At 33.5% G+C, this 71,227-nt stretch overlaps 7 protein-coding genes across 10 annotated transcripts; 5 read left to right on the top strand and 2 right to left on the bottom strand.

The window, feature by feature from the left end:
• Window positions 1-5,526: 5,526 nt before the first annotated feature.
• LOC140883323 (nuclear transport factor 2-like) lies at window positions 5,527-9,411 on the top strand. Of its 2 annotated transcripts, none has more exons than XM_073289746.1 (9): window positions 5,527-5,640; window positions 6,933-7,105; window positions 7,255-7,561; window positions 7,654-7,880; window positions 7,964-8,147; window positions 8,239-8,360; window positions 8,449-8,511; window positions 8,649-8,712; window positions 9,003-9,411. In XM_073289746.1, the coding sequence occupies exons 1-9, from the start codon at window positions 5,631-5,633 to the stop codon at window positions 9,182-9,184; spliced, it is 1,332 nt and encodes a 443-aa protein (XP_073145847.1). In that variant the 5' UTR covers window positions 5,527-5,630; the 3' UTR covers window positions 9,185-9,411. The 2 variants fall into 2 exon arrangements, with proteins under 2 accessions (XP_073145847.1, XP_073145848.1); XM_073289747.1 differs by having other exon boundaries at window positions 5,555-5,900; window positions 9,003-9,410.
• Window positions 9,412-10,619: 1,208 nt separating this feature from the next.
• LOC140883830 (protein KTI12 homolog) lies at window positions 10,620-12,536 on the top strand. 2 transcript variants are annotated; one of them, XM_073290425.1, is made up of 2 exons: window positions 10,620-10,874; window positions 11,470-12,536. In XM_073290425.1, exon 2 carries the CDS (start codon window positions 11,470-11,472, stop codon window positions 12,376-12,378), a length of 909 nt encoding a protein of 302 aa, XP_073146526.1. In that variant the 5' UTR covers window positions 10,620-10,874; the 3' UTR covers window positions 12,379-12,536. The 2 variants fall into 2 exon arrangements, with proteins under 2 accessions (XP_073146526.1, XP_073146525.1); XM_073290424.1 differs by having other exon boundaries at window positions 10,620-10,881.
• Window positions 12,537-15,750: 3,214 nt separating this feature from the next.
• Window positions 15,751-17,864, top strand: LOC140883456 (PLASMODESMATA CALLOSE-BINDING PROTEIN 2-like). Its single transcript, XM_073289926.1, has 4 exons — window positions 15,751-16,096; window positions 16,451-16,687; window positions 16,786-16,822; window positions 17,293-17,864. The coding sequence occupies exons 1-4, from the start codon at window positions 16,042-16,044 to the stop codon at window positions 17,561-17,563; spliced, it is 600 nt and encodes a 199-aa protein (XP_073146027.1). The 5' UTR covers window positions 15,751-16,041; the 3' UTR covers window positions 17,564-17,864.
• A 6,628-nt stretch (window positions 17,865-24,492) lies between these two features.
• Window positions 24,493-27,236, top strand: LOC140879107 (uncharacterized). Its single transcript, XM_073282752.1, has 4 exons — window positions 24,493-24,809; window positions 25,148-26,138; window positions 26,237-26,935; window positions 27,168-27,236. Exons 1-4 carry the CDS (start codon window positions 24,493-24,495, stop codon window positions 27,234-27,236), a joined length of 2,076 nt encoding a protein of 691 aa, XP_073138853.1.
• A 10,384-nt stretch (window positions 27,237-37,620) lies between these two features.
• Window positions 37,621-42,366, top strand: LOC140882329 (uncharacterized). 2 transcript variants are annotated; one of them, XM_073288274.1, is made up of 9 exons: window positions 37,621-38,004; window positions 38,578-38,640; window positions 38,770-38,865; window positions 39,647-39,694; window positions 40,970-41,041; window positions 41,194-41,252; window positions 41,483-41,573; window positions 41,693-41,854; window positions 42,037-42,366. In XM_073288274.1, exons 1-8 carry the CDS (start codon window positions 37,702-37,704, stop codon window positions 41,837-41,839), a joined length of 879 nt encoding a protein of 292 aa, XP_073144375.1. In that variant the 5' UTR covers window positions 37,621-37,701; the 3' UTR covers window positions 41,840-41,854; window positions 42,037-42,366. The 2 variants fall into 2 exon arrangements, with proteins under 2 accessions (XP_073144375.1, XP_073144374.1); XM_073288273.1 differs by having other exon boundaries at window positions 41,693-41,857.
• Window positions 42,367-42,750: 384 nt separating this feature from the next.
• On the bottom strand, window positions 42,751-47,748 carry LOC140879366 (calreticulin-3-like). The gene is made up of 14 exons (XM_073283046.1): window positions 47,627-47,748; window positions 47,138-47,245; window positions 46,429-46,621; window positions 45,688-45,946; window positions 45,400-45,456; window positions 45,267-45,314; window positions 44,415-44,501; window positions 44,261-44,318; window positions 44,112-44,179; window positions 43,926-44,018; window positions 43,769-43,825; window positions 43,584-43,685; window positions 43,135-43,164; window positions 42,751-43,044 (listed from the first exon to the last, which is right to left on the bottom strand). The coding sequence occupies exons 1-14, from the start codon at window positions 47,730-47,732 to the stop codon at window positions 43,033-43,035; spliced, it is 1,278 nt and encodes a 425-aa protein (XP_073139147.1). The 5' UTR covers window positions 47,733-47,748; the 3' UTR covers window positions 42,751-43,032.
• A 13,336-nt stretch (window positions 47,749-61,084) lies between these two features.
• LOC140882367 (probable carboxylesterase 18) lies at window positions 61,085-63,669 on the bottom strand. The gene is made up of 2 exons (XM_073288335.1): window positions 63,006-63,669; window positions 61,085-61,657 (listed from the first exon to the last, which is right to left on the bottom strand). The coding sequence occupies exons 1-2, from the start codon at window positions 63,603-63,605 to the stop codon at window positions 61,220-61,222; spliced, it is 1,038 nt and encodes a 345-aa protein (XP_073144436.1). The 5' UTR covers window positions 63,606-63,669; the 3' UTR covers window positions 61,085-61,219.
• Window positions 63,670-71,227: the final 7,558 nt, after the last annotated feature.

Here is a 71,227-nt window from a genome sequence, read left to right as displayed (position 1 = left end):
CTAGCGATCGGGGCACACGCGTGTGTATAACGAATAAAATTCGATATATGATTTAGTATGATGAACTTTTTATATGAAATGCAGTGTGTGATATATAATATTAATATACGAATTGGTTTAGTACACAATTTTTTTTCAAACAATGATTATATTGCTATCAATATTACAATCAATATTGAAACATAGAATTCAATAAATGTAGGTAGCTTTAGTTTTGAATCTTAGTTTTGGAATATGATCCAAGAGAACAATAATTTAGAAGAAGCGTAACAATATAATTGGGGAAAAGTTAAAAAAATATATGAAAAGATATATAGTAAAATAAAATGTAAAATGCATATGAATTATAAAATTTGAAATTATCGAATGAGAAAAGGAAGAGATCAGGTTAGAAGACATGGTCAATAATATGTAAATTGATAGTGATTAAAATTTTAATAATTTGAAAACATAAAATATAGATTTGATCCATGATTTAACATTTAAATTAATTGAGAAAGAATAGGAGTTGATAGGAACAAATCAGGAGAATAAAACACCAAGTGAAATGATATGGATGTCTAGCTATTCCAATAGTTCATATTTTGAAACTTTGATCGATTGAGTTAATATCTTATTCTCGAAAAAAAAAATCAAATACATCAAAACTTTGGCTTTCTCTTAAAAAAAACGAATTAATAATAAATAATAGGCTAATTACTAAACAATCTTTGCAAAAAAATAAATAAATCCCAATCAGTTCAATATATCAAAAGAATCAAACGACAAAAAATAAACATAAAATGGTGGGATTGTTGCAAACACACGACATAAAATATGCATAAATCAATGGGAACATTGCAAACATAAGATGAAGAATAATTTCGATTTTACCTCAAGAACACTAACAACATAAAATATACAGAAAATAATATATAAAATTTCATCATCTGGGTACTACTTTTCTACGGATGAATATGACAAATAGAGAAAATAATTATGATAATGATAATAATAATAATAATAAATTAACAAACCGTTAAAAATTTTGTTAACATATTTTGCAATGTCTCATTCTTCTGCCCTTCAACGATGCACTTTCTCTTTCTAAAAGTATATTCTTTGCCTCCAAAAAACATAGAAAGTGGAAATTGAAAGCAAATATTAGAACAATTCTGATATATAGATCATAAGACAACTATGTAAATAGCGAAAATGATACCTTGATCTCACATAGCAATACATTACCCTGATAAACGCCGCTTCAAAAATGAGGACTCAAGAATGCACCCAAAATATCAAGGAGTAGTGCATACCAAATAAATGGTTAACCTTGACAACCTTCTTAAGTGGAAATTCTTTTGCTGTAACTAAGTAACCAACCAAAAAATACTCAAACAAAATCATCAAGCGTATTAAACAACCAAGGCAATTAACAATATCAAATCATTTACTTGATGTAAGCTAAATAACCGACGTGAAATTAAAGAAAGTTTAGTTTTTGGCATTCATGCCTAAACATGGTGTATATGTAAATTAAAGATAATACAGGGCGTTTATCACAATTAACTATCGAATGATAATGATATAGTAATTGACTTAGAGTAAACTCAATTATAACTTTCCCCAATTCTGTGCGTGAAGGTCTTCACCGTAAGGAAAGCTAAAAGATCCAAATGATAGAATCTCCTATTGGATGAAGCCTGCAAAATTTGAAACTCATTAATTTTGAATCCACGTTCGTTGATTCCTCACACTTTATATGCACACAAAATCCAATTTTTTGTTTAGGTTGGTCTTATAAGGAAATTTGGTGCAACGATACGGATGAAAAAGTTTTCAGCAATTTACAAAATCAAATTCCACATATCAGAAACTCAATCTGTTTCCTTTCAGATTCAATTTGGCCCCAAGAAGAAGGAAGAAAAAAATTACTGCCACTTATTACCGGGTTTGGTCCGTAAGACACTTTGTAAATCCAAACCAACAACAACTGTAAATATTGAAAGGAGCATATTCAAAACATACCTGTTTCAGTGGAAATTTGGAGAAGAAACCGTGCTTGAAGGGATAAACAACGTGAGCAGTTTCCAAGAGGAGACGTGGAGTGAGAAAGATGTGAGTAAAATACAATTTGGTTCGATAGATATTTAATAGAAATAGAAAAGTAGTCGTGAATGTAAAGGGTAAATTTGGTAGAAAAGTTGGTAAATTTGGTAGAAAAGTTGGTGTTTTCACAAAACAGTTTTTAAAAGGTCCTCAAGTATTATAAAATAGTAGAGATAGTAGAGATATATGGGGATAAATGTGATACTGAAGTTACGATTTGTTGTTTAATTTCAAAAAAATTAAATAAATTTTGATGTATGTCATATTTAGAGACCGTTTGGATTTTGTAGTGATTTTTAAAAATAAGTGCTTTTTTAAGCTATAATTTTTTGCTTTTGAAAAATTTCTTTTTTTTTACTTAAAAAAATGTTTTTAAGCACTTATTTGATCATTCAAACACCTTATTAGCCAAAAAACACTTTTTTAAAAAAAAAAAAAAAATTGGTCTGACTTTTGATATCAATTGGGGCCTTAATGGAAAATGGTTTTTTTCTCAAAAAAAAAATAATCAGAGCATGTTTTAGCTTGGTTCGAAGAGAATAAAAAAATATCTCAAGGCGAGAGAATTAACGTATGCTCAGTTTCCAATGAAATTTGTCTGAAATCAAGATGCACGTGAATGGGTTCCAAAGAAACAAAGATTCTCTATTGGACATATCTTTTTCGTTCCACCTGGATGCGGGGATTTGTATTACTTAAGATGTCTATTGAATGTCAGTCATGGTGCAAAATGCTACGATGATATATCTTTTGTTAATGATGTTCAATATCAGTCCTTTCGCGATGCTTGTTGTGGATTAGGATTGTTAAACGATGACAATGAGTATATTGATGGTATTGTTAAGACAAGTCAATGGGCTTCAACACGATAACTGAGAGTTCTTTTCGCTACACTGTAATCATCAGATTGCATCAGCCGACCCGAAGCAGTTTGGGAGTCCTGTTGGACATAGTTATCACATGGTATTTTGTACAGACAACGAAACTTGATAAAACACCACGGTAAGCACTAGGTAATATCACAACTCTTATTTTATAGTAATATTTTTTTTTTACAAAATTTGTTAATTTTATTGTATTTTTTTACAGAATTACAACTAAACAAGGACAAAATTAAAAATTATGCATTGGTGGAAATTGAAAAGCTTTTGCGAGGTTGTGGAAAGAGTCTACATGATTTTCAATCAATGTCGTTTCTCGGTGATCAATATTTTCAATCTTCAAGAAACAGGTTAGTACAATATGAGTTGAGTTATGATAGAAGATCTTTGTCAGAACAATATGAACATCTCCTGAAAAATTTAAATCACGAGCAACGTTATGTTCATGACACAGTAATTGTTCCAGTTGATTCAAACAAAGGTGGAATATTTTTTGTTTATGGTTATGGAGGTACTGGAAAAATATTTGTTTGGAAGACCCTATCGGCAGCCTTGAGATCGTTAGGAGAAATTGTATTAAATGTGGCATCCAGTGGTATCACATATCTTTTTTTTCCTGGTATAAGAACTACTCATTTTCTATTAGCAATTTCTTTTAATCCCAATGAAGAATCAACATGTAATATCAAACAAGGGAGTCATCTTGCGGAACTTATTGTGAAATCCAAACTTAATTATCATATAGGATGAAGCTCCAATGATGCACAAATTTTGTTTCGAATCACTTAAAAGAAGCATGTGCGACTTAATGAGACTTGCAAATCCTTCAAACTTTCAACTCCATTTTGAAGGCAAGACAATTGTATTCGATGGTGATTTTCGACATGTTTTGCCTATTATTCCGAAGGAAAGTAGACAATATATTGTTCATGCTACTATTAATTCATCATATCTATGGAGACACTGCATAGTTTTGAGATTGACTAAGAATATGCGACTGAATTTGGCTTGTGATGAAGAAAGTGATGAAATTAAGATATTTTCGGAATAGAATGCAGATATAGGACATGAAAAAAATTAAAGAACCAAATGATGGCTATGCGAACATTGATATTCCAGATGAAATGTTGCTGAAAGACTGCGATAATACTATTGCCACAATAGTGGAGAGTACATATCCGTTGTTTGGTACCACGATAAGTGATACAACATAAAGCTATATTAGCACCGACTCTTGATGTTGTTAATTCAATCCATAAATGAATACATGACATCACTAAACAATTTGGAGAGAATATTGTATTTAAGCTCTGATTCAGCGTGCCATTCGGATAAAAATGTTGATCTACTGCATGATGTACATACGCCCGAATTCTTAAATGGAATTAGATGTTCTAGAGTTCCTAATCACGAGCTAGACTTGAAGGTTGGAACTCCGGTTATGTTGTTACGAAACATAGATCATTCTCTTGGATTATGCAATGGAACTAGATTGATTATAACGAGGTTTAGGAACCATGTTTTGGAAGGACATATTCTTACTGGAAGTAATGCTGGTCATGTAGTGCTTGTTCCAAGAATGTCATTGACACCTTCTGATCCAAGACTTACTTTCAAGTTCCAACGAAGATAATTTCCATTGATCGTTTCGTATACAATGACAATTAACAAAAATCAAGGACAATCATGATCTCATGCAAGACTTTTTTTTTTTTTTTGAAAAAACCTGTTTTCAGTGATGGCCAACTATACGTTGCTTTATCCAGAGTTACAAATCCTAAGAGCCTCAAACTTTTAATATGTGATGCAGATGGTAACGAGGAAAACTCAACGACAAATGTCATACTTAAAAAAGTTTTTCATAATTTGTAATAATCTTTTTTCCACGTCAGATGTAGTAGTCATGGTTAAGTTAGCTTGAGTACGTTTTAATTGAATTGTCAAAATTTTTGTATTATCTAATGTTTAATAATATTATATACGAAATACGCTCTATGCATCGTACTGATGAAATACTAGTTGATTTTAAAACAACAAAAGTTATAATTATAGATATTTATTTTAACTGTGTAAACATTCAACACGTGCAACGAAGCGCTAATTTAATAAAAACAATTTAACAATATTATACTCATATATATTTTTGTAAAAAAGTTCGATGATTCGATTTAACCAAAAATTTATAAAAAAAACAAACCAAACTAACGAAGTAAACAAAAATTCCAAACTTATCGAATTAATTCGGTTCGATTGATTAATTCAACTGAACAGATATTTCCCCGACTCAACAACTATATCTCAATTATAAGATCATAGAAATTAGTTTAAATCAGTCAACTCCCACATGGTCAGAAAGTGGTCAACCATCGTACAATTGATTTTGGCAAACGAGTCAACTTATACACAGAATCCAAATAAATAAAACAAAATAAAATAAAATAAAAAGCTTTCTTTAAAATCTCCGAACGGGCCCCACGCCACTGCCAGCGGATGAATTCCAAACGTGATGCTGCCACCCAAAAACACAAGGAAAATTCGAGGGGAAAAGGAAACAAAAAGACAAAGGAACGAAGAGAAAAAAGGGAAAATAAATTTATCCCCCAAACAAGACTCTCAAGCAAAGAAGGAAACCAGAATCCCAGTTTTGATTTGGAGTGAGAAATGGAACCTAGTACTGTCCAATCCCACCGCTTCATCTTTCTTTCTCCATATAAATTCGCTCCCAAAATTTTTTGCCATTTATTTATTGGGTTACAGTTTACTCCTCCCTTCAAAATCTTGCCTTTTCCCCTTTTTATTTTATCTCTTCAAATTCTCTGTTTTTTGCGACCTTTCACTGATAAAACCCGTGAAAGAAATCTTGGGTTCTGGAAGTCGAAGGTTCTTTTTTTAATCTTTCTGACAGCGTTTTCGAAGTTTCCTGCGCAAAAGGTCGGAAACCATGTTTTTATCTTCGTGTTTTTTTTCTCTCTTATTACAGCCCTTGTTTGTGGGATCTGGACGCAGGTTTTATGGTGTTTTCATATAAGACTGGGTTTTTTTTTGCTGTATATATTGGCTGATTTTAAGGGTTTGAATTTGAATGAATTGGGTGATAAAAAAATTGGACTCTCTTTTTCCCAATGATTGATTTTTTTTTTCGAGTTCTGCATTAGGCATTGGGTAATTTTTCATGTTTTTTTTGGCATTAGTTCAAGAATCTGATTTTGTTCAACTTGTTGAGATATAAGTTGGGATTGGGTTTTTTTTGGCCTTTTGTGGTTATTTCGGTCGTGATCTCTTTTTGGGTAGAGGTGTGTTTCTTGATGGCTATGTGTTTGATTTAGTTATCTCATTCACCATGTTTGTCAAGTAAATTAGAGGACATGTTATCTTTTTTCGAAAATTTGTATCCCTTAAGAATTGATTTAACTGGAAGACGTTGGTCCATGTTGATTTTATGGGTAATTCATTCTTTTAGTTTGGGCTTTGAGTTTTCTTTTGTTAAATATGAGGTATCTTTTTATCAGTTCATGCTTCAAATGGGAGTGAAACTCGGTCAAAAGAGTCTACTTAGTCGAATTTTCAGCGCATTCTGATTCTATTATTGCTTGTCTTAAATGCAAGCTTTTATCTTTACGAATTACGGATATATATCTATTTGGAAATCATATCATGCCGCTTTCTTTGATAATCAATCACCCTTTTAAATTTCCAAATGCTTGTTGATGTGGGCCTCTGGCAATTTTAGTAGTTTTTCCAACTAATAACGGTTTCTGATCACGTGTTTTACTTTTTATATTTGTATGTATGTACATATATGCGTGCACGTGCGTGTGTGCACGCGCATTTTTCATGCATTTGATCCTGTTATTATTAGCTCGGGCAGATTATTAAGCTAGAGGTTGCATTCTATACATTTTGAGAGAATCTTGATAATATGGTAACATATATTCTGACGATAAGTTCGACCAAAATTTGCAGAGATGGTGACTGAATCAGGACTTTCTGCCCAAGATGTGGCGAGTTCCTTTGTGAAGCAATACTACGCATTACTCGACATATGTCCTGAAAATGTCCACAAGTTTTATCAGGAGTCAAGCCAGCTAGGCTGGGCGGAACCTGATGGTGCAGTGACATCAGTGACAACATTACGCGTAAGTATTTTAAGAAGAACTTACCACTAAAATGTTTTCCGTGGTTTTTAGTGTAGTTTTATCGGTTGTTACATTGATACAATGAATTTTTTTCCGGTTCATTAATTGCTCAACTAAAGCGTGGCATATATTGTCATTATCTCATGCAGGGAATTGATGACAAGATTATGTCTTCTGAATATAAGAATTGGTCTGTTGATCTCAAACACGTGGACGCCCAAAATTCTAAGGACGGAGGAGTCGTGGTTGCGGTAACGGGAGTTTTGACTGGAAAAGATATTACAAAAAAGATTTTTCATCAAACATTCTTTTTGGCGAAACAAGAGAGAGGCTTCTTTGTCTTGAATGATATTTTTAGATACACTGACGTATGTGAGTCAATAACAAATATTGTTGTTCCTGATGATGACAAAAGCAATCAAAGTACTGATCAAGCTGCTCCAACTCAGAGTTCAGGTCTTGTCTCAATCCTGGCTCGTTACAACACCGTTCAGTTTTAGTTAGAGCTGTCTATTTGTCTGAATCTTTTTTTTAAATTGGATTTCCAGCTCCTAGTACTACATTCATTTGCCATAAATCTTCACAAACTGAATTTGAGGTTGAAAATGGAAATGTTGTGGAAAATTCCGGTCCTGCTCCTGCTGTCTTGAAAGAATCTGTCACGATAAACATTTCTTCTGATTCTTCCGAGGCTTCGCATGAGGACACAAATTCAACTCTTGCACCTGCGTCTAACATTAAAGAGGATTCTCCGAAAATCAGCTATGCTTCTATTGTATGTTATTTTACACTTTCTACGTTAGATTTATATTCCTTTTCTTTAGACATCCACATAATCAACAACGTGTCTATCTGCAGTTGGCAAAAGTTAATCACGTGACTTCTCCAAAATCTGTTAGCTTTCCTTTGAAAGCCGACTATAAAACAGCCGTTTCAACTCCTAAAGCTGACTATAAAACCGCAGTTTCAACTCCAAAAGCATCTTCTCCACCTGGAAATGGATCTTCGAAAGTATCAGATAATACTAATGCTTATGTAGAAGGTAACTTTTTGGGGCTTAGAAGTTTATGCGGCTACTTATCCTTCCATACCATTTCGCCTTCGGTATAATTTATTCGAAAATATAATTACAGGTCATGGAATATACATAGGAAAATTACCTTATGATGTTACTAAACAAGCGATAGCAGAAGAAGTTAAAAAATTTGGACCAGTTAGGAGAGGTTTAGATAGCATCCAGATCAGAAGACATGAGGTATGCATAGGCTTTTTATTTATAACCTTTTGTGTTTGATTATATATTTTTCTTGTCTTTATTGATTTGGGTCGTTATTTGTCACCAGGACGGATTTTGCTGTGGATTTGTGGAATTTGAGTCTGCGGATTCTGCTCGTCGTGCAGTAGAGGTACATGTTGCAATTCTCATTCTATCATATCAAGATATTTACACTACTTTATTACATATATATCGTAACCGTGGATCCTTATAAACAATGATATTCTTGGATTCGTAGTTCTTGAATGCTGATTCATCTGTTTTCAGGCTCACCATATTTACTTTGGCGAAAAGGAATCTTATATCTCGCACAGGAAGGCTTCCAATCAAGGTAACCTTTGAAACGATCACAGGCCATGTGTCTCACTAAATCGCCAGTGTAAACTTATATGACAAATACATTTTCACTTGAGATGCACGTGGCTATTCTGCATAGTTTTGCATGATGGTACTGGTCTTTTTTTTCTGGAATGTTCATATCTTTATCGAACTTTTATACTACGATTCTGCATGAGCTACATCAGAGTATGCACGAAACAAATGGTCGAATAAATGTTTCGAATTGTGAACATATTTGATTTCTCTCCAATGCTGATGTCTGATCATAACATGTTTCTGCAGGTAATAACAAAGGCAAGGGGAGGTCTCCGCCAAGGGCTCGATATCAAAACAATTATCCTAGGGGAAGAGACACTAACCGGGCCACTAGCAATGGGAGGTTTCAGAATGGCAACCATTCTGATGTCGACAAGGGCCAAGCGAGGGATTCTCAACCGAGCAGGCAAGCCGCTGAGCGCTGGTAGAACAAGAAGCGAGAGGCGACATGAGACCGTTCGCAGTGTGCTGCAAGAATGGATGAAGTTTTGCTCAAATCATTGTGTAAGAGTAGTATGAACGAAAGTAGAAGTTGGTGCATTAAATTTCAGTTTATTAAACAAAATTTATCTTGCAACCTATTTGAATCTGCATGAGATGGTTTTTCTTTAAGATATTATTTGGTGTTTGTTAATGTTTTATATGAAAATTTTAGATATTATATCAAAACTATCGAGACACTATTTTGAAATTAAAGACTTTAGAAGTGATTTTTTTTTTATTACTAATAATCTTCTATGCTATCAGTTATACGAAATTTAGAAGTATATTTACTACTATATAGTAAATGTTTTATTCAGATATGATATATAAATTTCCTAAACAAATTCTTTTTTATTTTTTTCCACAAAAACTCTCATGCGACCGTTTTACGGTTCAATTTTATGAGACGAATCTCTAACTTGATCGATGAATGAAAATTTTTTATTTTTATATAAAAAATATTATTTTGTATCGCATATATGGACAATTCTAGAAATAATGGGTGATTATTTTCTGTTAATAAAATTTTTATTAGGCAGAGCTTAAAACCGGATAAAAAGCTGTAAATTGGGCCAACAATAAAACCCGATACTATACAAATATAATGACCCAATTTAAAAGTTAATTCATTTAAAAATTACGGTTAAATCAAATTTCTATCCAAGAAACTGAAACCGAACGGAACAAACCAAAATAAATTGATTTCTTAAAAATAAAACCAAAATAATTAATCAAACGGAATTATTCAAATTAATTTGCTTAAGTCGATTAACGGTTTAGCCGAAATTTTGTTAAGCCCCGAATACTTTTGACTTGATATTTCAGAGATTATTCGATCTTATAGAATAAGATCACGAGTGGCTCAATTTCGTGTAAGACCCATATGAAATATATGTGTGACTATTTGCGGGCACAACTATACTAAGGTAGTGTTTGGTAGAGCTTTTAAAAAACACTTTTCAGCTTTTTCTTCACAAAATTTCACTAAATTTCAAAATTTTGTGAAGGAGAAGCTAAGAAATGATTCTTAGAAACTCTCTCAAACACTACCTAAGATAATATCCAATTGTAGTATCGACTTCCCGACGTTCAGATGCAATCGATGGAAAACTGCAGCCCAATACTTTTGAAATCTAAACACTAATTTTTATTTCAAAAATACCAAATTAATGTAATACCAATTTTTTTTTTTTTTTAAAAAAAATTAAACCTAGGAGAAAAAATTCACAAATTATTTTTGAATTAAAAAATTCTGACATCATTATATTTTAATATTTAATAAATATATTCTAAATTAAAATTTTTTTAATACTATGTTTTCATATCCAAAATCCTCTCGTATTGCATATAGGACTTGAAAATGGATCATTTTCGGCCCAGTTCTCAAAAAGCCCTGTTCCTCTCCGGTTCCTCCCGACTCCAATTCTCTACAGTTTGACCTAAAATCGTGCTGCGTTCCAGTGCTGTCATAAGTGGCATCCTGGACTTCCTACTGTATGAGATTGCCCGTGCGGAACGAGAATTATTCTACGGGGAAGAAAGAAAGGGGGAAGGAATCCTACTGCTGAAGATTTGGAACCTGGTTCCGCTCCTTTTGCGTGAGTTTTAAGCAGTTAGTCTCCATCGCAATTCCAGGTAACGGGTAAGAATCCCGCTCGTCGATTTAATCTACCAGTTTTTTTGTGTATTCTTGACCATTGCGATGAGTGATTTGATTTATAATTTGGTAAATGATGCAAGAATGTGTTTTTTCTCCCAATTTTATGAGAAAGCTGGAAATAATTTTTGTGGGCTTTGTGTATTAGCTTCTGGGATTGCTTGGTTTATGCCAGAAAGGGGAAAATCCGTCAAAAGTAAGATAAATTTGGGAAGATGAAGCCCGGAGTTATTAGAAGTATGCTAGTATGTTTTGCAGTGGAGACTTGATTCTCGGGGATTGGGAAATTGATACATAGGATCGGTAGAAATCAAATTTGGTTTCTAGTTCTGGATTTGATTCACTTTGTGGGGTTTTCCCCCCCTAATTTTAAGTTGTAACTTAATACATAGGAAAGTTAGGGATCTGCGGCGATTATGAAAACGTATAAGAAAGCCACCAAAAATTGAACAATTTTCTATGAATTCTGCAGTCCTTGAGGAAATGGTATTGATGGAGTTGCATAAGATATGCTTGTAGACTTGATTATGTGAAGTTGTTTCGTATGGAACACCAATTTCTATTTTTGTGCAGATGGCGTTGGTCGTTATCTGTGGTCAACCATGTAGTGGAAAATCTACCGCTGCATCCTGCCTGGCTGAGGCTCTTCAAGAATCAGAATCCAAGACGTCGATTACGATCATTGATGAATCTTCTCTTCACCTTAATCGTAACCAAAGTTATGCCGACATGGTGGCAGAAAAGAATTTGAGAGGAGTACTTAGATCTCAAGTCGATAGATCATTATCCCGAGATAGTATAATCATAGTGGATTCTTTAAACAGCATAAAGGGTTACAGGTATGAGCTTTGGTGTCTGGCTCGTGCAGCTGGAACTAGATATTGTGTTCTCCATTGTGACGTGGAAGAGACCAGTTGTCGAAAATGGAATCAAGAACGCAGGGAGAAATCAGACTCTTTTTATGATGACAAAATTTTCGAAGATCTGGTGAGAAGATTCGAGAGGCCAGACAGCAGAAACCGTTGGGATTCCCCATTGTTCGAGTTATGGCCTTCTAGAGATGGCATCGAAAAATCCTCATCTGCTATAGTAGATGCTGTTACATATCTGACAAAAAAGGTAGACTCGAAAACTAGGGACGTGAAAGTACTGCAACCAACTATTGCGACCCAAAGTGCACGGTTAACAGAGGCGAATTCTCTTTATGAGCTCGATAGAGCAACACAAGAGATAACAAATATGATTGTGGAAGCTCAATCTCGGGCTATAGGAGGTCACTTGAATGGCGTGTCTCTTGGACCAGGCTTACCGAATCTTAACATTTCACGACCCGTTAGCTTGCCAGAGCTGCGTAGGCTCAGACGAACATTCATAAAATTAACCGGACAGTCGAGTTTAAGCGGTCCGCCTCCACCTTCCGATGCAGACAGTGCAAAGAGGTTGTTTGTAGATTACTTGAATAGAGAATTTGGAACTAGTTAAACAAATTTATACATTCACATCGATCTCAACATTGAGAAGGGGCAGATTGTTGTATTTTTGACATATTTCATATATTGCTTTTGGTTTTCCAAGTTAGTTTATTAACTCAAAAGCTGGTTGTTGTGGTTATTATTGAATTTTTGAGCGAGTATTTTAAATTCTCTCTTCTTACAATAGAAATATTTTGTTTTGTGAAGAATCACATCTCTTAAAAATTAAAGATGAAATTCTTGAAACATGATGATGTATGTGAGGAAAAAGTCGGTGAATATCATGCAAAACAAAATGATCTTGTTTTTGACATAAAACCATCAATAGGAAGTTGGTCAACGTTTAATTATTTTAGTAGATTACATGAATAAAATATATATTTGCAGGCCATGTATATCACAACTTTTTTCATTATGAAGTGTATAAGATATTGTGTGAATTATTTAATACATTGTAATTGTATAATATTTTTTAAAAAAATTCTCTATACAATAGAAGTGTAGTGAATTTAATCTTTATTTTTATGATCTTTGAATAATGTTTTTGTTATTAAATAATATTAAGGATATTATGAAACAAAAGGTAAAATGGAAAAGAACACTTTACATATTTGAGGCATCAAGTCTTGAATTCATAGGATTAATTCGAATACGGTCACAACCTCTACATATGTATATGTAGAATTGATTTTGATTTGTTATCGATCACCGTCTCTAACGATGAATTCGTCAAACAAGATAACACTAGGGTTCGAACTCGTGCCCTTACATTATTGTATGCTTTGTTGATGTGCCGTGTTTGTCTTCAGTATTTTTCGTTTTTGTTTTTATCGGTAAATAAATTTTATAGATAAAAAATGTAAGATCGAACGCTTGTTACTTTATAAAAGATATAGTTTAAGGTAGTTGTGAAACTCAAATTTTTTAACTGCACAATAGCTCAAGCGTGACGTTTCGATTGTTCTACTCAATAGAAACAATATTGCATTCAACAATCTTCCTCCCAATAATTGCATTCCTTGCAATCAATAAAAATCAAACTCATGACATTTGCTTTGATACCAATTATATGATCGAACACTTAACATTTTACCAAAAATTATAACTGATGATAATAATACATACATCTTAAATATTTTAAAACACACAACGATTTAAACGTCACGCTTATTTTATCTAACCTAGACAATTATTACATCACCATAACATTTATATCTCCAGCAAGCCCAAGTCGGTCTTAAAACAAACCACTCCCGTCTATAACATCTTATTTCTCTGTTTGTTATTGGTTGAAGTCTAGTTTTGAGTAGGAAACTTTCAAAAAATTGTTTTTCAAATTTGTAGTTAAAGCTTTAATGAGAGTAATTTGTGAATTCAAAATATGAACTCTCAAAACAACGGACGTCACTTTAAAGTTCTCATATAATATATAGTACATAGGAACATATAGACAAAGTATATATTAGTGTTTAAATATTAAAATTTAGTGCATGATATTAACAGAACAATTTATCACGAGTACGTCAAAATATTAAATTATCAATTCAACAACAAAAAAAAATTTATTATGAACACTCTTTCATTTTGTGGAAGTACTTTAAAGTTTAAACAATGAAAACATTCAAAAGACAAAAGCTAGAAAGATCAAGAAATTAATGCACTGATATAATATATAGATGAAACATTTGTAAAATACATAAATAATCAGCTTTCGACGAGCTGCGATGACTTTTTATGTGATCTTCGATAAGTCTCGATATGCTTAAGTGAACTTTCAACACATTTTCGATGATTGTTTTAAATTTTAAAGATTTTAAATGTCCTTTTAACATTATTTTCTGATTCACCCGATATTTATTTCAATATATATATTGCGATAATTTAAGGAATTTATTAATTTAATACATTTATCTAATTTTTTTAGTCAAGTAGGTTAACTTTAACTGCACATGCCCATTTAATTTCCAAAAATATACACCTAAATCATAATGCGGAACTTTTTCGAATTATAATAATGTATTAAAGACAAATATGAAAAACAATCAAGCAATACACAATTGTCAAAATATTGTATTATAATTGAATATCAGATCAAACATATCCAAAAGAATCACTAAAAAACAATTTGTTTTTTTTATAGTTTTAGAGCAAAAAATTACTAATCCATTCAGTATATATAGGTAAGTTGTTTTGTAATCTCTTTCTCAATCGATAACATAGTCAATCAATTCAATATTTTTTGTGAAATAATTGATTGGCATGGGGAAAACTTTTGGTCATTTCAACTTTGAGAAATTTTTTTTTGCACTTGCTGCTATAACTAAGATAGTCAAATAAGTTTCACTACATCAATTGATTCTTCTTCTCTTGGTAATGAACTCTTCAAGAATATCAATTTTGAAATAATTTATCACCATTAATATCATAACAATACTTATGAGTTAGACGATAGATTTTTATACTGGGTTAGTTTTCAATACTATATAATAAATTTAGATGTTTTTTTTATTGAGCCAAGAACAAACCATTTATATTGGGAAAGAAATTTATCGAGAAGGCAAGGATAATAAATTATCTTGAGGCCTAGAATAAAAAAAAAATTATGTTAGGTCAGAAAATAAATTTTGTGACATGTAGGAGAAAACATTTGGAAATAATAAATATATAATGGACCAATTTACACAACTATATAACATATTTTTTTTTTAAAATTATGAGCTCATCCATAAAAATAGCTCTGAGTCGGACAACTCTTATACCTCATAATAGAAAACGCTCTGAATATCATTCATCTTTTAATAAATAATAAAGTATATACGTCGTTGTGGTATAGTGACATAAATTATGAGCTCATCCATAAAAATAACCCTGAGTCGGACAACTCTTATACCTCATAATAGAAAACGCTCTGAATATCATTCATCTTTTAATAAATAATAAAGTACATACGTTGTTGTGGTATAGTGACATAAATTTCTCTCGATAAAAAAGACGCGTGAGTTCGAATAACTTCAAAACAAAAACTTATATATATCCCAAATCTAAAAATGAGTGGCATAAACCTAAAAATTACATAAGTTTGAAACCAAGTAAATTAAAACAAAAATCAACCAGCCATTTTGTATATACAATACAAAAAAACAAAGATGGAAATTTTCTTCTTTTGTTTTTTTTTTTTTTCAGAGAACAAAAATGGAACTGAGAAAGCAAACATGTACCAAACATTCAACCCTTTGGTGGGTAACCCAAGATGGGTTAACTTCTGACCACAACATGAGTTTAGGACCGTTAGTTCAAAGCGTAGCCAATCAACTCGCACACATTCCCTCTGTGCCACACGGCCAGTGTATGTATATATGGAGACAAAACCCAGACCTTTCCGTTAGCTAAATACGCTCACAATCCCCATAAACATTCTTAAAAACCACAAAATACAAGTAATTTATGAAACCACCGACCAAATGAGGAATTCATGTATCTATGTATAAAAAGCCCACCTTGGTTGGCCGATGTATACTGTCTAGAAATTAACCACCATTCCCCCACAGTTTCTTCCCCCTTGGTCTATTCTTGAATTTCATCCCTTGTTCGTTTTGTTTCGGCTTACCATCTTGAACAAGAAAGGGTTTTCAGCAATCTTTTCTTATAATTTCTTTGGCATCTTGCAGCAAACATGGCTCTTGTTTTGATCAGTTTAGTGCTTCTTCCGGCCATGGCTGGTGTTTCAGGTACACTGCTCTTGGTTTTCAGCCTTACATATCACTTTCTTGAAGAAAAGGGAAAAGGGTACTCTGCGAAAGATGTGATTTTTGCTTGCCATTTTCGTTTCAACATATGTTATGAGTAACTTAGTGAAGCCAAGAATTCAGTTTCTTGAAGAACAGTGAAAAGGGTCTGCAAAAGATGTGATTTTTGTTCACCATTTTCGTTTCAACAAAGGTTGTGAGTAACTTGGTGAAGTCAAGAATTCAGTTTAGGCCGTAAAGTTCGATTCTTTTTTCGGAAAGATGACCCGAGATGTCTCATAATCTGAGATCTGATCTGTTTTTCACCCTTCTTTTTCTTTGATTTTCGTCACACAGATGCTGCTTATTGCATCTGTAGTAATGGTGGCGACGGTGCATTTCAGAAGAACATAGACTATGCTTGTGGAGCTGGAGCCGATTGCTCGCCGATACTTCAGAATGGGGCTTGTTACAACCCAAATACAGTGAAAGACCACTGTAACTATGCTGTGAATAGTTACTACCAGAGAAAGGGCCAAGTTGTTGGGAGCTGTGATTTTGCAGGCACTGCTACTGTGGCTCCCACTTCCCCTAGTGAGTCACACAAATCACCAGCTCAAATTCTGTTCCTTTTTCTCTGTGAAAATGGTCATCTTTTTCTTGAATGGTTTCTTGTTTAAATGTGTTTTCAGGCGCTGTTTCTGGCTGTGTTTACCCATCAAGTGCCAGGTGAGGTCCCTTTTTTTTTTTCTTTTCCTTTTGTCTTTAAACAGTTGCTGGTGTTGTGTTATTATGATTTAATATTGAATACTTTTGAATCTTGAAACTTACTTGTCTTTGGTTTCAAGTGATATAATTAGGCATGTGATCTGTCATGATGTTGATGTGTACTGTAAATATCATTGGTCTTTTTGTGTTTCTAATGTCACCAAATTTTGCACAAATTTGAACCTCAACAGTGAAGTGGGTACGTACTCTGATGTTATCTTGCACAGAAAGAACTCTGACCCCTTACGTTTTCCAGTTTCCGGTTTCGGTATTGGTTTGAAAATCACCTTGATCATCAAACAAATTCTTTAATTCGTCACATTTCTTAAAATACTAATTTTTTTTTATATGATCATTTTAAAAAAATTTCATTTTGGCCCTGACTGATGATCTCTTAGCTCATGGACTAATCCAACTCAACTCTTGGGCAGCAACGTTGGTAGCACGACACCATCGACGAACCCGACTGTAGGAGGAACAACCACCCCAAACACAGGCGGCATCGGCAACACAACAGGCACAATGCCGGGCTCCACGGTGACTCCAGGCATCATCGGCCTAGCACCGTCGGGGGGGACCGGCTTTAGCGACACGAGCAGGGCAAGTGTGACTCCACCACTATCATCCCGCAGCACTACTACAATCTTTGTGCTCCTCTCTTTAACTCTTTTGCTTTCGGGCTCGACGGCTCCAAGAATCTGAGGGAAGGGGGGACCAAAGAAGTGCTAAAGATTCCACATACGACCTCGGTTTCAGCCATGAGATGGGGATTGATTCTGCTAGAAGAATCTGCTTTTGTCTTGGTAAAGAAAAGTTGGGGGAATTAGATTCCCCTTTTTGTGGGTGATCATAGTGTAGTTGGAATATTGTCTCACATTTTTCCAATACACATCTAAATAGAGAGGGAATCATTTCCTCTTTAGGTTCTTAATGTAATTGGAATTTGTCACCCCCTGTTTCTTACTTGTTATTAATTTTAATCTTTATCCTCCTCACTTTATTGTTGCTCCGTACAATGAGACATAATAAGGGACCGTTATATATAATTACTAGAAAAATATACGTGTGTTGCATTGCACGTAACAATAATTTTATTTGATTGATCAAAAATTGTGCTTTCAATTAATATGAATCGAAACTACGAGTTTGACTCTGATATTAATTGTATGACCGAACATAGACGCTTTACCAAAATTTTATAGTTGATGGTAACAATACGATTCAAAATTTTAAACAATACAAAATCTCAAGCGTCATGTTTCGATTAATGTTCTCAGAGACTATTATTGCACCCCAACATAAATAATTTATGTTAAATGATAATTTTGCTTATATTGATTTTTAAGAGAAAACAATAATTTCTTTATTAGAAATGATTTTTTGATTCATTAACTTGTTCAAATTTGAGTTTTAGCCCATTGAGTTGTCAAATTTGGTCATGGTGCACTAAAATTTAATTTTCAATTATTGTTAGTCCAATTGCTAACGTGATATTTGATAATTCAACAATGTTAAATAAGTTAGTGAACAAAAAAAAACTATTTTTTCTTTATTTAAAAGCTTTATTTAGAGATTAATTTTGATCTTCTATTGATAAAGTAAATATAAATCACGTATTATTTTTTCTCAAATAAACCATGTTAATCATTAGACAATTGTTGTAGCTTGACTTGCTACAATAATTTTTTCAGATAAATGATTTTTTGATTCATTAACTTGTCCAGATTTGAGTTTTAGTCCACTCAGTTGTCAAATTTGGTTTGGATGCACTAACATTTAATTTTTTACTATTGTTAGTCCAATTGCTGACGTGATTTTTGATAATCAGCAATGTTCGATCTTAATTTTTTACTTGAACATGTTTTTATTCTTAATTTTCTTCAATAATAATCCAATTGAGTTGTTTTAAATTTGATATACATATAAAGCACATGTTGTTGTAAATTACATAAAAAATATTTATATGGAGTGTGATAATTAATATATAATTTTTAAGAATAATATGTTAAATATATTATTTGCAATAAAAATTTGAGTAGACAAAAAAATGTGAAGAAAAAATATTTTTTAGAGGATGAACAATAATATTTTAAACAATTTAAAAACTTTTATAATCAATCATTTTTAGGATTTAAGTAACTTAGATATAAGAATAACTTGTCTGATTTAAAATCAATTTGAATTTAGTGTGATTTTTTTACTTTTTGTCATGCAACTTTTTACGATTTCATAAGAATTAACATTAATTGATTCTATTAGCCAAGTATTATACTGTAATACAAATATCAACATGAAACTTAGTTATAATCATACTCTCCATGTCTCACTTATGTAAACTACATTTATTTTTTATTTGTCTCAATTATATAGTTTAGTTTTCATATTAAATATCATATGTCCTACTCTTTTAACAATTTATCCCTATTAAATTCATATTATTAACTACTTGTATAATTATTTTATTTTATTAAAATTTCATTAAATAAGGGTAAAATGAGAAATTTCTTTATAAAAGTTATTTTTTCAAACATTTTCTTAATATATATATGTGAAAATACACACAACCCTAAATAAGTGTGAATAAATGAGTATATTTTTACCTTGGACAAGAAAATATTGATATTGTTGATTACATCTGTAGTTCCTAAAATTTTCATAAATATTACAAAAAAATATTAGTTATTAAATAGAAAATGATATTAACTAAAATGTTCTTTTATAGATATATATATATAGATATAGACAAATAAATAAATTAAGACATATTTCAATTAATATAATAATTTTTTAGCTTAAGAAATGAATTAAATTTAACAATTAATCTACTTTGAATAATAAATCAATGGACACAAAATTAAGATAAATTTCAATTAATAAATTTTTTAATTTAATACATAAATTAAATATTAACAATTAATATAACTTAAATTAATAAATAGACAAAAATTAATTATTCTTGACTAATCTAGAAAATAAATTGGAAAACCTAAAAAACATTGTAAATGACAAAAATATTTAATTAATAGTATGTAAGATAAAAAAGGGCAAATTAGAAAATTCATAATTGAAACTCATATATTTATAAGAGTAATAGAATAAATTTTTTAATTTAAAACATGAATTAAATATTAACAATTAATATACCTTAAATAAATAAATGGACAAAAATTAATTACTTTTGACTAATGTAGAAAATGAATTGGAAAACCTAATAAAACATTGAAAATGACAAAAATATTTAATTAATAGCATGTAAGATAAAGAAGGGCAAATTAGAAAATTCATAATTGCGACTCATATATTTATAAGAATAATAGATATATGACATTTCTCTATTGGCATGGAACACAATCATAGATGTGATGACTTCTAGAGTGAACATCGTTAGAGTCGTCGGACGGGTCACCTCATGACAGAACGGACCAGCCTACCAAAAACTCACCGTTTGGCGGGTCAATTTGCGGGTTGATTAACTACAAATAAAAATAAATAAATAAATAAAAATAAATATCATTATAATTAATTATAAATTTCATTTCATAAATTAATATTAATAAAAACATATTAATAAAATTTCTAATTATTGATTTCACACATGTAAATTTTATATAAATAATTAATACAATAAAAATCACAACTTTCATTAAAAAAATACATGTATATATCAGTTTCAGAAAAAATACATGTATATATCACCATAAAAGTTAAAAAAAATTCCAGGCCTGTGAGCCAACCCAAGTCAGACGAGGGTCGGCCCATCTAGGCCTGCGACCCATGCGAGTTGGCCCGCCTAGGGACTGACTCGACGGACCTAATCCAAATTGACGACTCTAAACACCGTGGGGTTAAAAATGTGGATCCCACCCAGGGTCCAGGGACGACACTTGTCCAAAGCGTTTGATTTTGGGTGGGGCCCCAATTAATAATTAAAAAATTGGAAAAATTTATTTTTTTGGTCATGTATGTTTGTCATTTTACAATTTTGGTCTTTTATATTTTCAAAATTCAGTTTAGTATGTTATCGTTGCTTTTTGATAATTTTAGTTTTTTTTCGATGTGGTACTAATGTGAAGCTGACGTGTATATTGTCACGTTCGCATTTTCGAAGAAAAAAGTCTAGAATTGCAAAAAATCGGAACATGCAGGACTAAAACTGAAATATGAAAACATAGAGGATCGAAATCGCAAAGTGACAAACATATATTACCAAAATTGCAGTTTTTCCTAAAAATTATTATAAATAAAGTCTCGCGCATCAAACATATGAATTTTGCAGCTTTGAATTTGATTGTCAAGGTGACAGATTTAACACATTATAGAAGATTATTGGGTCAAGAGGGATTAGGAATGTCAATGGGTCGGGTTTAAACCGGGCTAATTGCATTCACACCTCCTGTGAAAAGTCTCAAATGCATAAAACTCCCTAAGAAATATTAATAGGCTAATGCATTCCTCAGTTTTTTAAAATGTAGCACATTTCATCCCTATGTTATACAAACTCGGGCACATTTATACCCTCTCATAGGGGTTTTTATGCTAATTTTTTTAAAACATAGGGTCTAACATGCTATTAATTTTACACAGGGTATTTTATGCTTTTTAGACTTTTCACAGGGGGTGTGAATGCAATTAGCCCGGTTTAAACCCGACCCCGCATCAAAACGACTCTATAGGGCGGGTCTTGGGTTTGGCCAAACCTGCCCCGGACCCGCTCCGCCATAATATACATATGTATATAAATTTAAATTTATATATATAAATATAAAAAATATATGTAATATTAATAATATATAATTATATTTTTACACTAAATAATTAATATTTTATTCATAATTTGAGTGTATACTATTATTGGATTGAAATAAATTTATTTTATTATGATATGTTTAGTATAAAAATATATAATTATAGTTTTTTTGTCTAATAATCATTAATTAATTACAAGTTGATAAATTTTAACTTGTGAGAATATTTTTTTTGTCTTAAATATTATCAATATATATTTGAAATTTAATTTAATGATTTTTTAAAATTTTAAAATTTTTAGTTTAATAAATTTAAAAATATTTAATTTTTGGCGGGCCCAACGAGTCTAACCCAAATTGAATCTACCGGATTCGCAGGGTGGGGCGGGGCGGGTCCACAGGGAGACGGGGCGGATTTCAAGTTTAGCCAAACCCACCCCAGACTCGCTCTGTTGCCATCCCTAAGAGGGATTGAAATGACTCAACGATCATCTTCATGAACAAAGACAAATTGAAAGGCATGTCATACCACGATATAGTTGATAATTTTGTTTCAAAACACATGAAAAGAATGCATTTTTAGTAATATTGATTATTGAATAAATTATTTAAAAAATTATGTAAAATGTTTTTTCTGATGTGTAGCTTCTTCTATTGCATATTTTGATTTAGTTAGTTTTTTTTAATGATATATTCGAGTTTTCAAGTTAATGAAAAATTATTCATATTTTTAGTTTCGCTCGGAGCCCCATTTTTCTTAGAACCACCTTGCTCCGCCGAACAATTTTGTGAAGCACCATGAATCACGTAGTGTCCTTACCATAAATTACTTAACGGTAAGTTAAGATCAATATGGTGTGTAAGATGGAAAAGTCGATAGAATTGAAGATACAATTATTAGAACCGATAGGTATATATCTCTGACTTGTTTAATTTTAAGTATAATAATCAAATTAAATTAAATGAATATTAGGCTAAATCCATTAAAAAGGATCCGTTATTTTATAAGCCCATAAAGGGCCCAATTACTTGGAAAACCCATTGAGATATTTCATAAATACCTCGAATTTCTCTCCGTTGGACCCAAGTGAATTTTAGTTTTAAAAGCACTTTATTATTAATTATATTTTGGAAGTTGATCGCTGACTTGGATATTGGAGCGTTTCGCCGGATAATCCTCAGTTACTGTAACATATGTTCGTAAAGTATATGACAGCCCGAAGAAAACCATTAAAACATGAGATCATTCAAGTATTTGCTAATCTGATTTGGTGGACTATCCAAATCCCGTCATTCCAAATAGTCATTTTTATAGTCCACATAAAAAAAACAAATCAATATGATCATAAAATAAGTATGTCTCAATAAATATGCACATATGCCTTATGGCAATTGATGTGGTTTTCATAAACCGAGTGCCTAGTTTAACAAGATAGATGGGTGGGCTTGGTTAACAGACCGGGGCTAAAGGGATTATAAGGTGAGTAGTGAACTGGTTTTATAGACCTTGGGCTGAGACAGTTATTCCGCAATTTCAGAGTATTAGTCACGATCTGTATCGTGGATGATTAAGCTGGCCATGTTCCCGTGTTGTGGGTGACCAGACCGGGACAACACGGTTAAAAATTTAACAAATATTCCTCTAAATTACACACTTGAGGGTCTTTCATCATAAGAGTACTTGTAGTACTTTTAATATATTTATTTTTAATATTAAAATTTTATAGCCTTAAATTATGGGAGAATTTGTGATAAATCCCTCATAGCAAACTCGAATTCATCCCCAGTCCCCGTTTCAGACATTATTTGTTCTCAATCCCTAACAAAAGCCTACTCTTTGTTTGAACTCCCTATTTGGTTAAGTTTACAAAAATGCCCCTAAAATGATTTATGAAAAAAAAAAACAGGATTGTTCCACTGTAATCGTTATTTTCTCTCTGTTTTTTCTTCTTGATTCTCCTCTCCCAAATCTTTTCTTCTCTCAATCTTAAACGTTTAATCCATCAACCAAAGTCACAGATCTGTGTTTACTCGGGTAATGTTAAAGATCTACATTGACGTGGGTTGAGGGAATTTCCCATCTTTGTGCTGAAACGGAAATTTTCACATATTTGCAAGTTAGTTTTTAGATTAGAAATCTTATAAATTTGGAGTGAATAAATGATTGTCACGGCTTGATGTATGACTTACAAATTTAAAATGTTGAATTGATGGAATTGTTTGAGATTTTTTATGATTATAGAGGTGGTGTTGAATTTCCGGGCATCGCGTTTGTTTTACAGATTAGCTTACTAATATCAATTTTCACGTTTGTTGCTGGGAATGCAGTTCATTTCACGAGTTTTTGTGATAGATTAGCTTATATTTCGTATTGTTCTCGATTATAATGTTTTAATTCTAAATTTTGGGGTTTTAGTTCTATACTATTACATTTATACTGTGATTTAATTTAGTAGACTTAAAATCTAGTATTCTGAATTTGAAATTTTGTACTGTTTATGTGTAATATATGATGAAAGAATATATTATTACTTCGATTTATTGTATTGAAGAGCATTCCCCTTTTGTAGTTTGAGAATGAAGTTTTACAGACTAGCTTACCAATATCAATTTTTACGTCTGTTGCTGGGAATGCAGTTCATTTTATGAGCATTTGTGATATATAAGCATATATTTCGTATTATTCTCGATTATAATGTTTTAATTCTTAATTTTGGGGTTTTAGTTCAGTACTATTACATTTATATTGTGATTTAAATTATTTGAATTAAAATCTAGTATTCTGAATTTGTTATTTTGTACTGTTTGTGTGTAATATATGATGAAAAAATATATTATTGCTTCGATTTATTGTATTGAAGAGCATGCTCCTTTTGTAGTTTGAGGATGGAATCTGGAAGTGGTCCTTGCAATCTTTCATTTTTGGGTTGCTGTAAATTCAAGAAGCAGCTGTTTGTCATATCAATTTTCACTGGTTGTAGCTTGACGGATGTTTTTTCTAGTCTGAGCAAAAAATGTGCAGAAATATCTCCGGAATCCAATATGCTTCAATACGTAGCTCCACTGCATAAGATGCTTGTGTCTTTGAATGATGATGATGATGTCCTTAATATGATTCATATTCATATGTGTGTAAAGCTTACGACGATTGAATTGAGGGCAGAGAAAAGAAATGAGCAGTTCAACAACTTGAATGATGGGAGGTAAAATTCATTTACTTATTATTAAACGTATATTTTCATTCTCCTATTTCGATATGTTTAGTAACATGTTTAATATAAAAAATTAAAGGTAAAATATTGTAGATTGCTTTGTATAAATTATCAATTAGTTGCTTGAAACCAAGATTTATTTTTAGTCATTATCAATTTGTTTTTGTGGTTATTGTTCTTTTTTATCTTATTAAATGTAAATTAAACTGTAAGGGTTTATGAGGAAGACACGCAGTCGAAGAGTGACAACGAGGTTGAACAGCTCCCTTGCATTTGTTTTTGTGGTTATTGTTCTTTTTTATCTTATTAAATGTAAATTAAACTGTAAGGGTTTATGAGGAAGACACGCAGTCGAAGAGTGACAACGAGGTTGAACAGCTCCCTTGCGCCAATACTATAGATGCCTGGATTAATTGTATTCATGGTGTAGGACAAACATTCAAGGGTGCTGGTGAATTTAGGAATTATTTGAAAAACTTTTCTGTTGCCACAAGACGTTCATTTATGTATGTAAAAAATGACAGCGAGAAGGTAATTGTGATTTGTAGTGAAAAGAGCTGCGGTTGGAGAATTTATGCTTCGAAACATAAAAGAGACAATCTATTTGCCATCAGAAAATGTAAACTGCAACATAATTGTGGTGAGAATAATCTACGTAGCAGAGGGCATCCTAGAGCCGATGCCTATTGGATAGCGAATGTTGTGAAAGAAAAATTGAGAGGGGAGCCCTCTTATCGTCCGTGTACAATGCAGATGGACTTGCAAAGAGATTTCGGGGTAGAGTTAGAATACCGCAAAGTGTGGAAGGGTAAAGAGTTGGCGATGCATGATATTCATGGCACAGATGAAGGATGCTATGATAGATTAAGATGGTATTATGATGCTATTAAAAATACTAATCCTGGTAGTGTTGTAGAGTGTGAGATTGAACCTTTGACTAAAAAATTCAGACGGTTGTTCATTTGTTTTCATGCATGTGTCGTCGGTTTTGTTAGTGGTTGTAGGCCATTGATATTTTTGGATGGTACTCATATAAAGAATAAGTATAAAGGATGCATCTTAGTTGCTGTGTCGAAAGATGCGAACGATGATCTTTTCACAATTGCTTATGCCATAGTAGATGCGGAGAATGATGCGAACTGGGATTGGTTTTGTTATCATTTGAGTCGTGTGCTCCTTTACTATCAATGCATTCCATTCGACGAGTTCACATTTTTCTCGGACAGACATCCCAGTATCATCAAGGCAGTGAATCAAGTATTTGTTGGGAGTCACCATGCTTATTGTTTGAGACATTTAGTGGATAATTTCGTTAAGCAGGTAAATTCCAAATTACGAATCCTTGAGCAATTTTTCTTTAAATTTCTCATACTATCTGATAATTTTAAGCTGGATCTAAATTTTTATTAATTTTTTAGGTGTTGAGAAGTTATCCCAGACATAACAAAAAACATTGGTCTTTGGTATTCAAGAAAGCTGCGTATGCTCCGTCTTTTCAAGAGTACGAGCAACATATAAACAATATATTAGAGTCAATGCCACTTGCCAGAGGGTTTATTGTAAATTCTGATCCACAGAGTTGGGCCAATGCATTGTTTGTTGGCAATAGATGGGGTGTTATAAATAACAATATAGCCGAGTGTTGGAATAGTTGGGTTAGGCCAGCTCGTCATCTGCCTATTGTTGCTATGGTTGATCACATACGTGTGCAGATAATGAAAATGATGCACCGACGACGTGAATCAACTCTGTTCATGACCAAGGAATTAAGTCCAAGAAAAGAAAAGTCTGTTGTAAGCACATATATGGAATCTCGAACATTAAGAGTTCAGCGGTCGTGTGATTGGAAGTTTGAGGTTGTTGATGGTAAAAAGTCATTTGCCGTGGATTTAGTGGATATGACTTGTTCATGCAGAGTTTGGCAGATCAATAAGATTCCGTGCAAGCACGCCATTTCTGCCATTGAGACAAAATCTCTGTCTGTGTATGATTTTTGTGACAAGTATTTCAAGATCGAATCGTATCGCGCTGCGTACAAAGGACATATTAATCATATCCCAACCTTTGACATCAGTGAGTCATGTGTTGCTGAATTCGATACAATCCAAGCTCCTTCTGTGCGTAGTCAGCCCGGTCTCAGAAAGACGAAGAGAATACCATCGCAAGTTAATACACGTGTCTCAACATGTGGTCGTTGTCATGCTAGAGGACACAATAGACGCAGTTGCAAGGAACCTATAGAGTAGATGTAATCGTTTAAAAATATGATGTTTCAATTATTGGTTATTAGCATAACTTTTTAACAGAATTTATTCAAAACTTAATCTTGACTGTTCAAAAAATATGCAGGGGCAAGCGATTACTGGAAGCTGGTTGGAGCATGAAATTTCCCTCGAAAAGGCACACACGTTCGAGTGAAAGCATTGCTGGATTGCGCTTGGTTTGAGGCTTTTGTGGAACCATCTGCTGTCACATTTTAACTTGAGCTGGGGTCATAGTGTAGTTAAGTGTATTGTGTTGTCTTAAGTTTTTCTGAAACCAACTCTCTGTTTGTGGTAAACAAATATATAATGTTTGAATTTGAGAAATGATATTTGTCATTACTTTTCAGTGGACGATGCCTTCTCAGTTAACTAATCAAATAAGTCGTTGCTTTACATTTTGAAATGGCAAGTGCTAAGTGATATGTATTTCGTACAACTTGTATTTAATATGGAATAAAGCTGCATAAAATTGGAACTTAATGTCGGATTATTACAATACACAACGCTACAAGTAATATTAGCACAAGAACGAAACATGTGCAACCAAAGCAACAACATATTCCTATAATATGATCGTGTACTGATGCACTAGTAGGCTGGTTGTGTAGCGCCTCAGAGGACGAATGCTCGTTAAGCTTGTAATTCAACTGTTCCGTTGAATCATGGACGGAGGAGGAGTCAGAATGTTGAGGCATTGAATACACGCAGCTCTCTTTACCTTGCTTACTTGTGTTTGGTTTCAACTTTGACGATTTCTGAAGAGATTCACCGTGATAATCATCGTACCAGAAAAAGCAATTTTGATGTTGCAGCTCACGAGGACAGAGGTAATACAACTCCCCAGGGCGGGTCGAACGTGGTCCGGCTCTTTGTAATATCATTTCTCCAAAACCACATATACATTGTGGTGCAATCTTCATTTCTATTGTGCTAGATCTTGAGAATTGAAATTTTATTTCGAAAAGCAAAACCCTAACCAAACTGAAACCAAGAAGCTAATGGAAGAGACGAAGTGTACCGACAAAGCTTAATAATGAGGGGGTAGGTGGTGGTCAAAGTATTTGATTGGTCAATGTCCACTAAAGTAGTGTGTTGCTCGTGGCCCACAATGTGTGTCATGCAGCATATTGTACCATCTTGGAGCATGTTCACAAGGACAAATCATATTGTGCAGTATTTCGGGATGATTATTCTCAATTTATATGTAATTGTTCTACATAATAGACATTTTGATCCAAAGACACTTCCAATAGGGGAGTGTGATCCTCATGTCACACAATGGTTGTCCTACAATCAGAACGAATTGTTCTCGATTAAGTTATGATTATCCCATTATTGTTTACTAGTTGTGCTCGATCTCAGAGTATCGTGTTATTATAGATGAGTGAAATTATACCAAGTGAAAGTCCACAAATTGGTGTATTAGACGAGAAACAATCACATCAAACAACTCTCAAGTTTGGAATTCAAACAATATACCACAATAGTATACAATGGTTGTTAGTGGACATCCACAAATGGTGAATTATCAATGTATTCCTCCTACACCATAGACAAAGTGGGGCACAAGCCATTACAAGACAAACACTTGGGTGATGGTTCCATCAATCTCTATAGATTGAAATATCCTCTTCACTTGTGTCATGCAGCGTATTATACCATCTTGGAGCATGTTCACAAGGAAAAATCATATTGTGCCGTATTTCGGGAGGATTATTCTCAATTTATATGTAATTGTTCTACATAACTGACATTTTGATCCAAAAACACTTCCAATAGGAGAGTGAGATCCTCATGTCACACAATGGTTGTCCTACAATCAGAACGAATTATTCTCTATTAAGTGACGATTATCCCATTATTGTTTACTAGTTGTGCTCGATCTCAGAGTCTCGTGTTATTATAGATGAGTGGAATTATACCAAGTGGAAGTCCACAAATTGGTGTATTAGACGAGAAACAATCACATCAAACAACTCTCAAGTTTGGAATTCGAAAAATATACCACAATAGTATACATTGGTTGTTAGTGGACATCCACAAATGGTGAATTATCAATGTATTCCTCCTATACCATAGACAAAGTGGGGCATAAGCCATTACAAGACAAACACTTGGGTGATGGTTCCACCAATCTCTATAGATTGAAATATCCTCTTCACTTGTGTCATGCAGCGTATTGTACAATCTTGGAGCATGTTCACAAGGACAAATCATATTGTGCCGTATTTCGGGAGGATTATTCTCAATTTATATGTAATTGTTCTACATAACTGACATTTTGATCCAAAGACACTTTCACTAGGAAAGTGTAATCCTCATGGCCCACAATGTATGTCCTACAATCAGAACGAATTGTTCTCGATTAAATAATATTTATTCCATCCATGCGTACTAGTTGTGCTCGATCTCTCACTGACTTGTTTTTAAAGATGAGTGGAATTAGAGTAAATGATAGTCCTTAAAGACGAGAAAACATCATATTAAACAAGTAATGAGTTTGGATTTCGGATAATATAGCCATATTATATACATTGGGTGACAATGGACATCCACAAATGGTGCTCTCATTGGGTCATGATCAATGTCTCTCTCCTACACCTTAGACAATGTAGAGCACAATACATTACTAGACAAACACTTGGGTGATGGTTCCACTAATCTCTAAGGATTGAACACACCTCACTTGTGTCATGCAGTGTATTATATGATTTTGGTGCATGTTAACATGGACATGCCTTATTGTTCCTCATATGGAAAAGATTATTCTTCATAATTCAAAGATTGTTCCTAATACATGACATTTTGATCCAAAGACACTTTCAGTAGAAAAGTGTAATCCTCATGGCCCACAATGTATGTCCTACAATCAGAACGAATTGTTCTCGATTAAATAATATTTATCCCATCCATGCGTACTAGTTGTGCTCGATCTCTCACTGACTTGTTTTTAAAGATGAGTGGAATTAGAGTAAATGATAGTCCTTAAAGACGAGAAAACATCAAATTAAACAAGTAATGAGTTTGGATTTCGGACAATATAGCCATATTATATACATTGGGTGGCAATGGACATCCACAAATGGTGCTCTCATTGGGTCATGATCAATGTCTCTCTCCTACACCTTAGACAATGTAGAGCACAATACATTACTAGACAAACACTTGGGTGATGGTTCCACTAATCTCTAAGGATTGAACACACCTCTCCACTTATGTCATGCAGTGTATTATATGATTTTGGTGCATGTTAACATGGACATGCCTTATTGTTCCTCATATGGAAAAGATTATTCTTCATAATTCAAAGATTGTTCCTAATACATGACATTTTGATCCAAAGACACTTTCAGTAGGAAAGTGTAATCCTCATGGCCCACAATGTATGTCCTACAATCAGAACGAATTGTTCTCGATTAAATAATATTTATCCCATCCATGCGTAATAGTTGTGCTCGATCTCTCACTGACTTATTTTTAAAGATGAGTGGAATTAGAGTAAATGATTGTCCTTAAAGACGAGAAAAAATCATATTAAACAAGTGTTTGTCCTACAATTGGAACACTTGGGTGATGGTTCCACCAATCTCTAAGGATTGAACACTCCTCTCCACTTGTGTCATGCACCGTATTGTACCATATTGGAGTGGAACACTTGGGTGATGGTTCCAAATTCATATTGGATTGTTCTACATAACTGACATTTTGATCCTAAGATACTTCCACTAGGGGAGTGTGATAAAATACTTGCAGCCAGTCGAGCACGATATGTGTCCATCTTCACTGTATTATGATATTCCCACATCTCAGCCGAGTCACGGGCTAGACACTCTACCCACATGCATGCAAAAACACCACAATCAATTTATATGTAATTATTGGAGCATGTTCACAAGGACAAATCATATTGTGCCGTATTTCGGGAGGATTATTCTTAATTTATATGTAATTGTTCTACATAACTGACATTTTGATCCAAAGACACTTCCAATAGGAGAGTGAGATCCTCATGTCACACAATGTATGTCCTACAATCAGAACGAATTGTTCTCGATTAAGTTATGATTATCCCATTATTGTTTACTAGTTGTGCTCGATCTCAGAGTCTCGTGTTATTATAGAAGAGTGAAATTATACCAAGTGGAAGTCCACAAATTGGTGTCTTAGACTAGAATAAATCACATCAAGCAACTCTCAAGTATGAAATTCGGAAAATATACCACAATAGTATACATTGGTTGTTAGTGGACATCCAAAAATGGTGAATTATCAATGTATTCCTTCTACACCATAGACAAAGTGGGGCACAATTTTTAAACATACTCACATACTGTATCTCCATAAACCATAAAAGCATACAAAGACTATACATGTTAATCAAAGTTGTTTTTCAGCATTCCCCTTTTGTGACATAAAATACTTGCAGCCAGTCTTGCACGATAGGTGTCCATCTTCACAGTATTTTGATATGTTCACATTTCATCTGAGTCACGGGCTAGACACTCTACCCACATGCATGCATAAACACCACAGTCAAGTGTTTCACCTTGATGACGCATACGTTCCCTCAACACAGCGGAGTCGGGTATGATGAAATTTGAATGATGACGAACCCAACAAACCAAAAAACGTGCCTTCAAAGATAAATATTATCAAAACACATTTATACAATTCACATAACATGACACAACGAAAACTCACCAACGTTCTACATGCCCCTAGGCTGAACGAATCGGGAAGTGAATTCCACATTTTGAACACCCCTTCCTTTGCGTGAAACACTAGCAGAAACCAATGCGCTCTGCTATTGATTGGAAAAATGAGGTATTTGCATCTCTTAAACAAATCACCATTCATTTTCTGCAAAAATAACTTTGAGGCAGAAGAGAGTCGCGAAAAAAAGGAGTCGTAATCATTATTTTGAACCTTCATTTTTTTCCCAAATTTTTTGAGGTGCTCAAACAATTCTGCCTGCAAATGAAAGAACAAGAAAAATGAAAAACTAACTCAAGTGTATAGTATATCAAACGTAAAATATTAAAATTTTACTAACCTGCACCAAAGTGTCCATGCAAAATATTTCATTTCCATTATCCACACTGAATTTTTCCATCATCCGCATTTGAACATTTATAATCTCATGACTAACAAGCTTACCAAACAAGAAATCACAGAAAACGGACCCTGGTAAATGGACAATTCCGTCTAGCCAAACATCAACACTACAAGAAAATACAAATTATTTTGTATTAAAAAAATATCCCAAAAAAAGATTAAAATTAATACACGATCTTTCAGATAGAAAGTCATACGCTATGTCATCACTCAAAAGATATTCTTTCAACAATTTTTTCTCTTCGTCAGTGGCTTCTTCATGTCCACATAAATCTGTTCTACCTTGATATTCACCAGTCCAAGCCTTACTCAAGTCGTTATCAGGTAGCTCCTCAACATCAATTACTTTATTTGCCTACGTCAGAATACACAAAGATGATAAAAAACAATAAAGATTTCCACGAATTAAAATATAGGACTTCAATATCAAATAATCAAGGTTAAAGGAAGGTTTCTATCAAAGTTAAACCTTTTTTCTTCCCTTCCTCTTTGGCGTGGTACTGGGTGGAGTCACAAACATTGACGGTTTTCTTTTCTTTACCCGATCACCCCTCGTTCTGACATTATCGACAATAGAAGATTGAAAATTAATGATTTCCTCAACCTTCTCAGAATTATCGTCAGTCTCGTCCACCCCACCACTTTTGTCAGAAGTATCCTCATCAATACGACTTTCAACCACGTTGGTTGAAATATCACCCGCAGAAACATTATTCTCTTTAACCACTTTTGTTATAATATTATCCAACAACTTATCAATCTCATTCAGATCTTCACTACTACCGTCACATGATCCGTTAAGAGAATTCTCTCCATCAGCTTTGCTTTTTTTCATTCCCATGTCACCACTTTCTTCATTTTTATCCCTCCCAAGCTCAGCACCAACAACACCTTTTCCATCCCCCAAGTCATCAACACCTATACTTTCTTTCATCTCAAACTCGATACCAGCCACACCCTTTCCCTTACCCAATCCGTCAGCACATACATCTTTACCCTTCTTCAATTCACCAATATCTGAAATTTTTGTCTCAACCAATTTCTGAACAACCTCACCTTTTGCATTCAAATTTTCAGATAAATCAACACAATTGTTGACAGGCACATCTACAAAATCATTTAAATTACCCCATAGGTCATGACTCGCACTCAACTCCTCTTGCTCATCGGTTTCATTCATTCCATCAGCAGCGTCATCAACACTCAGATCATTATCAACTACAATGTCCTTGCCTTTGCGATTTCGAGCAAATTCTTTCTCCAAATCCAGATTTTCTTTCAAATCAAACAGCTTCCTCTTAGCGTCAACTCTCTCACGTTTCAGCTGCGCACAAGTTCTTTTCAACATTTTAATCTCAGCAATTTGTTTATTCACAATTTTTTCTAGTTCACAATTATCTCTGCTGCCTCCTTGTTCCTTTGAAACCGGAAGCAACAACTACAACAACAAAGAAGTTAATGAAGAATATTTCTTATTTTTAAAACGTGAAATGAAGGATGCTACTCAAATTACCTTGTTCTCCAACAACATTTCCTCTTCAAGAAAGGGATGAATCGACAAAACCTGATCCAAAAACAAATATATATCATGCAAACCTCCAGCATTCGAAATATGATTAGTAAAAAAGAAGATACCTTGGTTGACGATATGGCATCAAAAGCCACTTCAGCTTTCACAGCATCCAACTTGATCTTGCTTTTTTCGAAACGAAACAGGCGGGGGCATATATGAACACCACAAGGAACGGCTAATGACGGCACTCTTTCATAGAACCAAGCCTAAGCAAAAAATCATATAAGTAAACAAATTCAACAAATTAATAGCACAATAACTCAGATAATTATATACTAACCATCAAACCAGCCGTGCAACCATCCAAATACAATTTACTCGCTTGATTGTCCAATTCTCGGTATAAAAACCTAAACGCAACATCTCCCCATCCAAACTCAAAAAAAGTGCTCAGTTCATCAATATAGGGAAAGATAAAAGCAGGAGTAATGTAATTACCAGTCGAGAATATTACATAATTAAATATGAACAAAATGAACATTCGAACAAAGTCATCAATGTCAGCTTCGACATTACTACTCGCAAGGAAAACAATCTTCTTTTTTATAACGATCCTATGAGTGTTGCTTATTTTCCCTCCGAAATGCCGAGACAGAAAGCTTGATTCAAGCTTGAGGTCCAGATCAACTTGTTGACCTCTCTGATGCAAACCAAGCACGATTGAGAAGTCTCTTGATGTGAAAGGAATGGAAATATCGCCACCAACAATGAACGAGCATGAAGGACTATCAAATCTTTTAAACAGATAGTCAACCCTGCCACTACTCATAGGTAGAACAGGCATGTCTATCCATTTACAGAATGGAGTTTCTTTTATTCTGCTCATTTGTTCATTCCCTATGACCACCTTCAACTCCTCCATTATTTTTTTACAATAGGCGGGAGAACATCGAGTAAATATAACCTTGCCACTTTTGATCGACTCAAAATCATCACATATTTTCTCTTCATCAGCCATTTCTAATATTTAAAAATCATTACAAAAATTTTACATTATAAAAATAACAGAATGGAATATTGCATGGAAAAGAACAAAAACTTCAAATTTGGGAACAATTGGATACTTTTATACAGAAATTTATCAATTGTCTTCAACAATATAATATTATTGAATATATATTCAATAAATCACAAACATCACAACAACATAACAATATAGAATTCATTTACGAAGATTCTTCAAAAATAATTTCAAGAACAAAACCCTAAAAATTGGGGATAAATAATTTAAACTGAGGAACTGTCAAAATTAAATACAAAATTTAGAAATAATGATGCGAATGTTTCGACAAATATATGCAAACAAGAACGGTACTAAGACAATTGAGCCACGAAACCCTAAAAATAATGGAAACACATAAATATTAAAGATTCTTACAATGAGGACCAAATTATTCCTCTAAACAAACAATTTTTCTCAGTTACTCGAGAAACTAATCATATATAGCGGCCAATTTAACAAATTTAAAACATGGTTCATCTATTTTTGATTTTTTCGACTTCTTCACCGTGCTAGATTTCTTTTCCTTCCGAACTCTAGAAGCTCTTTCAACTGACTTATCTTTTGAGTGTCTGCTTCGTCTAGTCAATGGTGCCATTTTCTGATCTCAAAAACTTGTCGCAAAAGATCACTGCTTTCCTGCGGGAAGAATCGGTTGGGTGAAGGAGGGAAACTACCGATCGTCCCTGTTTTCTTGTTTTTTGTTTATTTGAAAAATAAAGTGAGGGATAGTGTTGGGTGTTTAAATAAATTTTAGGGGCATTTTTGTAAACTGACCCAAATAGGGAGTTGTAACAAATAGCAGCCTTATGTCAGGGATTTAGAACAAATAATTGCTGACTTAGGGACTGAGGAGGAATTTATGTTTACTAGTAGGGATTTATCACAAATTTGCTGTTTTTTTTTTTACATGAAAACTTGTAAATTTTTATTCAAATAAAGTCAAGTTCCAATTTCCAAAGCTTTCCATCCAACACGGAAAATTCCCAACTTCCTAGACAAATGGAAAAGGAGGAAAAAGAAGCAACAAGAGCTACGTTATGATTTATGAGCTACGAAATTCGTCGTTCGCTTGATGTGTATGTGCGAGCCATGTAGATCTTCATTAGCTCATGTGAATGCTTGCATCGAAGTTAACGGATCAGAAAAAACTCGTAATCGTTTAATTTTTTTTTCATATGCAAAAACCAAACCTAATTCATGTATCACCCATAGTTCAGCTTCCATCACATATTGTAGTGCTGGATTTCCTTTCAAAGATGCACAAAATTGAAATCAGGCCGGACCTGGTATGAGGCGAGTGAGTCCACAGCCTCAGGCGCAGGTCCAAAAGAGGGCCCAAAAAATATATACAATAGTATTATTATTGTATATGACCCATAAAATTTTTTAATTATTGCAACTTTTCCAAAACAGGCCCAAGTTCGGGAGAGCCCAAAACAAATATATATTTTCCATTATTATTTATACATTATATAGTTTTTCATCGCACAGTCCCAGATCATTCAAGTTTGTTCCTTATCATTGAAGATTTTAAACTCCTTGCTCATGATGTTTCTTCTTGTTCTTTTGTGTTTGTCAGAAGATCAGCGAATCAGGCCGCCCACACTCTTGCTAGGGGGACTGCTTCTATGTCTGATCTAATAGAATTAAGTTTCTATCCTCCTACTACTGTAATTTCTCATGTACTTGTTTTAGATTTGGCTGATTTATAAAATCATCTTGCTTTTCAAAAAAAAAAAAAAATTCTACGGTCAGTGTTGAAAGATCCTCTTTGATAATTTTAATAATTGAAATATTAATTTGAGGGACCCAAATTTTAAGTTCGACTCAGGCCCTAAAACTCATAAGTACGGCACTGATTGAAATATATATCTGCGTAGTGAATAATATTATTTTTTTCTCTATAATCTCTCCCTATATATAAAGAATCTCCCCCTTAGACACCATTTTTTAAATTGCCGAAATTGCCCTTATGTAATATAAATATTATAATTTTATTTTTATTTGTTTTTTTTATATTTCAAATTTTCATAATTTTCTCAACTAAACATTGTAGATAAGATAAATTGATAAAAAAAAATTAAATTTATTTTTATATTATTTTATAAATGTTAAAAAATAAATTTAAATATTATTTAAAAAATATTATTTATATATAACATACAATATTAAATATATTGCATGATTTTATACACACGCAATGCGTGTTCGATTATGCTAGTATTTATTAAACCTGACTCATGTATAATGGGAAAATTCGAAGCTACATAGGTGTATTAACCCTTCTGCAGTTTGGTGGATCTTGATTGGTCCATAATAGATGTGGGATCCACATAATTTTGCATGTGTGGCCAACTGATGGCCACACATCTACAGTGATTATCTCACTGTAGGATCGAAGTTTCATGTATAATGATCAGATTGACCTGTTGCAATATAAATCAAACTCAAATTGACATATACACTAATCATATCGCAACTAAACTACGTGCAAATATTAACAGAAATGTAAAAATAAACAAAAATGGGAGAAATACTTGCACAACAAATTATTTGGAAAAGCAGTCGTGTAAGTTTCAAGAGTTCCATTAATAATAATAATATATTATTATTTATTAACTTTGTAATTTTTTTTAATTTTAAAGATTATTAGTGTTAGGCAAATTATTATTATTAATTTATTTCATATTATTATTATATATTAATGTCACTATGTTTTTATATATATAGGATTCAATTTAGATAATTAAACATTTCCAAAAAAATAGATAATTAAAAATATATTTGTTTGATCGAAATATAAAAATAAATAAATAAATAAAATTTCTTCTCTGATCGATGTTTCTTAACGAGACGAGATTGGAGTTCAAAAGCAGTGTACTGTGTGTGAATCATCATCGAACCCTCGATTGATTCGATTTAGCGGCCATGAAATCAATCGTGCTATCCATAATTCTCTTCCTGTGGATTACGAATTCTTCCGGGTTCCATTCCGATGAGCTCCTCTTAGACGATGAAGAGTTTGGGATCGAGGGCGGCCGATCTCCTGACCCGGTTGGCGCTACCCGACCCGTTTCTCAGCCCCCTTCTGCCCGCCAGCGATCGCTGGATTCCAGTTCGGATCCGGACTCCAAAATCCAGTTCACCCTCGAGCACGCCTTTGGGGAGTCCGAGTTCTCACCCGCGGGAACTTTCTCGGCTCGGCTCAGGACGTGGTCTCATGGTGGTGTGGTACTGTTACTGAATACACTTGTGCATTAGTTCGTTTTTTGTTCAGTAACTGGTTCATTGATGTATGTAGGTCGAAAAGATTGTGTTTTTAGCTAAAACAATAATTAAGGAAACATATTTACTCATTGATGGAAAAGCATCTGATTAATAATTGGGATTTGGGGATAAATTATTGTCAAATAACTTATTGGAAGGATGCTGAAACAGTTCTGCTAGTCCTAAGACAAGCACTGGAATCAGGTGCAGTGTTTTGTGGCGTCTATCTCTTGTTCACATGATACTGATATTTGTATGTTTTTTGGGATGCAAAAGAAGTTATCCCTTTGGCATGATTTAGATTAATTGTGAGCTACTCATTAGCACCATTTTGATCCTTTATATATTTTGTGACTTTGTTCAAAAGTTATATGAGAAATTGATTATGAATAGCTGCCAAATATTTTTAATTTAACTAGTATAAAAAATTATGCCCTGTTGATGGCAGTTAGCAACATCAATTGTTTGTAACACACTTGTAAAGAGTTTTCATATTGTTTCTGGGGATGAACATTAACTTTAAGTTATATTTGACAGACACTCACAAAGCTCCGGTTCTCGAGGGACGTCTTCACTGAGAAGCATAAAGTGGATTTCAAAGTAAACCCATGTTGCAATTCTGGTCTCTATGACTCAGATTTGAGTGTTACCTTTGAATTTTCAACTGTTCGAATTTCAGATTTTTTCTTCTCACTGGGTGTGATGACACTTTGTGAAATAATATTGCAGAGACTTTTGGAAGAAGATGAATTTTATAGGATAAGATTACCATCTAACTTGCTGAACACTCCTGAAAGAGACTATGTTTTCTCTTCTGTTAAGGCGGTGAGTTTGCAAATGAATTTGTGTTTACTACTGGAATGATTTTTACTCGTGTGCATGTTGGAGCGTGCGGTATGAATTTTTTATTGATATTTAATCGGGCAAGTTCCACTCATAGTTTTTTACCAGCGTGTTGAGGTTGGAATTTTAAGTGTTGCCGCATGCCGTAGTTGTATCTGCTCTTTTTGTTTTTGGACAGGTTCTAAGATATAGGTTAAGGGTACATCCAGCTGTAGTGACTTTTGATCTTCATTATTTTTTATACGTCTGTTTATTTCCTGGCAATTTCTAGTTGAGAATGCCATACATTAAAAGAGATTTCACTTTGTTTTTGAAAAGTGAAAATGAAGTAGCAGTTTTTCTCTTAGTTCTAGTGGAAGTCATATTAATGCCTTAGACCTGAATCTGGGTGCTCTATTAATGACATCGAGTTCTTAGTCTTTCATGTTACAACACGTCATCCAGATTCTGTGGATGAACCTTTTATGGAAAATAAACATTATGAAATTACCTTTGATACTGCAGCAATAAACACTCTACATTTTAGCTGGTATTTTAGAGTTCCACGTGCAATAGCATGAATAATCCATTATAAATATGCTGACCTGATTTGTCATTGTGTAATCCTAAGCTTGAAATGATAGCATGAGTAATCCACATATTATAAATATGCTGACCTGATTTGTCATTGCGTAATCCTAAGCTTGAAATGATTATTTCGTTGCCTTTATCTGTATTTAGTATTCGTGGTATTGTTCTATTTACTGTTCTGGTTGGCTTGCAGAGATGTCTTATTCGGGATACTTTGGATGAGCATTTTGTCATACACATGGTAATAATTTCCTGAACCATTTCTGTGGTGAACATGCTGTACAACTGTAACTGAATTTTAGGTTATCTCATGTATGCATGAATCTCATTGGTTGAAACTTTTGTTGACATGCATGTTGGTTTGTTCAATTCAGAGTTGAAATATTCCCATTTCCTCCACTTTCCTGAAATGTTATCAGGAAGAGATTGAAATTATTACCGTTGACTCTAGGTCATATGAAAGTTCCAAAGTTATAAAAGAGACAAAAAACAAAGACTTCGGGATTAAATATGGCTCCATTTTCTTCACTATCACCTCGATGGTCATTTCATTAATCACCTGAATCACTCCCCATGCCCTCCTTGTGACTAACTAGCAACTTCGTATTCCCTATTTTTCTACTTCTGATCCACCCTTCCCTCTGGTCGGCACAATAGGATTGTAGGAATCATATTATTCATCATGTAGTACTTGAAAGACTTTGATAGAAGGAATTGTCGTAAACTTCGCGATGGATGTTATGTTCATTACCATTTGTGTCATGCCCAAAAAATCGGAATACATACATTTGGGCTTATAATACTCTATGTTTACGATGTTCTCCTTTTTCACAACTGTTCAATCCTTGTGCTAACAAATAAAGCAATTTTGAAATTTCCTATAAAGTACTTGGTTCACTTACTTTCTTGGTGCATGAATTTTGAAGTCATTGCTCTGATAATTGATCGAGAAACAAAACAATTTATGCTGACCAACTCACCAAATAACTTAGGGTGATTTTGGATACAAAAGCTTGTAGCGTAAAAAAGCACTTAAATAACTCTAGTTTTCTAACGTGCTTTTATTTTTATTTTTTTAAAAAAACAGAAATGGTTTTAACGTTTGGATAAATGTTGAAAAGCGTTATTTTTTTTAAAAATCAAATAGAAGTAGTAGGCGCAGAAGCCAAAAAGCCAAAATTTCTGGTTTTAAAAAAACACAAATAAGTGTTTTTTTAAAAACAGTTTTTATAATCAAACGCCTAAGTTTTTAAGAAAAACACTTTTTTTAATTAAAAAAACATACTCCTAAAAAAATGCTTTTCTTTGGTGGGTTTCCGTAACCAAACGCACTCTTAGTTAATTTGATCTGTATGAAGTCCTCACAAATAACTCGAGCGAGGCATTAATATATGAAATCAACCATTTTATCTAGGGTGAAGTATTGGCTATTTGATCATTAAGTACTCTGTCTTTTCTTGTTTGTCCAAGGAGTATCTCTCGATATTATTGTTTTGAGACTTGGTATGGATGACAGGAAGGTGTGAATATATTGGCTGTTAATTATGGTTCTCCAGGGTCGTGCCAGTATCCCCGCCCATTGAAATTGGTAAGCCTGTCCTGACAGATAGTTAAATATGTTGGTTACGTTCCATTTGTTTCCATGTATTCTTCTATATACTTCACAAGTTTCTGCTGGTTACTTGGGGCTTGTCCTATATTATGTTACTTATTGTGGCTTTGTACTTGCTAATTTATCAGCCTTCAAAGTGGTCTTTTAAGTCTCATACAGTCTTGAAGAGCAGTGACATGGCCCCTAGGTAATTTCTCTTTGGCTTGTCCTTTTAGATTTTTGTGTGATATGTATTTTATTTAAAAGAATGATCCCTATGTATTTCCAGTTTATTTTCGGAGCCGTGTGGTGGTTGGGAATTATTATGTGCCAAGTGCTCAAAAATTTTTTGCCAATGAGCTAATTTATCCAAGTATTGTATAGTTCTAAAATAAGCCTAGCCATCCTGGAGTAATTGGAATCAATATCTTGAAGCAGGACTCCAGTATTTACAGAAGCAGCAGCTGTTGGTGAAGATGGAGAAGGTGAAGAAATGAAGCAACCAGAGAGGTCCTTCTGGGCAAAATACGTGAGTTTCACACTGACACACTCCTTTTTATGTTGCTATTTAATTTTCCCCTTATCTTCACGTTAGTGCTTAATGTGGATACAGATACTCTGTAAATGCTAATTTCATTGTTTTCTCAGTGGATGTATTTGATCCCTCTTGGGCTCATCGTCATGAATGCCATGACTCAAGCCATGAACATGCCCGAGGAACAAGCTAATGGGCAACCAGCCTCACAGCAGGCGATTACCGGACGGGGTCAGACCGCTGCAGTGCGAAGAAGATGACCTATTCTTGCAAATGTGGTACCTACTTAATTAAGTTTACTTTAAACTTGATATCTTAGCACATAGCTCGACCTTTCATCCGTTAATCTCATTGCTTTATCACCGTGGCGCAATACAATGATCCGAAGCTTTTCTTAAAACTACAAGAAGCCCATCCTCGGTTCAAATGATTGCTGATTGTGTTTCTGTCACCGCAGGTTGTTTCAGGCAGCTGGCTTCTTGATAACGACTTTCTTGACTGGCACGAGAGAGCTGTTATATAAAGAACTAGTGGGCGATTTCTGTAAGAGGCTTCGCCATGTTTGTTATAAGTGAACTGACCATATTTTTGGCAGCCCCAAACACATCTGAAATTGTATCAATGCCTTTCTTTACAAGAAATGTTGCAAGTGCAAGTGAATTTATACTTACACGAGATATGGGGCTCTGCCCTGGATTACTTCTGCCCTATTTGATTATTTGACTTGTTATTTCAGATTCCATAGCAATTTGTTGTGCAAAATCAGGGAGCCTATGCACCTTTCTCAGTTATGTTACTACTGATTTTTTGGGTCGAATGGACGTTGAAAAGATAAAATCACATCGTGGTTATTATACTATATACCTATTCTATACATAATACTATAACAGCGACAAAATAGTTTCTTGATATAATTTTTAAAATCTCCAAAATATTTTTCTTTATTTGAAACATAAAATGTAAATAAAAAAAACTTAAAAAAAAAATCGTGAAATGCATAAATTTACATTTTCAATTGTAATTGTAATTGTAATTGTAATTTTTATTCTTAAAATAGAAAAAGTATTGATTAAAAAAATTCGACCAGACAAACACGCGCGAGGCTAGTTTAAACTTTAAAATAAAACATTGATAGGATTTCCTTCATTCATCGCTTCATCTTCACAAATCAGACACGTCATTTACTCATTTGTCAAAACATATATATGGAGCAAAACTTTGGAATTTGATTTCGAACATAAGATCTGAATTGCCAAAAATAAAAACAAAAACAAAAACACCACCAAATTAAAAGTTAACCACGAACATGCAGCTGCATAATGATACCACTCAGACACAAACCTATATTTAGATTGCATTGACTAAAAATACAAGACAATTTATTGTTTTCTGCACTTGAATACAACATAATGGCAAAACAGCATGGGAGTGAATTGTTGGTCCCAGCCCTATCTCAAAGTTCGTCCTGCAAAAGATGAAAAACAAGACTTCAGTCCAGTTCGCAAAACTACACATCAAACAAGTCCAACGGAATGGACAAGCCGAGTCAACTCACATGGTAATCGTCCATGTCATCATAGTGATGCTGCAAGAACCAAAATGGCATGGTAAGTTACTAGAGGTACTTATTTAGCACATGAACATGAAGAACGAACAAGACTGAAACCCCAGGAGGAAAATGGCACTAACTACGCTACCAACATGTCGAATGGAATATAGAGATACACTGATACACAGATAAATAAGCATAAAACATAAGGTGTTATTTAAAAAGGATGCAATATCAAAGAATCTAGGAGCTCTGGATGAAGGTTAAAGAAAAGGAAACTTTGCATATGATTGCTCTTGAAAAAATGAGCTCTTAATTACCCGGCGGCACCTAACAAATTTCAATAAAGAGAATTAATATTTATGAAAGATAATGTGTTATCATACAGCTCAGGTCAAGGAAAGAGAGATGGGGTGTATGTCACATTGAACAGCTTGAGCAAGAGAGACGCTTACCTTCCTGTATCTGTCTTTGTAGCGTTCCTTGTCGCGATACCTTCGATCATGGCCTCTTTCTCTTCTCCTTTTTTCACCTTCCTCTCTCGCTCTTTGAGCTTCCTGCACAAAATGACAAAAATACAGGTAAGGTCTCCATCGATCAATTCAAAACATAAGAAGTAAGCCATGGTTTTGATCAAAACCTCGTCTTCTTTTGCTTTTCTCACTTTTTCTGCTTCTTCAAAGGCTTCTTTTTCGATCTATATTTATCAGAAAAACGACATAAAACAGTGGAGAAAAAGAAGTTAGATGGCTTGCGACCACAAGAAGTTTCTTAGTTAAATAGGAGCAGAAGCCAACCTCCCTATTGGAAAATACTTCCTCGACTACTTTCTTTGCATATTCAGGATCATCACAAACTAAAACATTGTCATAAACAGATCCTGCTTTCACCTGACAAATTTGAAAAACGAAACCCCCATCAAAATAAGAACACGAAAGATGTTATTTTGCCGAACATTTACGGATCGACCTGTTAAGTCCCACCTGCCAAACTTCGATCCCGACATACTTGATGGGCTTTAGAACATATAAATCAGGATCATCTTCAAAATCTGACAAAAAGAAAACCAATATTCAGAGAGAATTTTGGAACGATACTCAAATTGCAGCCACTTGTTTACCATACTCCATACCAGGATTATCAATCCAAGGGATCTTCCACTTTCCTTTATAATTAGGATTCTTGATTTTCTGTCTCATGAAAGAGTCATCATTGCGTGTGAGTGCTATCATGAACATTCAAAGCAATAGTTTTGATTAAAATCAATAATATTCAAAGCATGTTACCTTGCGCTTCCACGGTCCCTTGTAGGCAGGATTTGGAATTTTGGCCGCTTTCCATATTCCATCCTCTTCTTCGTCCCAGTCAGCTGGCTGCTCATGAAAAACAAATAATCGTACGGTACATAGCAATCTTATCTTTCTGATTTGCTAGAAGCTTGCAACAATATTCAATAGCAATCAAACTCGAGAGTAATCATTTTCATTAACTAAGTTGGAAGCATGCTACAAGTTTGTTGAAACCAAAGCCTTGGGCTATGTTTGGGATACATATGAATGCTATTTCAAACAATATATCATCAAAATGCATCATTGAATGGGAGAATGTATGTATGTTTGTGTTTGGAAGGAAAAACATCGTATCATTACCATGTGTTGAGTTATTAACGTTTTTCTAATATTACGTAATCAGTGCAAAGTTTGAAAACATAACATAATAATAAAATTAATTTTTAAAAGTGATGTAAAATTGAACATAAAATAATGATTGCGAGAACGAGGCGAAATGTGTTTTTTTGGAAAGGATTTGAACCTCATGTATGATTGGTTGGTAATGTTTCTAGGAATTATCTCCAGAAAACATTTCCAAGAAAGTAAACAAAAGTAGTCGTGACATCTAGGATGCTTTTGGATGAATTGACTCGGATCAACTAAGTACTTTGAATCAAAGAATTTGAAATTTTCAACTTTTATAAAATGCCTCGCATCTTAGGTTACGAATATATTGGATTGAAAGATAAATTTGAACCTCTCGATTTTTCCTTGTTGTCAAACATACATTATAGGCATTGATGGTGGATTTCAAATCCGTATATCTCAAATTCAAGCATCCAAAGGCGGACTTTGCAGATATATTACCTTCTTTGCCTTTGGATCAGGTATCTCCCGAGTAATGGAATCATATCCCTGTGATTTTAACATATGTATTAAACAGAGAGCATAAAACATTATAAACAACTGAAAACATGCTATACGCTGCAAATCGCAATACCTCAGGTTTGACATCGTTTGGATTTTCAATGTATTCTCTATCATCCCAATCTGCAGGCTAAAGACACGTATCAAAAAATCAGAGTACTGTCTAACTACATAATAATTCTTTTATTCATCTTCAAAAAACCCTGCACTCAACTCAAAAACAACTTTTAATTTGAACTGTAGTGCATAAAAAATCTTCAGCCTAATTTCACAAAGAGATTAATACATCGCTAAAAAGCAACTTAGAATCGATGATAAACTATTTGGTTTGATTAAGACAGGGAGGATTATAGGATGATACCCTTTTTGCTGTCACTTGTTTAATTTTTCTCGGCGGTAGGATGTCCCAGTCCGTATACATGCTGCCAGAGTCTCTTTCTCGACCATCAATCAGGATGCTATATGATGCATCCGGTCGAAGAATGAATGTGTAAAAATGGGTTAATTTGTCTGTTTCACATTGCAGGTCCTTCTTGATGGGGTAATTTTGACCCTGATAGGATAGTATGACATGAAGTTTCTTCGTCTGCGTGCCACAGATATCAGGTCCAAACATCAAACTGCAGAGAAAAAAAATTCTAAACAATTAGAGAGCAACAAGGGAATTCCTGGAAAGGTACCGCGGAAGAATTTCCTCCATAGGAAAGTACCCTTTGGCAGGTTTATTATTCAAACAAAGTTAAGACAAGGAGCGTGGTGGTTATTTGTAGCAATCCTGTGAAACATTGGAGATGGACAACTTGATATGGCATTTGAACAACCACCAACATCAATATAGAACCAATGGAAGACAGCAAAAATTATGTTCACTTTGCGGTGTAGTTATCCGAATAATGGATTTTTTTTTCAAAATAACCAATCATCCATTAAGTGAAATAGTGTGTTGACGACATCGACGTGGCTAATGAAGATGAGTATGATAATCCCGTTTGATAAAATTTTGATACACTTGGGTATGTATGATATGATGTCGAGCAACAAGCAGAGCCATTTCATCAACTTTACAGAAACCGAGACCGGAGACACAAAGAACTTCATATACCTGTAAGGTGTATCACCGCCAAATTTCTTTTGATTAACATAACCAGATAGAAGCTTTATGTAACCTCCACCGCATTCTATGTCCTGCTCAAGTCTAATGGAATATTGGACAACCAGGGTTCTATTCTTATTGTTGAATTCGGGTATCTTAGCCGATATGGCAGTATGCCTAGAGTCAATCGCCGTTTGAATGCCTGAAAGGAATCAGAGTAATCTCAAAGGGATCTAATTTGAAACAAGCTATTTACGAACTTCCAGATGCGTGGAAAAAACAAATCATCACGTACATTGTTAACTGATTTTTCACATAGATACAGTTCTATAACGAAACAGCAATCTTAATCTTCTTGGTCACACCTTCGAGGTTGAAATGCTGGTAGATGATCTCAAACACAAGCACACACAAAAAAAAATCCAAACTGCAGAGGAGCCACACAAACTTAAGTGGGGGTCAATTCTCAAAGTAGTGCAGATTTTTCACTGCCTTATTTGTTGCGCTGATGAAAGAAACCATGAACCAAGGCATGATATGAAGGGTCAAATCTCTAAAAACATGTTATACAAGTGACACTAGCAGCTACCAAAAACAACTTCACGTACGGTACAATCACATTGAGAGTAGATAATTTAAATTTTAGAAAGTTGAACCATAATATTTTCCTGGAAATGTAATACTAGCATAGCAAGAATATTGTAGAGGAGAACCAAACCTTTATCATCCGGATCACCGTTCCACTTCCCCGCTGTGTGCTTAAAAGAACCAGCTTTTCCTTCACTCCTCTTCCAATCCGACTTCACCCACCTACTCTGCCACCCATCTTTTCCACAAGAAAATCCCACAAAAACACAAGTTAACATTTTCAACAGCACTCACTCACACCGCCCAACAGATTAAACGAAAGGGACCAAACAAACTTCACTACAAGAATCCCACCACAAATCAAAATAATACACAACCAAAAAAGTAACTGCAAAAAGCACATTTCTTGAATCTTGCAAGAACTACCCAGTTCGTCAAAAATAACTGGTTTTTTCATTACAGATGGAACCCAAAATAAGCTAAAAAGCAAATTTGCAGACAGTTTCTAATCAAGTAACACATACTTTTTTTTAAAAAAAAAAACCTTCAACTAGATTTCAGTTCAAACCCAAGCAGAAAGTCGAAAAACATCAAACAAGATTGAAGAAGCTCAGCATACCATCAAAACGCTCCTCGAAAATGATTTCAGCAAACGAAGAGCTGATGAGTAGAAATATGGCTCCAAGCGTTACCAAATTTGCCAATAATGGCCGTTTATGCGCCATTTTGGTACGATGAGCAAGTAGCAGCATAGCGGAGCTAATTATAGAAATTAGTTTTACATTTTGACCCTTGTATTGTACAATAATTACGGTCAACCCCAGTTTAAATTGGTTTAATGACTTTTGAGATCTCCAATAAGCTTCCATTGTCACGTTGGATGGACCAATGAGAATTCACTTTATAAAATCATTGTGCAACACATTGTCTCATATTTTTCATATATATATATATATATATATATATATATAAAAGAGTATGTCTCTTGTTAGACATTTCATCAATCATCTACATGTTTACAATAAAAAACAATATTTTTAATATTAAAAGTAGTAAATTATCACAGGTGACTCAATTTAAAGATCCGTCTAAAAAATTTACCACTTATACCGTCTCAGATGAGATTTTGTGTACATAAAATTACCTAAAACATAAATTTTATAAAAAAAATATTTACACAACCTTTTTCTTTTTGAGAATTATTTGAATAGTATTTATATTTTCAATTTTTTAATATAATTTATTTGTTGTTTTGGAATTTTTTTTTCAGTTGAGAGCTGTTTATTACAATTGAGTTATTTAAATTTAAAACCTTGATATTAAACTAACTATAAATAATCGACTATAAATTTTGTATTTTTTATAATCATGAGATTTTTGTGGAATGAGGGTATTTATGAAAAAACAAGTTAGTGGAGGCTTATAGTGTGTGAGTGACTTTTGGCAAATGACATGCTTGTGCATTAATTAAATATTAATAGTTTTTATGTGTTAAAATATAATGATGATGTAGTAATTTTTCACTCGAAGCTTTAGTTAATATATTAAAATATGGTTCCATGTTATTTCTTTTTCTTTTGTGTGCTAAATAATGTTCATTGTGATGTGAAATAGAGAAGAAAAAAAAGTCACAAATATTAATTATTATTAGATATTATTAACGTTAATTAATATTTCTTGTGATATCTTGAAACAATAGGGCTAAAGTTTTTATGGGGAAGATGTGGAAAAGACTCCGATATGGAGTCTCCCCATTGACTTTGCACTTGTCCGTGGACGAAACTTCGTCAAAAGTCTTTTTTCAAGTCTTCAAAGTTCATTTCACGTTAATCACCAATTATATAATTATATTTCCTTCGAATTTCAAAATTCCAATATATTACATCATCATTGAAAATTGTGGTAGACGGTCTACCAAGAAACGAGAAACATATTTCGACAGTATATTATGTTTAGGGTTTGGTTTTCGATATACCGTATCAAAAATATCGATATGAAAAAAATTCATATAGGTAACAATATCCAAATTTCAAAATTTTTTGATATGAAAAAATTCCATACTGATATCGTACATATACCGAAAAAATTCGATATACCGAAAAAATATTTGTATATCAAAAAAATTTCGATACTAACATCTCAATAATTCGATATTTTAGTACAGGATCTCAACCCTAATTATGTTACGTCAAGTGAATTCGACTTGATGTAGTGATAGTTTTTGGATTGACGTAAAACCAGCTAACCGTATCAATGACGGTAGCCTTTTTCCTAACATAAACGAGTAACACTTTTGTGAGATAATCTCATCCGTGATACGGGTCAACCTTACCCATATTTATAATAATAAGTAATATTTTTGGCATAAAATGTAATACTTTTTAATGAATAACTCATATAAAAGACCCGTCTCAAAAAATGACTTTTGAAACTGTTTCATACGAGTTTTTATCCATGTAAACTTAATAAACTAGGGGAATAGGAAAGTTTCAAAATCTTAAAGAATCATGTGTGTGGGTGATATCGAATGAGATGAACTTCAATGTTATCGGCTAATAAATTATATTGAAGTGAAAAAAAAAAAAAAAAAAAAAAAAAAAGAAAGAAGAAGACACAGTTGATTTAAAAATTGTTTGTTTGATCTTTTCAAAAAAAAAATTTGTTTGTTTGATATATAAATATATATGTATATATAAACAAACAAGCCTTCTAAAAACGAAAACTATAATTTTTTCGTTCAAAATTATTACTTTAAATAGTATTATCACTTAAAAGTATATAATAATTAGGGGTGAGTTTTTGGTATACTGTACCAAAAATATCAGTACGAAAAAATTTATACCAATACCAATACTGAAATTCCAAAATTTTGATATGGAAAATATCCATACAGATACCGAAAAAAATTCGATATACCGAAAAAATGTCTGTATATCAAAAAAAAATCGATACGATATCTCGATAATTCGGTATTTTGATGCGGTATCCTAGCCCTAATAATAATTTAAAAACACAACATTAATTTTTTTTATTTAAAATATTAGCTCATCTTCGCTCCATTAATTTTCATGCCCTTCTTAACCAATTAAAACTCTCGAAATATAGAATGTCTATTGCATGACTCTTTGATTTATATACATTATTTCATTAAAATAAGAGTTATTTAGGATTCAGTCTCCATTCCATAAGTTTTCTTAAGATTCAGTCCTTGTTATAATTTTTTTTTCTGCACTCCCTAATTCAGAAAAAGTTTGTATATACTCTCTAGAGGTTCACAAATCATTTTCGAAGTAAAAAGTATATATAAAAAATTAAAAAACAGATACAAATATATGAAATTTCAGTACCAACTATTTCAAATCTGATATAAAAACAAGTGTTCTTTTTTGTATAGATTTTTTTGTGTTATGTTTCATCTCTCTATAAACGAAAATATAAAATCATGATTGTGAATCAATTTGAGGCAGTTGATGCCATATATATATAAATCAATACGTAAATTAAATATTTTTTACTCAAATTTCTTAAATTAGTGCACATAAAATTGTTAATTTTCGTGACTCCAAAAATAAAAATGTATGTACTGATTAATATTGAACAAGTGCTTTAATATAAATATTCTGTACATAAACATGTATGTTCAGTAAGTTTATACTCAAAATTTTAATTTTTGTACTACATCTAAAACTGTAAATACTCAAACATCATATCTTAGTATCATATATTTAACATTTTATACCAAATTTTATACATAAAAAGAAATGTGAGACCAATGAGTCAAAACAAAATTTCATGACATAGGGACTGAATCTTGATTGATTATTAAATGTAGGGACTGAATCCCAAGTTCCCCTTAAAATAACATCGTTAATCATTTTCATCACATCAAAAAAAATTACTACATACAAAGCAACATTCGAAAATATTACTTTAAAAATTAATTGTTTTTAATAAAAAAAATATTACTTTGAAAAGCATTACCAATTATTATTATTTTTTTTGAAAAAAGCATCAACAATAGATTTATTTGATATTATTTAATTTAAATATCGTATAATTACAAAATAAATTTAAATAATATTTGACTCTTCAATTTCTATTTATCCACCTCTACCACAACCAAAACTCTCGAATTATAAGATGCATGTTGGATGACTTCAATTTATGTACAATATTCTATTAAAATAATTTCATTAATCATTTTCATCATATCAAAAATATTCACTACATAGTTAGTACATACAAAATCTATCTATACGTAAAAGCAAAAAAGTATACTATATACAATATATTTAAATTTCTGCATCATTTATGACATTCAACTAAATTTTCATTTTGGTTTTCGGTTATCACTTTACAATGACAACTATTAAATCATTTATATTATAAAGAATTTTATATCAAGAACATATTTGACTTATTTTATGAATTCAACGACTTCATCATTTAAAAAATATATATATAACATGAACATGGAAATACATGTGAAAAAATTTATCAAATAATGTGTAAAAGAAAATTATAGTCAGAAATAAGAATAGTTTTGGTTTTTCATATTGAAATATTTGTTATTCACTTTTTCTTAGGAAAAAATGAATATATTATTGCATACAACGGTTTTTCCAAATAAGCTATTTTTAAAAAAAAAAACTGTGAAATTTAGGCACAATATAAAATAATGGAGTTATATATCGTGTTATACATTTAAATTTCATTGCAAAATAAAATTTAAATCCAATGAAGATCACTTTTCAACAACATAAAATCTATATGTAATATTATGAGAAAATATCAGCTTATCATATTAATTATACCCCTCGCGATTTTTGAAATCTGACACAAAAAATTGATGATCAAAACGATGTACGTTTTGAATAAAATTATATGAAAAAAGAAAAAAAATACTGAAAACAATTCTTAGATATTTTTTGCAACAAATCAAAAGAAAAAACAACATACCTACATGTTTTTTGATATTTTGGAATTTTAAATGCAGAAAAAAAAAATTAATCAAAAAATGAAAATGATTAATCGAATATAGTAAATTTATCTCGAATATGTGTACAAAATCAAAATAAATAAATTGTTAAAAGCACTATGAAAAAAAATTATCCAAAAATAATATTACTATACATCATTTTCGAAAATAAAATGTTAAAATGAATTTGAAAAATAAAATATGTATTTTAAAAAAAATCATATTTTTCAAAAAAATTTAGATTCAATATGTCCGGACGGTCGAACCGGAAAATCATTTATATAATTTAATATAATAAATAATATATTTTGAATTTTAAAATTTCAAAAATTATATAAATAGACAAAAAAATATATATATTTAACATAGTTTGAAAGTTAAATAAATATGTAAATATATTCAAAATATCAATCATAGTTATAAATTATTTAAATAATATAAATTATTTAAATAATAAATTATTTAATTCTTAAAATAATGTTTTAAATGAAGTAAAAATTCTAAATAATAATTTATATATATAAATAATAAATTTAAAGTTTTAAAAATAAAAAATCTTATATTTTCAAAAACAATTCGAAAAACCGGTTCGACCTGTTTAACTGGTGGAACCGGTTTTCCGGTTCTTGATCGGTCCAACCAGTTCTTGACCGGTTTTGACCGATTGGACCGATTTTCCGGTTCTAAGAGTCGGTCCGCACCGGAGAACCGACCGGTTCCCAATCAAACCGATCGAACCGGCCAATCCGGTTCGGTTCCAAAAACATTGCATTGAATGTGCGTATATTGATATTATTATTAAAAAATCAAAATAAATATATTATTGAATGTCCGAAATAAAAAAAAATGTTTGTTTAAAAAATTATTCAAAAAATGACATTATCCTTCGTATCATAAATAATTATAATCATCAATAAAAATTAGAGTCAATCAATGCCTCATATAAAACTTTGTATGAAGAACCTGATTTTTAGTCATGGTCAGCTCTATCCAGAGTTATGAATCACAAGGGTCCGAAAAATTTGAAACTAAAAATGTTAAATTTTAATATGTTATAGTGATAAGTTATAACAACTAGAAAAAAAATTAACGATAAGTATTGTATTAATGAAGCTTTTTCAAAATTTATAAATTATTTTTTTATTTTCTAATTGTACGATCTATAATCAATTTATTTATTTATAGTTTAAATATTTATTCAAACATTCATACTCATTAACTTATCACTAATTATTACATGAAAATAACAACTCATGCATCGTATAAGTGTGATACTAGTTAATGCAAATTCTTGACCATTACAAACTTTTTACCAGTATTGTATATTTTAAAAGTGAATAACAGACTATAAAAAAAATGTCATGAATAACTATTTCTATTTATTTTTTTGACATGAAAACCCGTAATATAATTACTACTTTTCAGTGTGCACTACATAAACCATCAAACTAACGTAATAGCCTGCAAACTACATTAATTAACCAAGACATCCCCTTGAGAGGAACTATTTCTATTTATTTACACACCTAAAAGTGTAATTAACTATATGGGCTTTGCTAGATAAATGAATGAATCCAAGAAATCAACATTATTGTTATAAGTTATACTTAACAAGTGAAGACGTATTAAAAAAAAATATACCAAAGATAATGTTGTGATAATATATGGTTCTAATAGTACCAAGTACCAACATGGTTCTATATGTGTAATTTATTTTGGAATACAAAAAATGTGTTTCTATTAATAATATTAAGACTGTTGTGAAAAAGTAAAAATTTACGGTAAAAAGTAAAAACTCAAAAACTCAAAATTCTACACTTTATAAATTTTTTCTCTCTTCACAATTGTGTTTTTCTACACAAATGGAGAGACCTATTTATAGATCTCAATTGGAGATTAGTCAAAAATTAATACATCATTAATTACATCATCACACACTAATTTTCAATATTTTACAACTCAATTTTCAACTTTCAACCTTCAACATTCAACAATAAATAATAATATATATTTATATATATTTTCAACACTCCCCCTTGTGATGATGATCATGATAGAATGACTATCTCCATTACGTGTTGTATACTGCCTCGTTAAAAACCTTACTAGGAAAAACCCATTGGGACAAAAACCATAGTAAGGAAAAAAGAGTGCAGCCACGTAAACTCCACCTGATGTCAACATGAATGATTCTTCACATATTTCGTAGATTGCGCATCCCAATATTATAAATGTGTTTTCTGAATATCGCCGTGGGAAGTGCCTTTGTGAAGAGATCGGATGAGTTCTCACTTGATTGAATGTAACAGATATCAATATCTTTATTCTTCTCCAGCTCTTGAGTGTATGCAAAGAATTTAGGAGGAATATGTTTAGTTCTGTCACTTTTGATGTATCCTTCTTTCATTTGGGCAACACATGCGGCATTATCTTCATACAGTGTGATTGGATTCTTGTCCACTGATAATCCGCAAGAAGTTTGGATATGCCGAGTCATTGATTTAAGCCAGACACATTCACGGCTTGCTTCATGTAGTGCAATAATCTCGGCATGATTTGATGAAGTTGTAACAAGTGTTTGTTTCTGTGATCGCCAAGAGATTGCAGTGCCTCCACGAGTAAATACATATCCGGTTTGGGAACGTGCCTTATGTGGATCAGATAAGTATCCAGCATCAGCATAACCAATTATTCTCTGATTTGTATCTTTTGGATACAAAAGTCCCAAATCCGTCGTTCCTCGTAAATAACGGAATATATGTTTAATTCCGTTCCAGTGCCTCTTCGTTGGACATGAACTGAATCTTGCCAATAAATTTACTGCAAAAGATATGTCTGGTCTAGTGCAATTTGCAAGATACATAAGGGCACCAATGGCACTTAGATATGGTACTTCAGGACCAAGAACAACTTCATCATCTTCACATGGACGAAATGGATCCTTTTCTATATTCAATGATCTGACAACCATTGGAGTACTTAAAGGATTTGAGATCCATATTGAAACGTTTAAGGACCTTCTCTGTATAATTAGACTGGTGAACAAAAATTCCACATTCTTTTTGTTCAATTTGTAAACCAAGACAATACTTGGTTTTTCCAAGGTCTTTCATTTCAAATTCTTCCTTCAAGTATAACATCACTTCTTGAATTTCTTTATTCGTTCCAATGATGTTTAAATAATCAACATATATAGCAATAATCACGCATCCCGATGTTGTTTTCTTGATGAAAACACAAGGGCATATTGGATCATTTACATATCCCTTTTTCATCAAGTGTTCACTTAGCCGATTATACCACATTCGGCCGGATTGCTTTAACCCATACAATGATCTTTGTAATTTCACAGAATAAAATTCTCTGGGTTCTGAACTTTGTGCTTCTAGCATCTTAAATCCTTCAGGGATTTTCATGTATATATCACTATCAAGTGATCCGTATAAATAAGCTGTATCAACATCCATTAGACGCATGTCCAAGTTTTCAGACACTGCTAAACTGATCAAATACCGAAACGTAATTGCATCCATAACAGGAGAATATGTTTCTTCATAATCAATTCCAGGTCTTTGAGAAAAACCTTGTGCAACAAGTCGAGCTTTATATCTCACTATTTCATTTTTCTCATTTCTCTTTCGAATAAAAACCCATTTGTACCCAACAGGTTTAACACCTTTAGGTGTAAGGACTATAGGTCCAAAAACACTACGTTTATTTAGCGAATTTAATTCAACCTGGATGGCATCTTTCCATTTTGACCAATCCTTTCGAGTTTTGCATTCACCAAAAGATTTTGGTTCATTATCTTCATTTACGATGTCACATGCCACATTGTACAAAAATATCTCATCAATATCTTGTACATTCTTTCGGTTCCATATTTTTCCAGTATTAATATAATTGATAGAGATTTCATGATTCTCGTCAGTTTGTGGTTCTGACAAAATATTTTCATCATCGTGTGTTTCTTCTGGAACACCATTTTCTATTTTCTGATCATCATTTTTCTCTATGTATTTTCTTTTCCGAGGATTTTTATCCTTTGAACCGATTGGCCTTCCACGCTTCAGGCGTTTTATGACATCATGAATGTCTTCATTTTGTTTTTTTGGAATTTCAACTCGAGCAGGGGCATTTACAGCAGGTATATATGATTTTGTTACCCCTTTTGTGTCTGCAAATGCATCTGGCATTTGATTTGCTATTCTTTGTAAATGCACAATTTGCTGTACATCTTTATCACATTGTTTAGTTTTAGGATCCAAATGTAATAATGATGGTACATACCATGTGATTTCTTTTTCGATGTGTTTCTTTTCTCCCCCTAACATTGGGAAGTTATTTTCATCAAAATGACAATCAGCAAACCGTGCTGTAAACACATCGCCTGTCTGAGCCTCAAGATATCTAATGATTGATGGACTATCATAGCCGATATAAATACCATTCTTTCTTTGAGGTCCCATTTTTGTTCTTTGAGGTGGTGCAATAGGCACATATACCATACATCCAAAAATTCTCAAATGAGAAATATCTGGTTCTTTGCCAAATACAAGCTGCAATGGGGAGTGTTTATGATATGCACTTGGCCTGATGCGAATCAATGCAGCAGCATGTAAAATTGCATGTCCCCATATAGAAATAGGGAGTTTCGTTCTCATAATCATTGGTCTAGCAATCAACTGCAGACGTTTAATCAATGATTCAGCTAATCCATTTTGTGTATGAACATGAGCTACAGGATGTTCAACAGTAATTCCCATCGACATACAATAGTCGTTAAAAGTCTGGGAAGTAAATTCTCCAGCATTATCAAGTCTTATTTTCTTGATCGTATATTCGGGAAATTGATTCCGCAATTTTATTATTTGAGCCATCAATTTTGCAAATGCCACATTCCGAGTGGACAATAAACATACATGTGACCATCTGCTAGAGGCATCGATCAATACCATAAAGTATCAAAATGGTCCACATGGTGGATAAATTGGCCCACAAATATCACCTTGAATACGTTCAAGAAATATGGGTGATTCCTTTTGGATTTTAGCTGGTGATGGTCTTATAATAAGTTTCCCCAGAGAACATGCCTTACACTGAAACTTATTATTCTGAAAGATCTTCTGGTCTTTCAGTGGATGACCACTTGTATTTTCTATAATCCTTCGCATCATTATTGAACCAGGATGTCCCAATCGATCATGCCAATTTGTTAGTATTGAAGAATTTCCAATAACCATATTTGATTCGATTGGACTTATATGTGTATAATGCAATCCAGTAGGGAGCATTGATAATTTCTCAACTACATATTTCTTTCCTGATTTATATGTAGTAAGACACATATATTTCTCATTTCCTTCGGTTATTGTTTCCGTATCATAACCATGAGAATATATATCATTAAAACTCAACAAATTTCTTTGTGATCGTGGTGAATATAAAGCACTATTTATCAAAAATTTTGTACCATTAGGTAACAAAAATTGTGCTTTGCCACATCCTTCAATCAAGTCTACAGGACCTGATATTGTATTCACCATTGTTTTTGTTGGTTTTAATTCCAAGAAATATTTTTCATTTCTGATGATAGTGTGCGTTGTACCACTATCTGGTATGCAAACTTCCAGTGCATTATTTCCATCTTTGATCATAGCATTTTCCATAATGATCTTCAAAAACAATATGCAATAAAATGAATTAAGAAAGATACATGCAAATTATAATATGTTACAATTTAATTGCAGAATAAAACAATACATGCAAAATATAATATGTTTTATAATATAAAAATTACATTGTTACATTCTTTTCCCACCAGTACATTTAATCAATATCTTCGAAATCATTCAAAAAGTAGGCAGCATCTAAATTCATTGAACCACTTGTATGGTCAATGTTTTCAGTAAAATTGGTCTCTTTTTCTTTCCCCTTTATTGAATCTTTATAGAGCTTACACAGATGCTCAGGGGCTCGACAAGTTCTTGACCAATGTCCTGGAGTGCCACATCTATAACAAACACTCTCAGTTCTTTTTGGATGATTTTCATTTTCACCCGTATTATCATGCTGCCTCTTTTGTGGGTGGTTCGTGACGTTCCTTTGATATGAGTTATTGAAATAACTATCTCTTTTATTTTCAAATCCACGGCCTCGACCACGACCGCGATCATTTCTACGCCCACGTCCACGCCCACGTCCTCGTCCACGACCTTGACCAAAATCTTGTCTATATCTTTGATTTTGGTTTTCATTTTTACTTACGACATTTGCTTCAGGAAATGCCGTTGAACCAGTAGGTCTGGACTGATGATTTCTCATGAGCAATTCATTATTCTTTTCCGCCACGAGTAAACATGCGATGAGTTCTGAGTATCTTGAAAATCCACGCACTCTATATTGCTGTTGTAGAGTTATATTTGATGCGTGGAATGTGGAAAATGTCTTTTCAAGCATTTCCATCTCAGTAATATTATGCCCACAAAATTTCAGCTGTGAGACAATTCGATACATCGCAGAATTATAATCACTCACCTTTTTAAAATCTTGGAATCTTAAAGTATTCCATTCATCTCGTGCGGTCGGAAGTATAACTTCCCGTATATGCTCAAAACGTTCTTTTAACCCTTTCCACAAAATCATTGGGTCTTTTTCGGTCAAATATTCACATTTCAACCCCTCATCAAGATGTCTGCGTAAAAATATCATCGCTTTTGTTTTATCTTGTGAGGATGATATGTTATTTTCTTTGATAGTTTCGTTAAGACCCAATGACTCGAGATGCATTTCTACATCGAGGGTCCATGGCATATAATTCTTTCCGGTTATATCAAGTGCAATGAATTCGAGTTTCGCCAAGTTCGACATGGTGGTACTAGAAAATAACAATGCATTTTATTAGTTAATTTCCATAAATATGACAATACAAAATAATGGAAGAACGTAAATTACAAGTGCGTATACAAATAGAGAAAAAATATGTGTTGGAAAATCGCTGGTGAGTAAAAGACTCGTGAGCATGATGATCATAGTCGTTATGAAAAATATCCTTATAAATGTCATCATCTCCATCTTCGAAAAAACCGAGGATAAAATATTTTGAGAGAAAGAATGAATTTGGTGTGATTGAAAATGAGTTTGAGTGAACATATTTATAGGGAAAAAACTAGCCGTTTTGTTACCGTTTGTGACCGTTGGGGGTAAAGAAAAAATTGAGTATGTGTTGAATAAAAATTCGTGATAATCATGTAATGCATATAATGATAATCATAATTAAATAATTATGTATATCATATCACATTATTATAAGGTCAGTGTCGTAGACAGCCTTTTATATAATGTTGTGAAATTATACCAATATAGTTAGTATAAAGTCAGGTATAGTATATCATATCACATTATTATAAGATCGGTGTCGTAGACAGCCTTTTATATAATGTTGTGAAATTATACCAATATAGTTAGTATAAAGTCAGGTATAGTATATCATATCACATTATTATAAGATCGGTGTCGTAGACAACCTTTTATATAATGTTGTGAAATTATACCAATATAGTTAGTATAAAGTCAGGTATAGTATATCATATCACATTATTATAAGATCGGTGTCGTAGACAACCTTTTATATAATAACATGAAATTATATATTAATATAGTTAATATATATACATAATAAATATATATCACGTTATTGTTTAAAAACCTTAGAGGCTTTTATACTTGTCGTATCCCTTACCGGGAGTGTGAGATGTCGTCTTAACATCCTCCCAGGATTTATAACAAGTTTTGAAAAAAACTTATTTTTTTCATAACATGATATTATATATTAATATATACACAATAAAAATATATAAACAGTAAAATAAAAATTCTTACTTGTTGAATATTTTTAACTTCTTCTTGTATTTTGGAGCGTCGAAAAATATAGAGAACCTTCGAGCGATCGTGCTGATAACGTGTTGTGAAAAAGTAAAAATTTACGGTAAAAAGTAAAAACTCAAAAACTCAAAATTCTACACTTTATAAAATTTTTCTCTCTTCACAATTGTGTTTTTCTACACAAATGGAGAGACCTATTTATAGATCTCAATTGGAGATTAGTCAAAAATTAATACATCATTAATTACATCATCACACACTAATTTTCAATATTTTACAACTCAATTTTCAACTTTCAACCTTCAACATTCAACAATAAATAATAATATATATTTATATATTTTCAACAAAGACGATGATAGTTTTCTAATATCAACATTTATGTATTGTGTCGTTGATAAGATAAGGGAGTGGGAGAAAACGAAGAATACCTCGAAAGACTAAAATAAAGATGCCAATTTTTTTCGTGGGTAGACAAGAGAAGGGAGTGGCATAGAAAACGAAGAATATTAAGGTAGTTTTTGCAACTTTAAAAAATAAGTGATTATGGAGATTTTTTTTATTAATTTGTGAAAAAAATCTCCATAATCAATTATTTTTAAAAGATTCAAACACTACCTAAATCACTAAAATAGCAATATAATAAAAATTTCTAAACACTTTTTTTTGTTTTTGGTCACTAATTTCTGAACACTATTAATTATGCTATAGAAACATTATTTGGAAAAAAAAAACCGAAAAAAAGAATATAAACTAAAACTTGGGCAAGCCAAGAAAACAAACCTTACCATGACTTGAGACATGAATAAATTTCACACACATAAAAAAAAATCATTATATCTGTGATTTTTCTAACTTATATACCATAAGGTATTATTTAAAGATAAATTTTTACATGGTATCAGTCATAAGATGTTATTCGAAGATGATTATTATTAATAAAGAAGACATGGTACTATAAAAATAATATAATTGGACTGAAAATCCAAAGACCCAAGTCGATTAATTTGCGCTACATCGATCGGGCAGAACCATATATGACCCGCATAATCTAGTTTTGGATTATTATTTACGGTATGCATAATAAAGTTTTGTTATATTGTTCATTTACCGTGTTCATCTAATGTGTTCATCATGAGATAACACTCAACTATTAAACACGGTGGGTGAACAACATAACAAAATTGATGCATGATATATATATATATATATATATAAATTTGATATCTTGGATACCTACCGTAAGCACCAATTGATGTGACGTTGTATACGTCTAATAGGTGAATGTTGCATCATCTGGTGCTAACATAAGTGACCAGGATATCAAAAATATATATATTCAGGGTCACTTTACTCAACATTAATAAGCTTGGAGCATTGCTTTTGAATGAACCGGCGGGCTTCGGATATAAGCTGCATAGATTCAGGAAGCTCGGGGAAAATGTAGAAGGCATGAACCGTGTTGGGGTACTCCAGCAAATACGCTTCTTTCCCGGATCTCTTGAGCCACTCGTAGTACCTTTTCTGCCAATCTTTGAGCGAATCGAATCCCGCCACCACCACCATCGTCGCCGGAAAGTCCAACTCGGAGATGTCTTCTGCGTTTGGGCCGCTCACGTTGATCACTCGGTGGTCTCGGTCCATGCCTCCCCCCTCTGGTAGGAACGCTTTCCACAACCAATCGGTTCGTTTCATGGATACGAGCAGGTCGACTTCCGCTAGTTCTATCTCTGCTGTGGTGCGCTCCTCTCCTCCGAAAAACGGCTGTATGGCCACCACTCCGATGACCTTCATTTCCAACCAGGCAGGATTGGTTGGCATCAACAATGCAGCCATTCATTCGAAAATTAATCGATCAATCCAAATTAAATGAAATTCAGATAAATACCCATAAGATAGGTTGAACTCTACCAACAAAAGACTCAGAACCAAGTGATGCCATATTGAAAACAGTTTAGAAAAAAGGGTTCATCAAGTGTTTGTTTTTTGTTAAATAAAGTGTTCTTTATCCATCATGGACCTTTACCATTACTATGTTACATTTAAGATTTTCAAATTATTATTTCGGCTCCCACCACTTTGTTGGTAGCAAGTTTTTAGAATGATTTAATTAGTGACTAAAATATAACTATTGTGGAATAAATTACTAATTAGTCGTCATTATATTTCTTGGTGGGGTGGTTGCAACTGGAAATAGTTACTCGTTTTACATGAGCAATTAATTCAAAAAGCTTGTCAACAGTAGCGGCGGTATACATGCGGTATCATATCGAAAATTATATATTATACATCGTATACAAAAATTAGATAATTTTATATTGTACCGAAATTTTACTGTATACCAAAATTTCGGTACGATATTAGTGTATTGTTTTTTTTTTTTTGAGTATATATATTGTTTTATATACCAAAAAACACTTTATATTTTTAAAATTTTATAAATTTATTCCTTAAAACTATTATATTTTTTAAATTTTTATATATCGTTTCAATATTTCAATCTTTCGAAATAATATAAAAATTTGATACTATTATCATATAGAAAGATTTCGATATCGTTGTGTTATCGTAACAAAAATTCGATAATTTGCGGTACGAAACTTCGATATAACAAAACTTCGTTATTCTTTCCTACCTTGAAGGCTTGAATCAATCACCCTGCACTTCCAAGAAAATGTTGAATTCGGACCGAGTTTTATCACACCCAAACCCAAACGAAAACGAAAACGAACTTGTCATGCCATATTTCATTACCCTATCTTTAAAAAAGAAATTACATACTAAGGCCAAAAAAATATAATAGAAACTAATGCTAGTGTGTCACTTTTTTTATAATTAATAATGAATATCAATTTGAACAATTTAGTTTCGAAACACAGAAATTAAATTCTGTCTTCAATTATTTGGGGGCTATTGGCATGTGTGCCACGATCGCAATGAAAAGTAATATTTAATTATCTTATAAAAAAATATTTAATTATAATTATAACAAGGGAAAACGAGCATTCAATCATAATAATAATAATTTATTATAAATTAGTATTTCTTGAGATATATTTATATTATATTATAATATAATAATATTATATTATATTAAAAAGATTGAGCGAGCGGTTGTGGTCAGTAAATACGGTACCTTGAGGCGCGTGAAATCAGAGCGACAGGCTCGCACGGCGACGTGGTGGGCCAGATTCCCGCCGGCGCTGTCTCCGGCGAGGAAACACCTCGAGAGGTCCACATTCGGCGGCAGGATACGATCCTTCTCCTTGTCAAGGAACTCCAGGACATCGAACCCGTCATCGTATTGCGCCGGGTAACGGTGCTCCGGCGCCAGCCGGTAGTTCACGGAGACGACGACGGCGGAGACCTCCCGCGCGAAACGACGACATACGGCGTCGTAGCCTTGGAAATCCGGGGCCAGGTACGCAAACCCACCGCCGTGGAAGAAAACGATGACCGGGAGATTGTCTCGAGGAGTAGCAGTAGTAGGGACGAAGAGACGGAACCAGAGGCCGCGGGAGGAGTCGACGGAGACGTCGGAGGTCTTGACGCCCTTGCGGGGGCTGGGGTCGGGAGGCGCCCTGATCCTGCAGTAATCGAGGAGGTGGAAGACGCGGCGGTTGACGGTGCCGTCGGAGCGGGAGGAGTAGTCGGTGATGGTGCCGAGGAAGAAGAGAGCGATTCGAGTTTTGAGGGGAAGCGAGAGCTTCGCCACGGCTTCTTCCGGGATCGCCATTTGAGAGTAGCAAGCTCAGTGATAGCACTTTTGGAAATATGGCTGGTGCTTCTCTGTTATTGATAAGGGTAATTCATTATTTATTTTAAATTTAAATTAAATAGAATTTTATTATTTGGGATTAGGGATGATAATTTCCTCCGAACCCGATGGGAACCCGATGTAACACCCGGAAATTTTAATACGTAAATTCGCATGCATAATTAGGAGAAATTAATTTTAAAATAAGGGTTAAATGAATTTATGTGTTATTATGTGATTTATATGCATAATTTAAGTTATTTTAGCATTTAACCCAAAATTAGTGATTTTTGTGATTTATGGAAATTAATTGGTTTTGATCGCGTAGACGGGACGAGATACCAAAATATTTAGCCAAAAATATTTTATGAGTTTTATGAGCCTTAAAATAATATTTTAAGGTATTTTGTCAAGAAAATTTTAGTATTTAATTATATATTTATTTAAGGGGCTATTTTTAGCCAAAATTAGTCTCTTTATTGACTTTTATTAATTTTTAAAATTAGCCTATTTAATAATTTCGAGATTTGGAGTTATCTTATCAGATTATTATTATTATGATTAGAGTTTTAATTATATTTTCTATGATATATTATCTATATTAATTAGTTAATATTTATTATACAAAAATTAATTTAAAAACCTAAACCTACCCCAAACCCCACCACCCACTACAAATTATTTAGCCGACACTCATCTCCCTCCTTCACGCCTCCATCTTCTTTTTCAGCAGAAAACAAGCCACCATAGCCGATCAACTTTTATTTGAGGATTTATTTGGTCGTTCGTCGTCCCGGAGTCCCGTAAACGCATCATCCGTTCGTCAATAATTTAAAGGCATGTCTAAAACTTTTCTTTGGCCACCATATGAGCTATTATTCATGCATGATTGTTCTTGTTCAGAAATTTCATAAGTATTTCGAATTTATGCAAACTTTTGATGTTTGATGCATGTATATGAGAATTCATGATCATAACTCATGTTTTTGCCTAGCATGGTTCGGTCCAGGGCTAAGGGCTTGGTCAAGGGGTGTCCTAGGGTCCCTAGGGTCGAGTAGTGTGGTCGGTTTGAGGCTGGAGGGGTCCAAGTCGAAGCCTTCCATTTCTGTTGCACAGCTCGCGCAGATTAGGGTCCTGAGGAAGAAGACTTCGTTCTCCTTCCTCAGGCCATTATTTTGGGTGAGGTTTGTTGGGTTTGAAAGCTTAGGATGTTGGCTAAGATTGAGGACTGGTTTCGTGGCCTTTGGTGGTCTGAGTCATCGGCACGAAGCAAAACGCTGGGACTGCTCCGGCTGCGTGCGAGCTGAGGAAGGGCCAACTTGCAGGGCTTCGTTCTCTGTCTCTAGGCAATGGTTTGGGCTAGTTCTTGTCGTGAAAGAACCGCCTGGGAGTTGGCTTGTTGAGGGTGGTGGTGCTCCGGCCATTTGTGGTCGGAGTTGGCCGGCCGAATGCCGGAATAGGGGGCTGCTCGCACGGCCGAAGGTAAGGAGAGGAGGGGGAATCGGGTTGGGTGTTCTGGGTGGTTCCGGGTCGGGTCAGGGTAGTGGGTCGGGTCAGTAGGGTCTAGGGTCGGGTCAGGTAGGTTCGGGTCCGGGCTAGGTGGGCCGGGCTCGAGTATTTTAATTTTAAAATGTTTAATGCTTTAATTGGATTTTTGGGCCATTTAATTAGAAATAAAATTATTTGGGCTTCCAAATAATTTTATTTGGGCTTTTTAAATTTATTTGAAGTTAACCCAATAATTTTATGGGCCCGTGGGCCCATCGGAATTTTTGGGCTAGTCAGTGATTTTATTGGGCCAGTCTAGGAATTTTTATGAATTAATTAGTTATTGGGCCTAAATATTTTTATTTAAGCCCAATAACATTTAAGTATTTTATTTTAGTAAAAATTATATTTTTTAAAAGTAGTTATTTAATTATGGGCTTTAAGTTAGTTAACAGGCTTTAAGTCAGTTAAGGGGTTTAGTAGAGAGACCAGCAGTCGGGACCAATCCATGAAAATAAACTAAGTCCGGAATATATATTTAATTATTTTTATGCATGAAGTCTATTTTAAGTAAAAGTATATTTATTATTAAAATTAATTAAATATATATTACGGACATATTTTAAGTGCATGCATACATGAAATATTTTATGATGTGTTTATGATTAAGAATTGAGCATGAAAAATATTTTTATGGAAATTGAAGTGATGTGACAGCATAGAAGTGGTTTTACCACTGACACAGAGGTAGTTCTACTACCGGCATAGAAGTGGTTTTACCACTGGCACAGAGGTAGTTTACTACCAGCATAGAGGTGGATTATTCCACCGCCACGTACGATGGTTCTTTAGACTGATCAGTCGGCACAGTTATTAGTCACATTCATGGATATGACCATACTCAGTTTTTATGTTTATGACATGCTCAATTATGTTATGTATGATGAAGAAAGTTATGCTATGTATAAGATTTATGATTCAGCATTTATGTTATGAAAAATGTTTTCATGCATGCTCATATACATGTATATGTATTAGTATTTACGTGATGCATTATTTTAACCCTTGTTATAAAGGATTAGACATGTTGAGCCTCTAGGCTCACTACGCTTATATGGTGCAGGTGAGTATGATGTAGCTCCTACCGGTGGCGAGGACGTATGAGCGAGCATGGCAGTGGCCCCGTGACCGTCTCGCTAGAATTTTATTTATGCATGAGTTATTTATTCAGGATATTTTTATATTTTCAGTGGTTATGATTACTTATTGATTTTTCATGGTTTTTAGTAGACATAAGTTATAAATTTTCACCATAGACATTATTTTATCTATTGCATGACTCGAGTTTTTATCAAATAACTGTTTATTATTTTATAAGCGAGTTATGATTTGAAATATTATTTTTAATATTTATACATATATGTATGGGCGTATATGTATATAGTAGATAAAAAAAAAAAAAAATTTCCGCATTTAGTAGTACTAGGCGTTTCAATTGGTATCAGAGCACGGTCCTCGGAGGGTGTCCATCTGCCACATGAAGCTCAGAAATCCTGCTACTGGTCTGTAAGTTTTAAATGTTTTAATAAGATTTAGAAGGAGCATATGTATTAATTTTAAGTATTTCATGTTCAGTAAGATTTTTGAAACCCTTAGTTATGCATTGCGATTTACGTAAAGAAATATGTGGTGGTACAGAATGCCTCCCAGACAGATGAATAGACGCGGAAGACCTCCACCGCCACCGCCACCTCCGCAGAACCCTATGACAGCACTGGAGCAGGCCAGTGCTACGATGATGGCAGGGATTACTGCTCTGTTGGAGCAGCAGGCTGCACGTCCCAGACTATCCCATGAGGAGGACGTGGCTGAGAGGTTCCAGAAGAAGGGACCTAAGGAGTTTGCTGGGACCACCGATCCTTTGGTGGCTGAGGGATGGATTCGTTCTCTTGAGTCCATCTTTGATTACATGGGGATCACAGACACCGACAGGGTGAACTGTGCGACGTACATGATGAGAGGGGATGCAGCCCTTTGGTGGGAGGGTGCAGTTCGGGGAGTTCACTTGCCCACACTGACGTGGACGGAGTTTAGGCGTATCTTCTACGCCAAGTACTTTACTGAGGATGTGCGCAGCCGCATGATCCGTGAGTTCATGAGTCTCCGTCAGGGGGACAGGTCTGTTGTGGAGTATGTGAGCCAGTTTGAGAGGGGCTGTCACTTTGTGCCCATGATTGCTGACAGTCCGCAGGAGAAGCTGCGACAGTTTGTGGAGGGCCTGAAGGCTGAGATCAGGCATGATGTGCGTATGACAGACGTCTTTACATACGAGTCTGCAGTGAGTAGAGCCTTGCGTTCCGAGGAGGGTCGGAGAGAGATCCAGAAGGAACAGCAGCGTAGGAGACAGCTCCAGCTGGAATCTTATCAACCATCTTCGCAGCCACCCACGAAGAAACAGTACATAGGGCCATCTAAGGACCTTAACCAGCAGAGTCAGCAGGGTCAGCAGCAGCAGCAACAGAGGGGCGGGGCCCCTAAGGCAGGAGGAGTACCACTTTGCCCGAAGTGTCAGAAACCACATTCGGGTCTGTGCCTGAGTGGGTCGAATGTGTGTTTTCATTGCAAGGAGCCAGGGCACATGTCCATAAATTGTCCAAGGAAGAAGAACACCACCGGGAGGGTGTTTGTCATGCAAGCAGTTGGGGCAGACCCAAACACCTCTTTAATCTCCGGTATGCCCTAACCTATTCTTTTAAGGGAACTTTGGTGAAGTTAAAAATATTTTGTTATCAGAGTGCGCAGCAGAAGCATTACTTTTGGGATACCGAAACTTGGGAACTAGATATGTGATAATGAGTTTAGCGAATTGGATTTTGAAGAACTCCGTTATTAGAATTTGATCCGTCGGATTTCGAGGACGAAATTCAATTTAAGGGGGGGAGAATTGTAACACCCGGAAATTTTAATACGTAAATTCGCATGCATAATTAGGAGAAATTAATTTTAAAATAAGGGTTAAATGAATTTATGTGTTATTATGTGATTTATATGCATAATTTAAGTTATTTTAGCATTTAACCCAAAATTAGTGATTTTTGTGATTTATGGAAATTAATTGGTTTTGATCGCGTAGACGGGACAAGATACCAAAATATTTAGCCAAAAATATTTTATGAGTTTTATGAGCCTTAAAATAATATTTTAAGGTATTTTGTCAAGAAAATTTTAGTATTTAATTATATATTTATTTAAGGGGCTATTTTTAGCCAAAATTAGTCTCTTTATTGACTTTTATTAATTTTTAAAATTAGCCTATTTAATAATTTCGAGATTTGGAGTTATCTTATCAGATTATTATTATTATGATTAGAGTTTTAATTATATTTTCTATGATATATTATCTATATTAATTAGTTAATATTTATTATACAAAAATTAATTTAAAAACCTAAACCTACCCCAAACCCCACCACCCACTACAAATTATTTAGCCGACACTCATCTCCCTCCTTCACGCCTCCATCTTCTTTTTCAGCAGAAAACAAGCCACCATAGCCGATCAACTTTTATTTGAGGATTTATTTGGTCGTTCGTCGTCCCGGAGTCCCGTAAACGCATCATCCGTTCGTCAATAATTTAAAGGCATGTCTAAAACTTTTCTTTGGCCACCATATGAGCTATTATTCATGCATGATTGTTCTTGTTCAGAAATTTCATAAGTATTTCGAATTTATGCAAACTTTTGATGTTTGATGCATGTATATGAGAATTCATGATCATAACTCATGTTTTTGCCTAGCATGGTTCGGTCCAGGGCTAAGGGCTTGGTCAAGGGGTGTCCTAGGGTCCCTAGGGTCGAGTAGTGTGGTCGGTTTGAGGCTGGAGGGGTCCAAGTCGAAGCCTTCCATTTCTGTTGCACAGCTCGCGCAGATTAGGGTCCTGAGGAAGAAGACTTCGTTCTCCTTCCTCAGGCCATTATTTTGGGTGAGGTTTGTTGGGTTTGAAAGCTTAGGATGTTGGCTAAGATTGAGGACTGGTTTCGTGGCCTTTGGTGGTCTGAGTCATCGGCACGAAGCAAAACGCTGGGACTGCTCCGGCTGCGTGCGAGCTGAGGAAGGGCCAACTTGCAGGGCTTCGTTCTCTGTCTCTAGGCAATGGTTTGGGCTGGTTCTTGTCGTGAAAGAACCGCCTGGTAGTTGGCTTGTTGAGGGTGGTGGTGCTCCGGCCATTTGTGGTCGGAGTTGGCCGGCCGAATGCCGGAATAGGGGGCTGCTCGCACGGCCGAAGGTAAGGAGAGGAGGGGGAATCGGGTTGGGTGTTCTGGGTGGTTCCGGGTCGGGTCAGGGTAGTGGGTCGGGTCAGTAGGGTCTAGGGTCGGGTCAGGTAGGTTCGGGTCCGGGCTAGGTGGGCCGGGCTCGAGTATTTTAATTTTAAAATGTTTAATGCTTTAATTGGATTTTTGGGCCATTTAATTAGAAATAAAATTATTTGGGCTTTCAAATAATTTTATTTGGGCTTTTTAAATTTATTTTAAGTTAACCCAATAATTTTATGGGCCCGTGGGCCCATCGGAATTTTTGGGCTAGTCAGTGATTTTATTGGGCCAGTCTAGGAATTTTTATGAATTAATTAGTTATTGGGCCTAAATATTTTTATTTAAGCCCAATAACATTTAAGTATTTTATTTTAGTAAAAATTATATTTTTTAAAAGTAGTTATTTAATTATGGGCTTTAAGTTAGTTAACAGGCTTTAAGTCAGTTAAGGGGTTTAGTAGAGAGACCAGCAGTCGGGACCAATCCATGAAAATAAACTAAGTCCGGAATATATATTTAATTATTTTTATGCATGAAGTCTATTTTAAGTAAAAGTATATTTATTATTAAAATTAATTAAATATATATTACGGACATATTTTAAGTGCATGCATACATGAAATATTTTATGATGTGTTTATGATTAAGAATTGAGCATGAAAAATATTTTTATGGAAATTGAAGTGATGTGACAGCATAGAAGTGGTTTTACCACTGACACAGAGGTAGTTCTACTACCGGCATAGAAGTGGTTTTACCACTGGCACAGAGGTAGTTTACTACCAGCATAGAGGTGGATTATTCCACCGCCACGTACGATGGTTCTTTAAACTGATCAGTCGGCACAGTTATTAGTCACATTCATGGATATGACCATACTCAGTTTTTATGTTTATGACATGCTCAATTATGTTATGTATGATGAAGAAAGTTATGTTATGTATAAGATTTATGATTCAGCATTTATGTTATGAAAAATGTTTCCATGCATGCTCATATACATGTATATGTATTAGTATTTACGTGATGCATTATTTTAACCCTTGTTATAAAGGATTAGACATGTTGAGCCTCTAGGCTCACTACGCTTATATGGTGCAGGTGAGTATGATGTAGCTCCTACCGGTGGCGAGGACGTATGAGCGAGCATGGCAGTGGCCCCGTGACCGTCTCGCTAGAATTTTATTTATGCATGAGTTATTTATTCAGGATATTTTTATATTTTCAGTGGTTATGATTACTTATTGATTTTTCATGGTTTTTAGTAGACATAAGTTATAAATTTTCACCATAGACATTATTTTATCTATTGCATGACTCGAGTTTTTATCAAATAACTGTTTATTATTTTATTAAGCGAGTTATGATTTGAAATATTATTTTTAATATTTATACATATATGTATGGGCGTATATGTATATAGTAGATAAAAAAAAAAAAAAAAAGTTTTTCCGCATTTAGTAGTACTAGGCGTTTCACCCGATGTTCGACCCGAACGGTGGAGGGTATGGAGACATTTTTTGGACCCGATTAAATAAATGGATAAATGGGTATGGGGATCTCGTAAATGGGGATGGAGGAGGATGTAGTGGTATCCTACCCATATCCGATCCAATATCCGATTATATATATATATATATATATATATATATATATATACATATTAATTTATATTAAATAAATGCTAATTTAATTTTCTTTTGTTGAATTATGTTAGTTGGATGAAATAATGAAAATTATTAATATAAAACTAATGTTATTTTTTAGAAGTTTTATTTTTTATATAAGTCTTTGGTTG

The sequence above is a fragment of the Henckelia pumila genome, chromosome 2 (genome assembly GCF_033568475.1).
Source record: "Henckelia pumila isolate YLH828 chromosome 2, ASM3356847v2, whole genome shotgun sequence".
Taxonomy (NCBI): Eukaryota; Viridiplantae; Streptophyta; class Magnoliopsida; order Lamiales; family Gesneriaceae; genus Henckelia; species Henckelia pumila.
Note: the sequence above shows the minus strand (reverse complement) of the source record. Positions and strands in the feature narration are given on the sequence as shown.

What these genes read in the sequence shown, in the direction of transcription:
- LOC140883323 (XM_073289746.1), top strand. An exon ending in TGCTCCAACTCAGAGTTCAG is followed by an intron (nt 7,562 to 7,653) that starts GTCTTGTCTCAA and finishes TTGGATTTCCAG; the next exon opens with CTCCTAGTACTACATTCATT. An exon ending in TACTAATGCTTATGTAGAAG is followed by an intron (nt 8,148 to 8,238) that starts GTAACTTTTTGG and finishes ATATAATTACAG; the next exon opens with GTCATGGAATATACATAGGA.
- LOC140883830 (XM_073290425.1), top strand. Translation starts at nt 11,470, where the DNA reads ATGGCGTTGGTCGTTATCTGTGGTCAACCATGTAGTGGAAAATCTACC.
- LOC140883456 (XM_073289926.1), top strand. Translation starts at nt 16,042, where the DNA reads ATGGCTCTTGTTTTGATCAGTTTAGTGCTTCTTCCGGCCATGGCTGGT. An exon ending in GGCCATGGCTGGTGTTTCAG is followed by an intron (nt 16,097 to 16,450) that starts GTACACTGCTCT and finishes TTCGTCACACAG; the next exon opens with ATGCTGCTTATTGCATCTGT. An exon ending in GTTTACCCATCAAGTGCCAG is followed by an intron (nt 16,823 to 17,292) that starts GTGAGGTCCCTT and finishes ACTCTTGGGCAG; the next exon opens with CAACGTTGGTAGCACGACAC.
- LOC140879107 (XM_073282752.1), top strand. Translation starts at nt 24,493, where the DNA reads ATGGAATCTGGAAGTGGTCCTTGCAATCTTTCATTTTTGGGTTGCTGT. An exon ending in TGGATAATTTCGTTAAGCAG is followed by an intron (nt 26,139 to 26,236) that starts GTAAATTCCAAA and finishes TTAATTTTTTAG; the next exon opens with GTGTTGAGAAGTTATCCCAG. An exon ending in ATACAATCCAAGCTCCTTCT is followed by an intron (nt 26,936 to 27,167) that starts GTGCGTAGTCAG and finishes AAAAATATGCAG; the next exon opens with GGGCAAGCGATTACTGGAAG.
- LOC140882329 (XM_073288274.1), top strand. Translation starts at nt 37,702, where the DNA reads ATGAAATCAATCGTGCTATCCATAATTCTCTTCCTGTGGATTACGAAT. An exon ending in TTTTCTCTTCTGTTAAGGCG is followed by an intron (nt 38,866 to 39,646) that starts GTGAGTTTGCAA and finishes GTTGGCTTGCAG; the next exon opens with AGATGTCTTATTCGGGATAC. An exon ending in GGTCCTTCTGGGCAAAATAC is followed by an intron (nt 41,574 to 41,692) that starts GTGAGTTTCACA and finishes TTGTTTTCTCAG; the next exon opens with TGGATGTATTTGATCCCTCT.
- LOC140879366 (XM_073283046.1), bottom strand. Translation starts at nt 47,732, where the DNA reads ATGGCGCATAAACGGCCATTATTGGCAAATTTGGTAACGCTTGGAGCC. An exon ending in CCCTTGGATTGATAATCCTG is followed by an intron (nt 44,180 to 44,260) that starts GTATGGAGTATG and finishes TCTTTTTGTCAG; the next exon opens with ATTTTGAAGATGATCCTGAT. An exon ending in TCGGGATCGAAGTTTGGCAG is followed by an intron (nt 44,019 to 44,111) that starts GTGGGACTTAAC and finishes CAAATTTGTCAG; the next exon opens with GTGAAAGCAGGATCTGTTTA.
- LOC140882367 (XM_073288335.1), bottom strand. Translation starts at nt 63,605, where the DNA reads ATGGCGATCCCGGAAGAAGCCGTGGCGAAGCTCTCGCTTCCCCTCAAA. An exon ending in CTGATTTCACGCGCCTCAAG is followed by an intron (nt 61,658 to 63,005) that starts GTACCGTATTTA and finishes TTGGAAATGAAG; the next exon opens with GTCATCGGAGTGGTGGCCAT.